A 72,089-nucleotide genomic window follows, 5' to 3' on the forward strand; every position below is an offset into this window, starting at 1 on the left:
CTTTAATCCCCCAAGCTTGTCCGTAGTTAATCGATTACTTCTTTTAATTCGTTCACGAATCTATTCCAATTACCCAAAATATGTGTACACTTTAACCGTTTACTTTTTATCAGAAAACTTCTTATATCCAATGACATCTAGAGCTCATCAATCATTGATATAGGTATATAGGTATGTTACTTGTCAAAACACTTAATGACACAAACTTCAATACTCTCATTAATGTGCAGCTTTAAATCAAAAAAATTCTAATTTACTCCCTAAATTATGTCTATTTTTTAACTTTACTCTTGGTTCTTTTCACGCACAGAGGAGAAAAAACTCTTTGCTTTCACCTGGTCAGAGTTTCTTCACTGCGGCGGGTGCACACGCACACAGCGTCCTCCCTCTTGGTAGGCTTCCAGCTGGGGTTGGTCACGTCAGCCTGGGGCCCAAAATAGACTCTTCTTACAGATGTGAAGTTTCAAAATCTGCCCTCGAAGTCTGTTTGAACCCGAAGTCTGTTTGAACCCGAAGACTCAGTCTGACCTCGCCGAATGGATGTTCTCGTCTTCCCCCTCCTCTTGCGTTCGGGTCACGGAAACCAAATGTTGGATTCACGATCGTTTTGCGTTGTGTTTTAGTTCTGATGTCTGTATTGAAGATGGTCAATAAAGCTTGACGGCTGGATCAGGATCGGTGATCAAAAGAATTTATTGTAGATGGTACAACACTCACTAACCGAGCACAGGCTAAGTCTCAAACAGTAAAACTGCACAGAGTCTAACAGGTGTGGTAGTTAGTAGAAGCGGGCTGCTGCTGAGCGTCTTGGCATAAGATGCTCCCCGAGTCGCTTCCTCGATCCGTCTCGAAGTCCAAACCTGAGACAAAGCCTGTTATACTAAAATCATATCAACGTAAATCATGCCAACGTGGAAGGTACCAACCACTGTACAAAACCCGGCCCTGGCCAGATGGAGATACTAGCCCGAATAGGCAGACATGCTGTCTCCCTCGGCCCATGTTATCACTGATGTTCCTCAGATGTTCCTAAACATCGGCCTGTATGACCTTCCTGCTGGTACACAGGCCTAAGGCACAGTTATGTACAATAATATGAACCTCTCCCTGTTGTATACTACACACAGTAACACAAAAGTAACACAGATGAACACATCAGAATACATACAGAAATACCCCAGATTTCTACACAACTGTAGAACCAATCAAGTGGGCTTGTTCTTGGCGCCACTTTGTTCTTTGTTTAAACCATTTAAAAGTAACTAAACTGCAATGTTTGGGAGATCAGATTTTCAAGATTAGAGCATGGAGAACTGAGAGAGAGAGGGTGATCCTACAGAGGCCATGGCCTTGTGCCATGGCCTGGGCTAGGCCTACATAGACCTTTTTTTGTACTCTCTCTGCTTGTAACAGAATAAACCTGATTCCTGAGTTTTTCCTGAAGTTCGCCAGTCTAAGATTAATATTAAGTAATTATTCACCACAATTACTTTCATGGAGGTTCCAACCGCAGAGATAATATACTTTTGTCGCTGATTCTAAGACGCCGCAGTTTTTTTTCTTTTTCTCATCGCTCTGGTGACAGCTCCCAAGTTAAGGACGCTTTTTATCTGCATTTCTTCTTTGGTGATGAACGAAGGTGGATCTGTAAATCCGGGCGGTTCCTACTAACCACAGTTTGGAATAGGCGGTAAGATATCGGAAAAGGCATTCTGAGTGAGTAGACATTTTGGCAAAACCGTAACTTAATAGTGGACACAAAATTGTGCTTCCCCGATTTTGGCAATATTTTGGCAAAACCGTAATTTAATAGTGGACATAAATTTGTGCTTCCCCGATTTTGGCAAAACGTCGCACAAGACGAATTAATCCATATTTTGTAAAGCGTCTATATATGTGTTGGATTGAAGTCCAATGGTGCCTCTTTATTGGATATAAGGAGTAAATAGATTAGCGAGTGTGCTAGGCAGCTCAGTATTAAACACGGTGGTTCGTGTGCAATCTATTTTTCGCGGGTTTTAGGGACATCATGTCCTAACAAGCTACGTAGCTTATGCCCCTTTGTGTTTACAGAACATTTTATTCCTTCATTACCAAAACAGAATATTAGACAGAACTTGGCGCTGCTGTTTTTGTTTTTATCACCAAGAGCGTATGAGCGGCTAGAATCCAAAGTGTTAAGCTAACACTAGTCTTGTTTTGTTTTTGAGTAGATGTGGTGTTTTGTTTTAGGCTACATCTACACTCAGATGATGAATCCAGGATTTTTGTCGTAATCTTTTTCAAGTGTGCAAACAGCATAAGCTCAAACAGCATAACCTCAAGAGAGCATGGTTAGGCCTCTTTTAAGTACGCCTGAGCTAACTAGCTGCCGCTAGGGGCGTCTAGATGTCTTTGTGAGCTAATATGAGCTAACTGAAAAGGCTTGACTAAACTTCTTTTGTTCTTTTAAGCAGGAAATTCTTCCTGCAGCCCGTTTAAAGTTGTCCTCCAGCTCCATGGAGCTGTGTGTGTCTGTGTGTCCAGTATGAATGAATGCGCGTGTGGGCCGGCCCTGTGTGTGTGAAATTTGTTTATTTCGTTATATGTGTTTGTTTCCATTTTTTGTTTCAAGTCCTTCTTTGTTTTCTTGGGTCAAAAGTTTTCACACCTTTTGCTATCTTATCTCACTGCCTTTGTTCTAGCAGCACTGTATTCTATAACCAACCCCCCAGCTTCTCCCCCATGGACACAAAAGGAACTTCACTGGGGAGATATGAACCTAAGAGGAGTGATAATGGGAAACCATTGTTGATTTCAACCATTTTCTTTCTTTCATTTGAGGGACATCTTTTGGGTTTAACATGTTAAGACATATTTTTTTTTATTTTTGCTTGTATGCCAATGGGAAATGTTTGCTACATGTTTACGCCTTGTTTGATGTGGGCAAATGTTCAATTGAATGGATTCATACCCACAACTTGAGTTTCTTTCTGTTTGAAATTACCTTTTATTTGTTTTTAGTTTGTATTTTTTTGTTATAGTTAAGAAACTATAAAAAGGGGGAGATAGATGGTATTGACTTGAAATACCATCTAAGTTTATTGGTTTTATTGCTCAAATGGTCATTTTTTAAATGCCTACTGTTTTGTTTTACTGACCCTCACTTCTAATGCAAAATCTCTTTAAAAGACATGTAGGGGTACCCTACCCACGTGAGTCTGTGGATTATTTTTCTTTTAAACATCTAAACTTAACCAAAGTTTATTTATTTTCTTTATATTGGCCTTTTGCCAATAGATGCAAATGTGTAGTCTCTGTTTGGAGATAAATAGCCCTGCTATGTTAGAAGACCCATGCTGTAGGTGTGACTGTCTCCAATTGAGAAACTGAATACATTAGCATACTGTTGTTGACTTGTGAATCTGCATTCACGAGACACTGTTTGACTCTGTTTACACTCATGCTAATGTCTCCCAAGTTGTTGTGAATCCACTCTTCAGAATCTCTTTCATGCCAGAAGGGACAAAGGGAGGTGTGACATGCCTTTGTCTTCGACTACCACTAAGCAAACATATCAGAAGATCCTTTCAAGATGGCGAATGGCTCCACCAACCAGGCTCAGCTACCACGCCAGAGCAGCAGCCGTGGAGACCAGGCCATGCAACTGGACGAGCTTGATGGACCAGACAACTCTGCCCTGGGCTCAGGTACAGCCAGCAGCAGCGGTCGGGGCTAGGCCATGTCATGAGACGAAACTGGACGAGGCTCAGGAACCACAGGTCCAACGGAACCAGTGGCAGAAGCAACTGCCATGACTCTGGAAGCAACAAAACTGGACTGACTGAAAGCAACGAAAGGGGGTGCCGAAAGCAGCCTCGCACTCCGCATCATCAAAGACACTCATGGCCCATTGTTCATGGACTGTTTGGACTGACACAAGGGTGCACGCCGAACGCGGCCTGCATGCACACCCTTTGCACTCGCATACACTTACACTGAAACAATGCAGACACATTCAAGTTTCATAAGAGGACCCTTCTTCAACGGAAGAGAAACGCAAGAAAGGATGTATGCTGAACGCTGCTTTCCTTGCTCACGCACACACTTACATTGATTATGGACTGATTATGGACTTTATAAAAAAAACAACAACAAAAAAAAAAAAATTGTAAAATTGTTCAAGAAGGCTCATGTTATGGAATCTTATTTTAAACTTCAAGTCATTCAGACTTGAAAAGGGGGAATTGATAGCAATAAAATGTATGGTTAAAATGGATAATAATTTAACTTCAAGACTACTTTTAGTTAGCCATGTAACCCATCTTGGTTTTAAACAAAGACACTATCCCCTCCCCCAATGGAATGCTAATGTGCTGGTTTAAGGCCTATCACTTACACAAGACAAAGGATGCTTCCTTGATATAATGTATCCATGTATCATGAAATGTAAATGTATTCATGTCTGGTATCATTTTGATAGTCTCATTACATGGATTGTAATGATGTGATTGTGAGAATGTTTGGAACATTCTATAAGTGATATTTCTGATATATAAGATATCTCTCCTCATGCTATTCTGACAAGAATTCATAGGTGTGAAGTGGGTGTGAGTAGGTGTGTCTGATACCAACTGTAGAACCAATCAAGTGGGCTTGTTCTTGGCGCCACTTTGTTCTTTGTTTAAACCATTTAAAAGTAACTAAACTGCAATGTTTGGGAGATCAGATTTTCAAGATTAGAGCATAGAGAACTGAGAGAGAGAGGGTGATCCTACAGAGGCCATGGCCTTGTGCCATGGCCTGGGCTAGGCCTACATAGACCTTTTTTTGTACTCTCTCTGCTTGTAACAGAATAAACCTGATTCCTGAGTTTTTCCTGAAGTTCGCCAGTCTAAGATTAATATTAAGTAATTATTCACCACAATTACTTTCAATAATAAAAGTCAAAAAGTAAATTAAATCCCATACCAAAACCGAAAATCGTCTGCGTTTGATAGCCTGGTATGCCGCTCCAAACAAAACGCATGTCTCACAATAATGTACAATGTAAGAAATAAAGGTCTGCCTCGAATAAGTCTACCTCAAATAAATACCTGTGCTTTGCAGCCTAAGTAAATAGCAGACCCTGGACATAATTTAGGATTTACGGAAAGTATGCAATCATACGATGTTGGACGCCTGGCGATGCTCTGGCCGTCTACTGTGCCTCTGACACCGCTGCCTCATTTGTATGGTCCACTCCACAGGTGAGCGCGAAGATTGGATGTCGTGGATGCGTAAGTAAACTGTTTTTCGCTGAGTCCGCAGACAACATTCTCTTTAACCGTTACTTTACCATCTGCGGTGTACAACTCAAAGTAAAGACACCACATTTTAGATGAGTTGGGGACGTAATTTTCCGCTCAGGCTGACGTTCTGTGCGTTATCTTCAATACTATCTTCAATATTATTTTCAGAACAGGGTGGCTATTGAGGGCTCTGGCTCCAGTCATTATTGTGGCTACTGGCTATTATTGGCTTGATTTGGTCATGGGCCACCGCTAAAATACGTTTAGAGCACCCGCTGAGATGGCAAACAATAAAATAAAAAACAAACTAATCATAGACTGTAAAAATGCGCTACACTTGGCACTAAAAACCGAATAGTTTATTTATAGTTCGACTACGGATATTTCACGTCATGTTCGAATGCATATTTGCAGCAGGACAGCAGGCAGACCCACTGATCTATAATAGATCAGTGAGGCAGACCGCTCTTAGTTAGAGCCGCTGTGTTATCCAATGAAATTAAGTTGCGCTTCAGGCCGACTCCACTCGGACTCCATGCGCGTTCTCGATCAACTTTTTCTTCTTCTTGTTATGAGGCAAGGACTTTATGTGCATTATCGCCACCCTCTTACTGGAGTACGACTCTCTTTTTACAGAATATCCAATAAAAATCGACGTTGGTCCATGCGTCATTTCCAGCTTTGTAACTTGGCGCATGGTCAGAGCCGACTGGCGCTGGATCCGAACCCCAGTGTTCAAGATGGCGTTGACTATGAATTGGCCGGATTTACTAGCCTAGCCTCCGCCATTCATTTGTATGGAGGGCGGGACTTAGTCACTCTCTCCAGTTATATATAATACCTCCATGGTACATACGAAAGTTGTTCATCTTGGGGAGATACACACACCTACTGAATTTGGTGTGTCTAGATGAAAGTATGTGCCAACCACTGGATCAATCACCTAAGGGGGCGCTACTGAGTCCCTGGGCCACGCCCGGGGCCAAGCCTTTATGCCTGTGTAGCCATTGTGATACCAGATGTGTGTGCCAAATTCCAAGACTTTTCATCCATGCTAACCACCTCAAAAATAGCAAAAAGGTGAACAAATAATAATAATAAATATAACCGCAAGCGGTGATTTACGGGGTCCGAGCAAAACGAACATGATGGCATAGCTTTTTAGTTTTACATATGCTTTGATTGTTTGGGCACAATTGTTCAAAAGAAACGTGATCGGATTTCGGTTATCGGATTTCAGTTACCGGATTTCAGCTATCGGATTGGATCAAATCTTGAAAATGGGTTGTTCAAAGGGAAACAAGGATCCTGAAATTGGATTAGATCACATAATCTATTCTTGGTTTTGATCTGGATAAAACCTTCACTTTGTGTCGTTCAAAACTTTTGAGTTGGATTGGAATAAATTTGATGCATAAAATTAGGATTACCCTGAGCTGTAACATTATAGTGTGCTAACCTCCACAACCCAACAGTATTCTAACAATACTTGATTCTACAGGACTATTTATTTGTTGTGGATAAGATGAAGGGTTTGATAATGGAAGGCAGTGTTTCCCACAGAATTGAATTGTATTTGTGGTGGTGGGTTCTGTGTCGGAGTCAATAAGATAAACAGCGTATAATTATACAGTTATACTTGCCTTGCACTACAAGTCCATATTGACAAGTAGCTGTAATGCTGTAATGTTATAGTGTGCTAACCTCCACAACCCAACAGCATTCTATTCTAGTATGCTAACCTCCACAACCCAACAGTATTTTAACACTAATGCTTCAGGTGGGATTTGAACACTCAACATAAGGATGACCAGTACAAGGCATTATCCCACTAAGCCACTGTCAATCCTACATCTTTGCCAGTCACATTCACATGGTGAAAATGTGTATTGGTAAACACACAAGAAAAACTCCAAGTATACATTTGACAATAAAATGAAGGGCTTTCCTGAAAGAGTACACCTGAAAACGTTTGGAAATTCTGGGACAATTAGACATTTGCAGAGAAGAACAGTAATGGATGAAATATAAATATGATAGACTTAATGATGAAGGAAAAATAGTAAACAAAGAAGTTCCCCTATATGTCATAGAGTGTGTCGGCATTCTGATTCTTGGCAACTAATGAGTGTGAATGTTAATTGCCTGATGTCATTCAGGTGCTGTTCAATGGTGTCAATCTTCAATAACCAATAGCATGTGCATCTTGAGCTTCAAGCTCTAGCAGGATTCGAACTCTCAACCTAACAAACACCAGCAGTGTGTAATGAGTGTGAATGTTAATTGCCTTATGTCATTCAGGTGCTGTTCAATGGTGTGACTCAGAAGGCTCAATGGTATGGAGTGATGACACGGAGATGGCAGGTTTCGGTGCAACACAAGTTAACTTTATTTGAGTTTCAATTCATCTGTTCTTTTGTTCTTTACTTGTATGTGTGCTGCATCAAAGAGGAAACAAACAGAAAATGGAGTAATCAGTGAAATGGGGTAAATCAGTACAGATCCCAACTCACAAACAAACCAATTGACATTTGAACAATAAACTGAAATCATATGGCTATATAAGGTACAACTAAACAATACTTGACATCCCAAGTCAACCAACATCACCTAATCATCTCTCACATGGGACTCCAACACACCAAACCAACAAACAAAGACCTTAACTTTACACATGATGGCAGAGCTACTCTATAAACTGATAAACATCACAAAAGTCATAGTGAGGGTGATTAAAGTGATGACTTACGTTAACTCAAAGACGCACACAGAGCAGGACACACTGGAGTGCTGGGTTGAGATGAACAAAAGAGCGAACTGAGGGCGAGCAAACAATTTATCCTGGTCTGAGCCCCTGCTCCGGAGCTACAGGGTTTCCCAGCGGGTAAACTTTGGAAAGATTTGCAAAGATTTGGAAAAGATTTTTGAAAGACTACAGTCTCAGACCCTCTCACATCTAAAGACAAGTAGTAGAGTTTTAAGTCACAGACTATGATTTTGCAATGACTAGGGATCTTGCAGGGTCACTATTTACAAGACTGCAACATGATTCCTTTAAATTATTACCCATTGTGCAATAGATAAACAGGAACTGAAAATTATAGCCTACTAAACTCAAAGTCGTATTTTCATGTTTCTGCAGCATTGTTTCATGCGTGACATCCTTAACCGATATAGAGTTGTTCTGTCAAGTGGAAGAGCCGACTAAATATGTATAAGAAATGACAGATATTATAAGAATAACAAATAATTATAGGCTACAGCTTATAATTATACAGTAATACTTGCCTTGCACTACAAGTCCATATTGACAAGTAGCTGTAATGTTATAGTGTGTTATCCTCCACAACCCAACAGCATTCTATTGTAGTATGCTAACATCCACAACTCACTAATGCTTCAAGTGGGATTTGAACTCTCAACCTAAGGATCACCAGTACAAGGCATTATCCCACTGAGCCACTGTCAATCCTACATGTTGGCCAGTCACATTCACATGGTGAAAATGTGTATTGGTAAACACACAAGAAAAACTCCAAGCATGGAGGGGCGATTAGACATTTGTAGAGATGAACACTAATAGATTAAATATAAATATGATAGACTTAATGATGAAGGAAAAATAGTAAACAAAGAAGTTCCCCTGAATGTCATAGAGTGTCTCGGCATTCTGATTCTTGGCAACTGATGAGTGTGAATGTTGATTGCCTGATGTCATTCAGGTGCTGTTCAATGGTGTGAATCTTCAATAACCAATAGTATTCGAGCTAGAGCCTAAAGTACTACCGGGGATTCGAACCCTCAACCTAACAAACACCAGCACTAGGCATTATCCCACTGACAATCCTACATCTTTGCCAGTCACATTCACATGGTGAAAATGTGTATTGGTAAACACACAAGAAAAACTCCAAGTATACATTTGACAATAAAATGAAGGGCTTTCCTGAAAGAGTACACCTGAAAACGTTTGGAAATTCTGGGACAATTAGACATTTGCAGAGAAGAACAGTAATGGATGAAATATAAATATGATAGACTTAATGATGAAGGAAAAATAGTAAACAAAGAAGTTCCCCTATATGTCATAGAGTGTGTCGGCATTCTGATTCTTGGCAACTAATGAGTGTGAATGTTAATTGCCTGATGTCATTCAGGTGCTGTTCAATGGTGTCAATCTTCAATAACCAATAGCATGTGCATCTTGAGCTTCAAGCTCTAGCAGGATTCGAACTCTCAACCTAACAAACACCAGCAGTGTGTAATGAGTGTGAATGTTAATTGCCTTATGTCATTCAGGTGCTGTTCAATGGTGTGACTCAGAAGGCTCAATGGTATGGAGTGATGACACGGAGATGGCAGGTTTCGGTGCAACACAAGTTAACTTTATTTGAGTTTCAATTCATCTGTTCTTTTGTTCTTTACTTGTATGTGTGCTGCATCAAAGAGGAAACAAACAGAAAATGGAGTAATCAGTGAAATGGGGTAAATCAGTACAGATCCCAACTCACAAACAAACCAATTGACATTTGAACAATAAACTGAAATCATATGGCTATATAAGGTACAACTAAACAATACTTGACATCCCAAGTCAACCAACATCACCTAATCATCTCTCACATGGGACTCCAACACACCAAACCAACAAACAAAGACCTTAACTTTACACATGATGGCAGAGCTACTCTATAAACTGATAAACATCACAAAAGTCATAGTGAGGGTGATTAAAGTGATGACTTACGTTAACTCAAAGACGCACACAGAGCAGGACACACTGGAGTGCTGGGTTGAGATGAACAAAAGAGCGAACTGAGGGCGAGCAAACAATTTATCCTGGTCTGAGCCCCTGCTCCGGAGCTACAGGGTTTCCCAGCGGGTAAACTTTGGAAAGATTTGCAAAGATTTGGAAAAGATTTTTGAAAGACTACAGTCTCAGACCCTCTCACATCTAAAGACAAGTAGTAGAGTTTTAAGTCACAGACTATGATTTTGCAATGACTAGGGATCTTGCAGGGTCACTATTTACAAGACTGCAACATGATTCCTTTAAATTATTACCCATTGTGCAATAGATAAACAGGAACTGAAAATTATAGCCTACTAAACTCAAAGTCGTATTTTCATGTTTCTGCAGCATTGTTTCATGCGTGACATCCTTAACCGATATAGAGTTGTTCTGTCAAGTGGAAGAGCCGACTAAATATGTATAAGAAATGACAGATATTATAAGAATAACAAATAATTATAGGCTACAGCTTATAATTATACAGTAATACTTGCCTTGCACTACAAGTCCATATTGACAAGTAGCTGTAATGTTATAGTGTGTTATCCTCCACAACCCAACAGCATTCTATTGTAGTATGCTAACATCCACAACTCACTAATGCTTCAAGTGGGATTTGAACTCTCAACCTAAGGATCACCAGTACAAGGCATTATCCCACTGAGCCACTGTCAATCCTACATGTTGGCCAGTCACATTCACATGGTGAAAATGTGTATTGGTAAACACACAAGAAAAACTCCAAGCATGGAGGGGCGATTAGACATTTGTAGAGATGAACACTAATAGATTAAATATAAATATGATAGACTTAATGATGAAGGAAAAATAGTAAACAAAGAAGTTCCCCTGAATGTCATAGAGTGTCTCGGCATTCTGATTCTTGGCAACTGATGAGTGTGAATGTTGATTGCCTGATGTCATTCAGGTGCTGTTCAATGGTGTGAATCTTCAATAACCAATAGTATTCGAGCTAGAGCCTAAAGTACTACCGGGGATTCGAACCCTCAACCTAACAAACACCAGCACTAGGCATTATCCCACTGACAATCCTACATCTTTGCCAGTCACATTCACATGGTGAAAATGTGTATTGGTAAACACACAAGAAAAACTCCAAGTATACATTTGACAATAAAATGAAGGGCTTTCCTGAAAGAGTACACCTGAAAACGTTTGGAAATTCTGGGACAATTAGACATTTGCAGAGAAGAACAGTAATGGATGAAATATAAATATGATAGACTTAATGATGAAGGAAAAATAGTAAACAAAGAAGTTCCCCTATATGTCATAGAGTGTGTCGGCATTCTGATTCTTGGCAACTAATGAGTGTGAATGTTAATTGCCTGATGTCATTCAGGTGCTGTTCAATGGTGTCAATCTTCAATAACCAATAGCATGTGCATCTTGAGCTTCAAGCTCTAGCAGGATTCGAACTCTCAACCTAACAAACACCAGCAGTGTGTAATGAGTGTGAATGTTAATTGCCTTATGTCATTCAGGTGCTGTTCAATGGTGTGACTCAGAAGGCTCAATGGTATGGAGTGATGACACGGAGATGGCAGGTTTCGGTGCAACACAAGTTAACTTTATTTGAGTTTCAATTCATCTGTTCTTTTGTTCTTTACTTGTATGTGTGCTGCATCAAAGAGGAAACAAACAGAAAATGGAGTAATCAGTGAAATGGGGTAAATCAGTACAGATCCCAACTCACAAACAAACCAATTGACATTTGAACAATAAACTGAAATCATATGGCTATATAAGGTACAACTAAACAATACTTGACATCCCAAGTCAACCAACATCACCTAATCATCTCTCACATGGGACTCCAACACACCAAACCAACAAACAAAGACCTTAACTTTACACATGATGGCAGAGCTACTCTATAAACTGATAAACATCACAAAAGTCATAGTGAGGGTGATTAAAGTGATGACTTACGTTAACTCAAAGACGCACACAGAGCAGGACACACTGGAGTGCTGGGTTGAGATGAACAAAAGAGCGAACTGAGGGCGAGCAAACAATTTATCCTGGTCTGAGCCCCTGCTCCGGAGCTACAGGGTTTCCCAGCGGGTAAACTTTGGAAAGATTTGCAAAGATTTGGAAAAGATTTTTGAAAGACTACAGTCTCAGACCCTCTCACATCTAAAGACAAGTAGTAGAGTTTTAAGTCACAGACTATGATTTTGCAATGACTAGGGATCTTGCAGGGTCACTATTTACAAGACTGCAACATGATTCCTTTAAATTATTACCCATTGTGCAATAGATAAACAGGAACTGAAAATTATAGCCTACTAAACTCAAAGTCGTATTTTCATGTTTCTGCAGCATTGTTTCATGCGTGACATCCTTAACCGATATAGAGTTGTTCTGTCAAGTGGAAGAGCCGACTAAATATGTATAAGAAATGACAGATATTATAAGAATAACAAATAATTATAGGCTACAGCTTATAATTATACAGTAATACTTGCCTTGCACTACAAGTCCATATTGACAAGTAGCTGTAATGTTATAGTGTGTTATCCTCCACAACCCAACAGCATTCTATTGTAGTATGCTAACATCCACAACTCACTAATGCTTCAAGTGGGATTTGAACTCTCAACCTAAGGATCACCAGTACAAGGCATTATCCCACTGAGCCACTGTCAATCCTACATGTTGGCCAGTCACATTCACATGGTGAAAATGTGTATTGGTAAACACACAAGAAAAACTCCAAGCATGGAGGGGCGATTAGACATTTGTAGAGATGAACACTAATAGATTAAATATAAATATGATAGACTTAATGATGAAGGAAAAATAGTAAACAAAGAAGTTCCCCTGAATGTCATAGAGTGTCTCGGCATTCTGATTCTTGGCAACTGATGAGTGTGAATGTTGATTGCCTGATGTCATTCAGGTGCTGTTCAATGGTGTGAATCTTCAATAACCAATAGTATTCGAGCTAGAGCCTAAAGTACTACCGGGGATTCGAACCCTCAACCTAACAAACACCAGCACTAGGCATTATCCCACTGACAATCCTACATCTTTGCCAGTCACATTCACATGGTGAAAATGTGTATTGGTAAACACACAAGAAAAACTCCAAGTATACATTTGACAATAAAATGAAGGGCTTTCCTGAAAGAGTACACCTGAAAACGTTTGGAAATTCTGGGACAATTAGACATTTGCAGAGAAGAACAGTAATGGATGAAATATAAATATGATAGACTTAATGATGAAGGAAAAATAGTAAACAAAGAAGTTCCCCTATATGTCATAGAGTGTGTCGGCATTCTGATTCTTGGCAACTAATGAGTGTGAATGTTAATTGCCTGATGTCATTCAGGTGCTGTTCAATGGTGTCAATCTTCAATAACCAATAGCATGTGCATCTTGAGCTTCAAGCTCTAGCAGGATTCGAACTCTCAACCTAACAAACACCAGCAGTGTGTAATGAGTGTGAATGTTAATTGCCTTATGTCATTCAGGTGCTGTTCAATGGTGTGACTCAGAAGGCTCAATGGTATGGAGTGATGACACGGAGATGGCAGGTTTCGGTGCAACACAAGTTAACTTTATTTGAGTTTCAATTCATCTGTTCTTTTGTTCTTTACTTGTATGTGTGCTGCATCAAAGAGGAAACAAACAGAAAATGGAGTAATCAGTGAAATGGGGTAAATCAGTACAGATCCCAACTCACAAACAAACCAATTGACATTTGAACAATAAACTGAAATCATATGGCTATATAAGGTACAACTAAACAATACTTGACATCCCAAGTCAACCAACATCACCTAATCATCTCTCACATGGGACTCCAACACACCAAACCAACAAACAAAGACCTTAACTTTACACATGATGGCAGAGCTACTCTATAAACTGATAAACATCACAAAAGTCATAGTGAGGGTGATTAAAGTGATGACTTACGTTAACTCAAAGACGCACACAGAGCAGGACACACTGGAGTGCTGGGTTGAGATGAACAAAAGAGCGAACTGAGGGCGAGCAAACAATTTATCCTGGTCTGAGCCCCTGCTCCGGAGCTACAGGGTTTCCCAGCGGGTAAACTTTGGAAAGATTTGCAAAGATTTGGAAAAGATTTTTGAAAGACTACAGTCTCAGACCCTCTCACATCTAAAGACAAGTAGTAGAGTTTTAAGTCACAGACTATGATTTTGCAATGACTAGGGATCTTGCAGGGTCACTATTTACAAGACTGCAACATGATTCCTTTAAATTATTACCCATTGTGCAATAGATAAACAGGAACTGAAAATTATAGCCTACTAAACTCAAAGTCGTATTTTCATGTTTCTGCAGCATTGTTTCATGCGTGACATCCTTAACCGATATAGAGTTGTTCTGTCAAGTGGAAGAGCCGACTAAATATGTATAAGAAATGACAGATATTATAAGAATAACAAATAATTATAGGCTACAGCTTATAATTATACAGTAATACTTGCCTTGCACTACAAGTCCATATTGACAAGTAGCTGTAATGTTATAGTGTGTTATCCTCCACAACCCAACAGCATTCTATTGTAGTATGCTAACATCCACAACTCACTAATGCTTCAAGTGGGATTTGAACTCTCAACCTAAGGATCACCAGTACAAGGCATTATCCCACTGAGCCACTGTCAATCCTACATGTTGGCCAGTCACATTCACATGGTGAAAATGTGTATTGGTAAACACACAAGAAAAACTCCAAGCATGGAGGGGCGATTAGACATTTGTAGAGATGAACACTAATAGATTAAATATAAATATGATAGACTTAATGATGAAGGAAAAATAGTAAACAAAGAAGTTCCCCTGAATGTCATAGAGTGTCTCGGCATTCTGATTCTTGGCAACTGATGAGTGTGAATGTTGATTGCCTGATGTCATTCAGGTGCTGTTCAATGGTGTGAATCTTCAATAACCAATAGTATTCGAGCTAGAGCCTAAAGTACTACCGGGGATTCGAACCCTCAACCTAACAAACACCAGCACTAGGCATTATCCCACTGACAATCCTACATATTTGGTAGTCACATTCACATGGTGAAAATGTGTGTTGGTAAACACACAAGAAAAACTCCAAGTATATATTTGACAATAAAATGAAGGGCTTTCCTGAAAAAATACACCTGAAAACTTTTGGATATTCTGGGGCAATTAGACATTTATAGAGAAGAACAGTAATGGATGAAATATAAATATGATAGACTTAATGATGAAGGAAAAATAGTAAACAAAGAAGTTCCCCTATATGTCATAGAGTGTGTCGGCATTCTGATTCTTGGCAACTAATGAGTGTGAATGTTAATTGTCTGATGTCATTCAGGTGCTGTTCAATAGTGTGAATCTTCAATAACCAATAGCATGTGCATCTTGAGCCTAAAGCTCTAGCAGGATTCGAACTCTCAACCTAACAAACACCAGCACTAGACATTATCCCACTCTGCCACTGACAATCATACACATTCAGCAGTCACATTCAAATGGTGAAAATGTGTGTTGGCAAACACACATCAAGCAAATTCCTAGCATACATTTTACAATAGAATTAAGGGCTTTATAAAAAAGATTACATATCTGAAAATGTGCACTGTTAATGGTATCCACCTAATGATGGTTGTATGGTTGTTATCCAAGAAAAAAAAAATACTCATATAGGAATATAGGTGATATAGGAGAAATGGGCTGAGTGGTCGAACTTTATTGGCCTATATCTCTGAAATGGAACAACGTATCCAAATTCTTTTGATAACTTTTGTGAGGCTTTGTCTAAACATTGTCTGTGAGAATTTTGGTGAAGATTTGATAATTTTTGAAGCCTGTAAAACTTTTTATGATGTTTGGCTTTTCTCTGAAATTGTGGCAAAAGTAAACATTTTTAGAGCATAAGACCAGGGTGAAAAAGATGCATCTGAATGTAGAGATTAATATGATGAAAGAATTTTGAGTCTAGGTGAATCTGGTAAGGAGAAATAAGCGTTTTTGACAAGAGCGCCACCTTTGGGTGCAGTACCCCAAATTTGGGTTATGGGTAGTGGGGGGTACTGGTAACAATACTTGAAAATGTCAAGTTTCTAGGACTTACGGTTTATAGGAATATAGGTGATCTAGGAAAAAAGGCCTAAGTGGTCTAACTTTATTGGCCTATATCTCTGAAATGGAACAAAATATCAAAATTCTGAGCAATAACTTTTGTGAGGCTTGGTCTAAACATTGTCTGTGAGAATTTTGGTGAAGATTCGATTATTTTTGAAGAGTGTGAAACTTTTTATAATGTTTGGCTTTTCCATGAAATTGTGGAAAAAGTAAACATTTGTAGACCATAAGACCAGGGCCAAAAAGATGCATCTGAGTTTAGAGATTAATATTCTGAAAGAATTTTGAGTCTAGGTGAATCTGGTAAGGAGAAATAAGCATAATTAACTTTTTTTTTCAATAGCGCCACCTTTGGGTGCAGTACCCCAAATTTTGGGTTATGGGTAGAGGGGGGTACTGGTAACCATACCTGACAATTTCAAGAGTTTTGGAGTTACGGTTTAGGCTGCAGTATGACTTTTACAGAATTTTGGCCAAAAAATGAACGGTACAGAAACAATAGGGTTCCTGCAGCTACGCTGCTCGGACCCCTAATAATAATAATCCTTTCAAAAACAATAGGGCTTCGCACCTCTCGGTGCGCAAGGCCGTCCCGGCCTCGCGCACCGTCGGTGCTCGGGCCCTAATTATTTGAGTAAGCTAGAAATGCCAAAGTTAACAGAAGAGAATAACATGGAATTAATAAAAGACATCACATTAGAGGAACTAAATAAACAAATTCGAGACATGAAAATAGGAAAAGCTCCAGGTGATGATGGTTATACAAACGAATTCTATAAAGCATTTAAAAATGAATTAACTCCCATACTGGTTGAAGCATATAATCATGCACTACATACAGGAAGATGGGCACAAACTTGGATATCATCTATTATAACTCTTATACACAAAGAGGGGAAGGATGCCACAAGGTGTCCTTCTTATAGGCCCATATCACTACTCAATACAGATCACAAAATAATATCAGCCATATTAGCAAACCGGTTAAAAAAAATAATTGCAGATGTAGTAAACATTGATCAGTGTGGATTCATACCGGGAAGACTATTGGGGGATAATATTAGAAGAACCTTAAATATAATTGATTATACTCAAAGGCAAAGTAAGGATATTGTTAATTACATTAGATGCAGAAAAGGCATTTGATTTAGTTAGCTGGCCATTTATGTTTGAGGTTCTTAATAAAATAGGTTTAAATAAAACATTCTGTTTATGGATAAAAGCAATATATAGTAATCCAACCTCTAGAATAAAAACGAATGGTACTTTGTCTAGAAATATTAAAATACAAAGAGGTACTAGGCAAGGAGACCCTCTTTCTCCTCTATTATTTGCAATATATATTGAAGTGCTAGCAGCAACAATAAGACAAAACACAGGTATAAAAGGGATACATATAGGACAAGATGTACATAAATTAGCATTATATGCAGACAATATTATAGTTTATTTAGCAGAACCAGAAGAATCAGTGCCGGAGTTAAAGAAAACAATCCAAGAATACAGTACATTTTCAGGATATAAGGTAAATGAACATAAATGTGAAGCCTTAATAATTGGGAAAGAAATTACACAAGATGTCAAAGACTGCTATAACTTTAAATATGTGCAGAAGATAAAATATCTGGGTATCTACATAAGTAAGAAACTGAATGATTTGTATGAGAATAACTATGGTGTGCTGGAGCATAAGGTAAGGCAGGATTTGAATAGGTGGAGAATAATACCAGAAGGAATGTTTGGAAGGGTGGAAACTATTAAAATGATGGTCCTCCCAAGATTTTTATTTTTGTTTCAGGCATTACCCATTGGCACTCTTAGAATCCCAATTTAAGATATGGAACAAATTGATTTCTAATTTATTTGGAATAATAGAATACATAGAATTAAATTAAAATCTTTAACTCAACAAAGGGAAGAAGGGGGGTTAGGTGTGCCAAATTTACAAAACTACTTTTATGCAACACAAATTCAAACAATAAATATAACCGCAAGCGGTGATTTACGGGGTCCGAGCAAAACGAACATGATGGCATAGCTTTTTAGTTTTACATATGCTTTGATTGTTTGGGCACAATTGTTCAAAAGAAACGTGATCGGATTTCGGTTATCGGATTTCAGTTACCGGATTTCAGCTATCGGATTGGATCAAATCTTGAAAATGGGTTGTTCAAAGGGAAACAAGGATCCTGAAATTGGATTAGATCACATAATCTATTCTTGGTTTTGATCTGGATAAAACCTTCACTTTGTGTCGTTCAAAACTTTTGAGTTGGATTGGAATAAATTTGATGCATAAAATTAGGATTACCCTGTGCTGTAACATTATAGTGTGCTAACCTCCACAACCCAACAGTATTCTAACAATACTTGATTCTACAGGACTATTTATTTGTTGTGGATAAGATGAAGGGTTTGATAATGGAAGGCAGTGTTTCCCACAGAATTGAATTGTATTTGTGGTGGTGGGTTCTGTGTCGGAGTCAATAAGATAAACAGCGTATAATTATACAGTTATACTTGCCTTGCACTACAAGTCCATATTGACAAGTAGCTGTAATGCTATAGTGTGCTAACCTCCACAACCCAACAGCATTCTATTCTAGTATGCTAACCTCCACAACCCAACAGAATTTTAACACTAATGCTTCAGGTGGGATTTGAACACTCAACATAAGGATGACCAGTACAAGGCATTATCCCACTAAGCCACTGTCAATCCTACATCTTTGCCAGTCACATTCACATGGTGAAAATGTGTATTGGTAAACACACAAGAAAAACTCCAAGTATACATTTGACAATAAAATGAAGGGCTTTCCTGAAAGAGAACACCTGAAAACGTTTGGAAATTCTGGGACAATTAGACATTTGTAGAGAAGAACAGTAATGGATGAAATATAAATATGATAGACTTAATGATGAAGGAAAAATAGTAAACAAAGAAGTTCCCCTATATGTCTTCGAGTGTGTCGGCATTCTGATTCTTGGCAACTAATGAGTGTGAATGTTGATTGCCTGATGTCATTCAGGTGCTGTTCAATGGTGTGACTTCAATAACCAATAGCATGTGCATCTTGAGCCTAAAGCTCTAGCAGGATTCGAACTCTCAACCTAACAAACACCAGCACTAGGCATTATCCCTCTGAGCCACTAACAATCCGACATATTAGGCAGTCAAATTCACATGGTGAAAATGTGTGTTGGTAAACACACAAGAAAAACTCCAAGTATACATTTGACAATAAAATGAAGGGCTTTCCTGAAAGAGTACACCTGAAAACTTTTAGATATTCTGGGGCAATTAGACATTTATAGAGAAGAACAGTAATGGATGAAATATAAATATGATAGACTTAATGATGAAGGAAAAATAGTAAACAAAGAAGTTCCCCTATATGTCATAGAGTGTGTCGGCATTCTGATTCTTGGCAACTAATGAGTGTGAATGTTAATTGCCTGATGTCATTCTGGTGCTGTTCAATGGTGTCAATCTTCAATAACCAATAGCATGTGCATCTTGAGCTTCAAGCTCTAGCAGGATTCGAACTCTCAACCTAACAAACACCAGCACTAGGCCTTATCCCACTCAGCCACTGACAATCATACACATTAAGCAGTCACATTCAAATGGTGAAAATGTGTGTTGGCAAACACACAACATCAAGAAAATTCCTAGCATACATTTGACAATAGAATTAAGGGCTTTATAAAAAAGAGTACATATCTGAAAATGTGCACTGTTAATGGTATCCACCCAATGATGGTTGTATGGTTGTTATCCAAGAAAAAAAAATTACTCATATAGGAATATAGGTGATATAGGAGAAATGGGCTGAGTGGTCGAACTTTATTGGCCTATATCTCTGAAATGGAACAACGTATCCAAATTCTTTTGATAACTTTTGTGAGGCTTTGTCTAAACATTGTCTGTGAGAATTTTGGTGAAGATTTGATAATTTTTGAAGCCTGTGAAACTTTTTATGATGTTTGGCTTTTCTCTGAAATTGTGGCAAAAGTAAACATTTTTAGAGCATAAGACCAGGGTGAAAAAGATGCATCTGAATGTAGAGATTAATATGATAAAAGAATTTTGAGTCTAGGTGAATCTGGTAAGGAGAAATAAGCGTTTTTGACAAGAGCGCCACCTTTGGGTGCAGTACCCCAAATTTGGGTTATGGGTAGTGGGGGGTACTGGTAACAATACTTGAAAATGTCAAGTTTCTAGGACTTACGGTTTATAGGAATATAGGTGATGTAGGAAAAAAGGCCTAAGTGGTCTAACTTTATTGGCCTATATCTCTGAAATGGAACAAAATATCAAAATTCTGACCGATAACTTTTGTGAGGCTTGGTCTAAACATTGTCTGTGAGAATTTTGGTGAAGATTCGATTCTTTTTGAAGAGTGTGAAACTTTTTATAATGTTTGGCTTTTCCATGAAATTGTGGAAAAAGTAAACATTTGTAGACCATAAGACCAGGGCCAAAAAGATGCATCTGAGTTTAGAGATTAATATTCTGAAATAATTTTGAGTCTAGGTAAATCTGGTAAGGAGAAATAAGCATAATTAACTTTTTTTTCAATAGCGCCACCTTTGGGTGCAGTACCCCAAATTTTGGGTTATGGGTAGAGGGGGGTACTGGTAACCATACCTGAAAATTTCAAGAGTTTTGGAGTTACGGTTTAGGCTGCAGTATGACTTTTACAGAATTTTGGCCAAAAAATGAACGGTACAGAAACAATAGGGTTCCTGCAGCTACGCTGCTCGGACCCCTAATTATATGGATGAACAAGGAAGTAGAAACTAAGTGGATTAGAATAGAAAGAGAATTGGCAACTGTATCATTAGGGACTTTACCTTTCCTAGGGAAAAAGACTCAAAATCTTCACATAGGTCACAATTTTAGCATTTTGAACACAATAAGAACTTGGAAACGAATTTGTAAAAAACTAAAAATAAAGACTGATTATGTATATCTCAGGGAGATGGCGCATGACCCAGACTTCCTACCAAATAGAATGGATCAAATCTTGAAAGGTTGGGCTAATAAAGGATTAATATCTTTCTCACAAGTTTTGAACAAACAAATGGTGGATACATATGAAAATATAGCTTCAACATACGACTTGGATAAAAAACACTTCTTCAAGTATCTACAGGTCAGAAGTTATGTTCAGGAAAACTTAGCGGAGCAAACAGAAAATTATTTAGTACAATATTTAATTAAGAATAGGAATACAGGTAAGGGGAATCTTTCAAGAATATACAAAATACTCCAAAAACTCACCTTGGTAAAGGTTGAAGTTAAAGAAAAATGTAAAAAAGAGTTGAAAATTGATATCACAATGGAAAACTGGACAGAGTCACTAAAAGGAAATACTGCAATAACACAATCAAAATATTGGAATGAATTTGCGTGGAAATTACAACAGAGATTTTTTATTACACCTGACAAATGCGGGAAATCTCAGCCGTTAGGGACTAGTTGTTGGAGAAGCTGTGGAGAGCAAAACGCAAATTATAGCCATATTTTTTTGTTATGCCCAGTACTAAAAACATTCTGGAAGGAATTTGATAAAGCGATAACACATATTTTTGAGTTGCGACAGACCTTAACATTAGAAAACCTTTTAGGTATAAGCCTGTCCAAGAAAATAGAACCTAAATATCAAAAATTGTTTAATATAGTACGTATATCTGCAATAAAACAACTAACAAGGGGATGGAAACAAGAAAAAGCCCCAGATTTGTGTAAGTGGCATAGCACAATAGAAAACATCTTGGATATGGAAAGACTTACTTTTAGAATTAGGAACCAACTTAGTAAATGGAATAAGTTATACCCAGAAAAAATACGACATAAAATAATTATTTATTTCAATAATAGAAATGATATGCACACATCGGTCAACAACACAGATAATTCCACACAGGACCAAAGACACATGTAGGCTTAAACACCCCCCTATAAATGGCCAAAAACACGCCTATAAATATCTAAAAACAAGTACAATTGCACATAGAATAAAATAGTATTATGTAGGCTCAAATACCACTTTTAGAGTTAGGAACCAACTTAGTAAATGGAATAAGCCAGTGTTTCCCAAACTTTTTTTCTGGCGACCCACTTTTTAAAAATGACAGACCATCGCGACCCATTTCACTTCAAATCTACCCTGCAACCACCAATATTGTTTTAGGCCACAGGTTCTCCAACTTTTCTATGCCTCCCCAACCATACATTGCTATAGGATCCCTGCTTTGAACATGGTTGTGTTGCATTTTGAGCACCATCAGCGTGAAAAGTTGGAAATGACTACTGAAAAGATACGTTTTAATGCGCATCCGAGAGTAGGGGAAATTCTCGCATGTTGCGCAGTCGTCATTCGTCAGCATAGTTAGCTGTTCCTGTATTTCTAAAAAATGTTGTAGGCTACGTTGCGTTGCAGACAAATGGGTCCATAACACTGTGGACATCAATTCCAATGTTAACAGCAAATAACTTAAGTCATATTGTATTGTTGTATTATATTTTATTGTATAGTTGTTATATCTGAACAAGAGGCGTTTGCGCAATAGCCGGAAGAATGCGCCTTTACTTTGGAGTTAGCGATGTAGAAAACGAGAGGAATAGTGTTTGAAATGTCCATTTAAATTGTAGACTATAATGCACTGTTGCAGAAATAAGAATGTGAGGAGGTTGCTATTAACTTTAAAGATTGCATCTGCAATCGAAACTGTATGCAAATTACATGGCCTTATGTCCGGTATATGGATGTCTGCTTTAGTTGACAGCACGGTCACTGGATTTTAATCGGTAAAGTTGAGGAGCTGGTATCTATTAATGTTCGTGCAAATAGGCGGATTCATGTCCCTTGCAGTTTGCAACTGCGAGGTACATGGCAGGCGCCCCACAGAACGGTTTCATTTTGAGAGGTAGATATCCATGCTGGCACCCCCTCTGCGCGATGCGTTCATTAATGCGCCAGTTTCATGAGCTTTTATGACAAAACCGTGACTGGTAGTTAACAATCTACATCCTAATAGAAAACTGTTAGCTTTCCTGGTATCAAATGACAAATGGTATCAGTTAGGCCTATAACACAACATAAATTGTGCTGGCGACCCAAATAAAATCTCCTGCGACCCACCCATGGGTCGCGACCCAGACTTTGGGAAACACTGGAATAAGCTATACCCAGAAAAAATACTACATAAAATAATTATTTATTTCAATAATAGAAATTATATGCACACATCGGTCAACAACACAGATAATTCCACACAGGACCAAAGACACATGTAGGCTTAAACACCCCCCTATAAATGGCCAAAAACGTGCCTATAAATATCTAAAAACAAGTACAATTGCACATAGAATAAAATAGTATTATGTAGGCTCAAATACCACTCCCCTTCTTTCCCTCCCCCCCCCTTTTTTTTTTTTTCTGTGTGTCATGTTTTGTTTTGTATGGAGTTTTTTTTTTTTTTTTTTGTATAAGTTTTCTATCATGTTTCTTTTTTCTTTTTTTTGTCATGTCTTTTCTTATTTCTTTTTTATATGTATAAAATAACAAAAAACAAAAATTGCAATGTAACATGTGAAATAAGTGAAGTGGGTACCTTACATGGATGTAGATAAATAATTGCAATAAAGTATAAAAAAAAAAAAAAAAAAACACATATGCTAATGATATTGATGAGGGGGTGTTTACAAGGCAGAGACCTAAAACCATCCGGCTGCGCACAAGTTGACCTTCATTTGTGATTTATAATGGGCACATCTGGAAGGGTGGCGCACGCACATTTTTTTGTGCGTACGTTCGTTTTCTCTGAATCACACGTACGATCATTTCAGAAATGATCTAAGATCAAATGAAGGATGGTTTCTACGCAACCCTTTTATAAATGAAGCCCCAGGTGTGTTTCAGACCAAGAAGAAAGGCCCAGGTAAGGTCCCACCCATATATAATAAAGGCTTGATGTCTCATCCGCGCTGCTGGCCAATGGAGTCGACGTCCGCACCCCGCGGCCATCTTGTCACAGTCAGCTCGCTAACTCATAACATTGTGTTTCAATGGTGCACTGTAATGACAGGTAGTGACCTGAAGGTGTCATTGTTATAGCCTGGGGGCATTGTTCTGCCTTTAGTAGAAGAAGAGATATACCTTACCACAGAGCCCACCTTTTACTGTCTATGAGCCCACCAGATAGCTTGCCTGTGACAAGATGGCCGCGGGTGATGCCGTTAGAGACTCCGCCATAAGGCATCTAGTGTTTATTATATATATATCTATGGTCCCACCTTTCTATATAGACACTGTTCCTCCTCTGGGTCTTAGTGCTATACCCGTTACCTTGCCTGCCACATCGCCATCGGGTGCGCGTAGCTGAAAAGGTGCTTAAGTCAGTGGGAGAATGCGCGCAAGGATTGTATACATAAGAAACCCCCGGATTTTGGGGTTGCTCCTCCCAAAACACGTAACTCCCTACATCGCGTGTGCACCCTTATGCACATGGGAGAATTCGCCCCTATTGTATGTGAAAAGTTTTCCTTTGAGCGATTAGGCTACTGTGCCCCGAAATACAAAAATAAACTTCTTAGAAACAACAGATGCCAACCTGCACATCAGGAGCAGGTAGGAGTTCAGTGTCTTGCTCAAAGACACTTTGACAGGGTCAGGATGAGTTGGGCTCGAACCAGCAGCCTTCCGGTTGCTGGACGATAGGTGGAACTGTTTTAAAATAGTGGTATTATAGAACTGTATTGTGAGTGGTAATTGTGAGAGCTCTGGTGTGACTGTATGGCAATAGAAAATAGTTTACCTGGCCAAGTTAGGTAAGAGGGCCACTCACAGAATATATCTTACATGGAGGCTCTCAAACCTGCCATTATGCACCCCACCCCTTTTTTTCCATTGTGCGGTATTCATACTGTGCTCTGATGTCCAAACTGTCCTATGAAGTGTTGTGACCTCTTTGTACCATTACACCCTATAATATGCATTGTGGTTGAAGTGCATTTTTAGAAAACAGACTGAGATTTGAAAAATGCATGATTTGTTTTATTGTTTGCATTTGCCTAAGAAACACATTTTGCAAATAATTTTATACACAAAACCAACAGTATGAGTTGAATGAGCTGAGCTAGAATTACTGAAAAACATTACAAAATTAGAAATGTCATGGAGATACCTTTCAATGTCTATAGATGTTAGGGGGGCAGTGGTAAGGCTTTAATGCATTATTTTTTATTGTGCGCAGTATAACAATTTAACTGACAAACCACAGATTGTACAACAACCCCAGCCACCAAACAACTGGACAACAGAAAGAGAAGGCCATACACTGTAACCCATCTGTCTGCCTAGAAGGAAATCAATCTGAAATTGATGGGATTACAAGCAGATCATACACTGTCAGGTCATGAAGTCTATAGGTGCCTCTCCACTACAGGAACCTTGACATGGTCAAATCATTTTCCTATTTGCAACGTCAATTTCAAGAACGACAAAATAATATTTATTTTGCAGCACCACCAATATTAGACCACTAAAACAGAGAATTCCAGATAATACTACAATTATCCCCATGGTTGAGTCAACAGTTAAGTGCTATACATTTGCTAACACTCAATTACATGGCTTCATTGCACCATAATTACTTGATGAATGAAAATATCAGTTCTACTGTTGAAGTCTATATCAGCATCAGTTGATGCTTTCCTTATGTTCATTCAGTGATAGGATAACCTCAACATGATAACTCCTTAAGCAATCATTCCATTCAAATCTGTTAAAAAATATACTTGATTGTTTTACAAATAGCGCCTGTTTTCCACACACATTACTACAAGTCTCACTTGTTTCAGAGCCACACAGAAGTACCTACCAGTAGGTACTTATTTCTCACCTGAAGATGGCCCTGAAAGGGTTCTGTCCTACAGGCGCAGTTCCTGCAGGGCAGACACAGCTAATGGGATGGAATCTCTATAATGAAAGTTTAAAGCAACACTATGTACTTCCTTTACCTAGAAATAATGGCGTCAAATTTAAAAATGGCTTTAAAAATGTAGATGACACAGAGTATAGCAAGAATAGCATCTTTGATATTACTGTTATGCGCCCTGAATGCCTGGTATTGTACAATGTAACCTTGTTGTACCGGACCATGACTTTTTTATATCAGTTTTAAGCACACTGGATACTGCCTTAGTTATATTGGTACTCAGCAAATATCCATTCTTACATCATGTACATTAAATTTGCTTATTACACGGCTCTTCAGAGTGCTGCAGAAAGTTCCATTCACATGAATGGGCCTTCCCAACGTTCAGAGGTCTGTTAAATCTATATAATCACCGACAAAGTATATAATCACCGCTGTCAATGGCAACGGGTTTTGTGCTTCTGATTAACGTCTTTCATATCACTCCGCAGCAATGGAATTTAATTGAAAGTGAAAGTCAGCTAGTAATACGTTGCCACGCAACACCTGCAAATGTCAAGTTCTATCTGTGTGGCGAACTATTTATATTGTCAGCGGAAGCCACGAAACGGTAGCAAAATCATTTTTAAAGACCAATTGTGTTAAGTTTATTTTCTCGTTTTGGCAAGTAGCCGTATAATAAGCGGGAAATGTATTGTCCGCCGGTAATTATCAGAAAATAAGTCCCGTCAGGTCAAAGCAAAACCTCTCCGCTGCGCGTTGGGGTTCTGTTCTCCCTGTCAGGACTTATTTTCTGATAATTACTGGCGGACAATACATTATCCCTTACTTATTAAATGACTCTTCAGAATGCTAGTAGAACGCTCCATTGACTTGAATGGGATTTCCCAACGTTCTATGGTAAAATATATTTATGTACTGTAATTACCGCTGAAACTTATAATTACCGCTGTCAATGGCAACGGGTTTTGTGCTTCTGATTTACGTCTTTCATATCACTGATCAGCTGTGTTCTAAAGAATGTTTGATTCAAGTTCAGCGTGTGTTGCGAGCTATTTGTTTCTCAGCAAAAGCCACAACAAAACGGTCGGTAAGAATTAAATGTAAAGGTCATATCATGTGGAGTTTATTTTTGCGTTTTGGTAAGTAGTCGTGTAATGTGATAATGTGTAAAATGCCGGTCTTTATCAGAATATAAGTCCTTTCAGGACGAAGCAAGACCCCTCCGCTGGCTCGTCGGGGTCCTGTTCGCCCTGTCGAGACTTATTTACCGATAATGACCGGCGTTCTATACATTATCCCTTACATAGTATTTACTGTCTTTGTAATGGCTATATATTTTCAGTATTGATGTTGAGGGCTTATACCATTTTTTTAGTATTTGGCTAGTTCTGTCCGTTCTCCCCATTTGACTGGAAATTAATAGTGAGAGTATCAGCTCAACCAGCTGTTCTATTTTCCAGGATTAGTGATATTTATATCATTGACCTGCGATATATGTAAAGCGCTTTGAGTGTCAAGAAAAGCACTACAAAAGTGTCATTCATTCAGACATTCATTCAGTCTTGTATATATTTGCCTTAATATAAAATGCTCCCATCTCAGGCAGGAGGCTATCTGATTGGAGCATTTGAAACATACACAACCCTTACCTATTATCAAAACCTGTTTACAGATTTAAAAAAACCAACAACTACACAATGAGTTTGTTGGTACTGAAAATATGTTAGCATTTAGTTAAAATCCTCTCCATACTTTGCCCCCCCCCCCCAACTGCATGAAGAAACTGTATATTTTGCATGGTTGGAAAGTGTTCCTCTTGCTATCCCAGTAGGCTGAGCAACTCTTCACCTACACCCAAAAAATAGACACCTTGTGCAATGCCAAAGAGAGGGGCAATGACCAGTGCACGACACGTAGCTCCCTTCAGGAAAGCTGTAGGCCCTTCTCGAGTCAGGACACGTCTGTAAAGATATAGATGGCAAACTGATACAAATGTGTTGAATTTGTAATTACTGTCACCTATTTTTTAAATGAAAACTAAATTGAAATATTCAAATTATTAAACATCTACAACATTGTTTTCTCTCTTTTGACCTGGGTTGCAGCAAAAGTACAGTACTTAACAGAGGCCACATATACAGTGCTGCTTGAAAGAGAACCCTCAGACATGGTCAGTTGTTTTTTTTTACCAAAAAATCTAAATAACCTTATTTAATGCACATCCAAACCCCAATTTGTAAAGCTGACCTTCCAAATAACAGATAGAAACAAAAGAAATTATATAGTTTCATTATATATTCAACAAAGTGGTTTAGTTCACAAAAACTCAAAATATGACATTTGCAAAAGTATGTGAACCCCTGTAGTTAATTTCTTGTGGCACCTCCTTTTGCAACCACTACTTCAACCAAACCTCTTTTGTACCCATTAATCAGTGGCTCACATCTAGTTCTGGGGATTTTTGCCTACTCCTCCTTGCTGAACTAAGCCAGTTGAGAGAGGTTGGAGGGTCAATTGGCATGTACTGTCCACTTCAGATCTAGCCAAAACATTTCTATTGAATTGAGGTCTGGACTTTGACTAGGCCAATCCAGAGTACGCATTTTCTTCATCTTAAGCCATTCCTTGGTCATGGTTATATGGTCTTTGTCTTGTTGTAAAATCTATTACCAGAGAATGGACTTCCAGAAGGTCTCTGAAAGTTGAATCGGTCAGTTTTGTTCTTTCTTGAGAGCAGAGGCTTCCTTCTAGCAACCCTCCCATGAACATTGTGTCTTTTCCAGTTTCGTCTGATTGTAGATGCATGTAGATTTATTCCAGATGCTGCCATTGTGGTCTGTAACTCTCTAGAGGTGATGTGTGGGTTGGCTCTTACCCAATTTATCCTCTTTCTGGTGCATCTTGGTCATACTTTTGATGGGCATCCACTTCTAGGAAATGTTGCTGTGATGTTGAATGCCCTCCATTTGCAAATACAGTGGATAAATGGTGCTGGGATCTTTTATAGAGGGTCTTGTAGCTTTCCCCAGACTGATGGGCTGTCACTACTCTCTTCCTTATGTCCTCCTCTCCTCTTGGCATTGTTGATCCCTTTAGGTGCCTTGGCACTACAGTGGTTTGGTGGGTTTCCTCTCTCTTTTAATCATGGCTGCTCAAACCCTTTCCACAGGAAGTCTGTTTGATTAGTATGCTTAATTGATTATTTCAGCACCCAATTATGTTTTACATTAATCGATTACCTACTTGACTTTATCAATGCAGCTGGGGGTTCACTTACATTTTGTACATACATTACTTCCATGTTTCATGATTTTTTGGTTTCTCACGCAAACTGTATCTAAACATCTAAACAAGTCTATGCATTTGATAAATATACACACCTGACAGTTCATATTTAAAAACTGGTGGTGATAAAATAAGAAAATCATCATGAAACAACAGACAACTCCAAACTGTTCAAGGGGTTCACATACATTCAAGCAGCACTGTATGATTTAGAATGTAAAAATGGGAAAAAAGGAGACAAATGGAAGGCTTACCGTATGCAGTCTAGAATGCCACGGTAAGAGTCCTCTCCTTCACCCTTTTGCAAGGTCTGTAGACGAGTTTTAATAACTGTTGATACAAACAAACTATGCATCAGTAAACCCCTTTCAATGTCCCATGCTCTTCCTTAGAGTCCCTTGAGTTGTCTGAAGGACTTATTGTAAAATCTATACAGAGAGATGTGATTACATCTATTGTTTCAATCTTCTTCATTGGAATTCTTGTGAATGAAAAACTTCAGGGACTAATTGTTGTTGTCAAGTAAAATAAAATTAAATATGAAATGACATTTTTTCCAGGGTTGGGAAGAGCATGAATTTAGACAGCACACTCCATATTCCATGAGACGCTAGTTTGCTTTTTCATCTGATTGCATTTAGTAGCCCACGGGTCTGGGGCCTATGGCTGAGAATGAGGCACAGAGCTTGAATTCAAGTTCTTTCTGGATTAAACAGTGGATCCCTTTGTTTTTTGTTTTGTTTTTTGTTGGAATTTATTAAGTCAAGTCAAGTCAAGTTTATTTATATAGCGCATTTCATACACAGAGGTCATTCAATGTGCTTTACATAAACAAAGGGATCTCCTCTTATCTTTTAATATTGAACTGTGGACTAACTAGGAGCTTGGGCTGTCAGACGGAGTGGTGTCAGAGCTTGGGTTGGCTACGTTCAAAGTAAGCTGGTGTCTCCTGGTTCATTAATTCCAACAACATTAACTTCACGGTCTGTATCCATTATTGCGGCGCGTAGACGCTTGTAGACGCCTAGACCTCCCTCCCGTCGCCGCTTGTGGGCGTGTATAGGCTAAAGTGTATGGTGTAATGTTTTATTTTATCTAATTACACAATGCCAGCTAACGTAGGCTACTAAAGTGGAGGTAGCCTACTATTGTTAACGTATTTTATTGAAACACTCACAAATATCACATGTTCCTCCAAAGCACCTTCTATCTTGGTTCAAGTCGCCAAAAAGTTCTTTTTGACAGGGTGCAGTGGCGAACTTGTTCTAAACTTAATGGCTTCGCCACTATATAGCTCAATATATTTTCATGAAACCAACACGATTATCAGGCGGAACAAATATTTCTGGCAGGCTATTGTTCCGGACCGGAAGACTAGAGCAAAGGAGAGAACTTGTTTACTGAAGATGTACTTTCATTGGCTAACTGCCTCGCGTTAACCGCTCTCATTTGTATAAAGTTCAGCAGAGCCCAACTTCTTGACGCGCTGCCTCTGTTCGAATAGCCGCGCTGCCTTCCCAAGGTGCATTGCAGAAGCGTAAACCACACCTTGCCGCTCTCCATAGAAAATCAATGGGCTATGTGCGGCGCGGTGGGCTTTGACGCGATAATGGACACGAGCCGTTACACACACAAACTTTCACTTCTTTCAATACACTACAGGTTTGGGACTCACGGGTTACCCAGAATCCAGATGCAAGTATAGTTTAGCTGTGTTGTATATTGTGAGTGTTTGACAAAAGGTATGTGAATGTTTATACAAGGGGATTATTACTAATCAATATTGCAAATAATAGGGGAGTACAGGGCTGGGTGGTATATTTAAGCAATATGACACGGTGGTAGTGGTGTTGATAAAGGTTATTGCCACGGCTATAATTTGACCGTAGAAAACCTGAAAGGCTGAATCAGTTATATCAGTAAAATAGTTAAACTTATTACAGTGCATGAAAATGCACTGTTCTTTTCAGAAGTCTTCTTCTTCTTTCTATTACAATGCACAGAAATGCACTGTTCTGTTTTCCGAAGTCTTCTTATTATTATTATTCTTCTAACCAAAATTTCTGCATCCAATTCAGCTTCAACCGTTTGACGTAGAAACTTCGTTCAAACTTTGTAACATAGGTCTTGAATTTTTTTTGAAATATTAACAAAAATCAAGCTAATTTGCACCTGTATCAACTGCCAGCTGCTCAACTAGGCCCCCTCAAAGAGTCAATTAAGCTGACTGCACCTGTATCAACTGCTTTCTGCTCAACTAGACCAACTGTCTCTGTGCCTCTCCATTCTATATATATTCGATATAAGGCATATATTCCATCCAACTTTTTATCCATCCATCTTCTTCAAACCATTCACTCATCCACCCATTAAACTATCTATCAACATCCATTAAACAATCTGCCTATCAACATCCAATGCACTATCTACATTCAACTTTTAAACTATCTACTCTGTCTCAAGCATACAATCTGGCTTTCTTAAGACTACAGATCCTCAACTGTTTCCTCTGCCCACAACAGTTTCAAAATAAAAGTCCTCACTACAATAATTCAGTATTAAATAATTTAACTATTTAAACTACACAACTATTTAACTGCTCAGCCATTCCAACTGTCAGTTCGATTATGACTCCCGCCAAATGTTTCCTCTGCCCACGACTGTTTCAAAATAAAAGTCCTCACTACAATAATTCACTATTACATAATTTAGCTATGTTTAAATAATGTTGTAGATGACTACTGACAGTTGGAATGGCTGAACAGTTAAATAGTTGGATAGTTTAAATTATCCAACTATTTAACTGTTCAGTGTGTCATCACCTATGACTCCTGCCAACTGTTTCCTCTTTTCCTACATTTTCATGCACTGGTAATTCCTCGGAATTACATTATCTAGTTTTGTTTGAAATATGTGATCATTTTAATACACATGGACTTGTAATAATCCATTTTAATTCAGTCTTAAGTACTCTTAATTCATTTAGGGGCTTCAATATTTCCAACAATTGGCAGGGTTCAGTATGTTATTGAAAAGCATTCAGAAGCTTATTTTTAATAAGCTATTTGGTTTATGTAGTTTTGAATTACATGCTTTACATTTACATACTTGTCTTTGCATGTTATTTTGATCACAGTTAACCATTTCATAGAAAATACCTCTTTAAATCGCATATCGTCATGTAGCCTACAAATACCAGGATATTAATTTTGGTCCATATTACCCAGCCCTAGGGGAGTATTAGATTAAATATACAATACAGACACTATTGTATCATAGTACAAGTACAATTGACCTGTGTGATACTGGACTGAATTACATATGCCATTACACTTTTATTGTAATGGGATAGTTCTCCCAAAAATGAAAATGCTGTCATTTGCTTAACCTTCAATTTGCTATTAGTCACCATTACAAAGTTGGCTATGCTATCCACAATAAAAAAACAACAACATTAATCTGTTGATGGACATACAATGTTTGCCAGGTAGCAAATAAATTATAATAGCTCTGTGCATAAAGCATGAAATGGTGGAAAGAAAGAGGAAAGCTTTACCCTACTACATGCCAGAGGGAGATACATCTAAGGAGGTGATAATGGCAAAATGATATATATTATCTGTATTCTTAAGATTGATGGATAGGGAAGGACTTGACAGACAGAAGGATAGTGATCATGATTTTCATCATGTTCAATGTGGACAGAAAGAGCACAATAGCAATATGTAATTTGAAGAGCATTAATATCGCAAAATGAAAGAAGCACTGAAATACTGGCCTACCATATACACATTTGATGGAGTTCTGGAGTAAAAGTGACAGTAAATGAAAACCTTTCAGGATGGAACAACGATTATTTTCAACTCAAATTATGGAAACTAAGGAACTGTCAAAGACAATGACAAAAAACATATTCCTATAGTGTTTCCTTCATATTTCTTAGGAAGATTGTTAGCACACATGGCTCTTCTATCCTCCCACCATCTAATGGCGTGACTGCCACAGCTGCGACTGATCCAGCGATGCAGCCTGACATGAAGGAGTGCAGGAAGGGGGCTCGCTTTAGTTCATCTCCCGGGCAACCTGGATCACTTCGGCCCAGCGTATTTAGGTTGGCAAACAGTGGAAAGTAGATCATTGAGAAGGGGACATCCCTAAGAACAGAACGAGAACACAGCAAGATAGGGCCTCAGTGTCCCAACAGAATTACGTTTGTACTATCTGTGCATAATTAGCTGCAAACCAGTTAAAGGAACAGGCCAACTTTTTTGGAAAATAAGCTTATTTGCTGTCTACCCCTAAGTTAGATAAGAGGATACATACCCTTCTCTTCTCTGTGCATGCAATAACCCGCTTAGCTTAGCATAATTCACTGGAAGTAGGTTAGACCAGTTAGCCGACAGCTCAAGTTTACTATGTGTTGAGATACCAGAAGCAATATTATGCTCCTGTAAAAACAATTGTAAAAGTGAGAGACTAAACCTGAGTAGAGTGGCCCCCGCTCCTCTGTAAAGCCCAGCCAAGCCTCGAGTCCTCAGAAGCTCCAGGGTGATGTTAGTGGCAGAGGGCCGTGGCCTAGGGGTAGACTGGGATGCCTGTGGTGCCGCTAGTGATGGAGCTGGCTCTGGAGTAGCAGTAGGTGTTGTGGCTGACTTCTGTGCAGCTGACACAAATATAACCATCACTGCTACACACATCCCATGCTGATCTGATCACTACATAAACATTGCCTGCTGGATATTTCAAAGCTGAGTACAGAATATTTCACTATGGGTAATACTGTCACACAAACTATTACGAAAAGCCCATAGCAAAATGCCTTTAAGACTCACCCAACCTGCCTGCATCTTGCAACTGGATCTTCAGCATCTCCATTGGTGTTGTCACCACCACCTGGCAGGTTCCTGCCCCACATCCAGCCAGAATTTCTCCCCAAAGAGGCAGCTTTCTGTAAATCAAACATGGGGCAAATTCTCTAGACTCAATCAGAAAAGTAAGATTTGGAAACTTCACAATCAAGATTAATCCTGGTGTTGTTCATGATCCAGATTGGAATTTTGTGAAAACTGTTAGATGTTTTGTTGTTTTATTCTCTACCTTTCAACAAATGTATAGACATTCATATTTTCTGCTTGTAAAGAAATTGGGTTTTAGCTTTAAAGGTACACTATGCAAGATTTTTACCTTAATATAACCTGTGCGAAGCCAATTTGATGGTAAACAAACTTAAGGGTAATTGTATATCTGGGAATCGTTCACCTAGCACAGCCATACAGCATAGCCATAGCGAGTCGCTAACGAGAGAATCAGCCATGCAACTTCAAGAATAGCCAACCTGAAAACATATCGCAAGAATCGTGAAACATTATCTTGTCAGATATAGCTCTTTGGATATTTTTGCCTGTTGTTAATCCTTCACCTCTACAACAAAGATATTTTCATTGTGTACAGGGAGAAAAAGCCACAAGAAATAGGCTATTTGAGTAAAATATAAATATATCGCAACTCTAAGGGCAGCTCTACAGTTGCCAAAAATACCTGAAACTGCATAGTATACCTTTAAGTGAGGAGTCTAAAAATAGCAGACCAATTTAACCAAACCAAACCAGCGAAATTACAATTTAAAGATGGTGGTAAAACTACTTGCCTATAAAAAATATACCTCAAAAACATAACCAATTGTTGCATAGTGCTTTTTTAATATGAGTACATCGTAATGATGATCATATATTAAACAGCACTATGCAACAATCAACTGTAGAAACATGACTGGAATACTTAATTACTGTTGATTGATTTGTAAAAATGTGTACTGTCAAAACTGTTAGCAAAATTACCCATCTTTAGAAAGCTTCTGCCTGAAGATGTCATTTGCAGCAAGTTTGATGGCCTTCTCTGGAGTTACAAGGGTCAAATTCACTGCTGCACCTAAGAGTATTTTAATATGGAAGTGTGCATTGAAGATACTTAATAAATCTGCATAGTTTTACTGTATGTGTAAATGAAAAGTGTAAATTAAATGATTATATTATTTCATGTCCACAAGTTACCTCGATACATCCCAAAGTAACCCTCTGTTCTAACAGTCTTCACCAAACAGTCCAGCCTAAAAACAGAAAATTTCAGATTTTTATTTTCAAACACTCATTGCTCCCAACTGTTTTCTGATACGTAATATCACTAAAGTAGGTCACTAAAGTACATGCCTACTACTAAGACAGACAGGTAAGGGGGTGGTGGGATGATTCTTTACAGGATAGGAATAGCCTCCCCTTGAGCAAAAAAAAATAAAAAAAAAAATATATATATATATATATATATATATATATATATATATATATATATATTAATAATCAACCTATTGCTGCCAATGGAATCATGTAATGATCAGTTGCTAGTTTGACATTTTTGATTGTTCTTGTGTCTGAACTTTGGCAGCCTTGTAGCTACCTATCCATCAAAGTGGACTCTGGAAATAATTTCCCTCATAAACTTGGGATTGTTTAACCTGACCCTAGCCAGATGAATTTCGCTCCTCCTAGCTCCACTCATCCATCTGGAACCGATCCATTGGAATGGTGTTTCAGAAGGCTGGGCCTAATCAAAAAATGCTTGCATATGATTGAATAAGCCACTTGTCCGTCATCTATTGACGTGCTTCTTCAACCACTCACATCGAAGCCAACCCGTGACGCTGATAACAGTTTCACGGTCGCTTCTCCACTACGTCACATCTATGAAACTCCCGCCCTGCGTCCTGATTGGCTGAACCATAAAGTCGGTTGCAGAAATCACTCTCAATGGAAGAGGTCCCAGATGGATGTGAGTGAAGCTAGGCGGAGCTAAGCGGAACGAAATTCATCTGGCTAGGGTCAGGTTAGGGATTGTTACCTTACAGTAGAATTAATTACTGTGCATGAAAATGCACTGTACTGTTATCACTAGGCTTCTTAAACTTCTTCTTATTACAGTGCATGCAAAACTTATTGTATTGTTATTCTGTCTTTTTCTTCTTTTTCTTCTTCTTCTTTTTATTATTCTTCCGGGCTATAATTTGACTTGAACTGCTTAGCATAGAAACTGTGGATCTAAACACGTAGACGTGTATTTTTTTACAGTGTAGGAATCCCATACTACAACATATATTCATACCAACACTATCAAATTTGTGACTACAGAGTGAGACCAGGCATGACGACCAGAGAGTGACCAGGCATGGTAAAACCAGGCTCAAGTCGCAGAGACGCAAGTCGCGAAAAACGACTTTGAAGTTTTTTTTTTTTTCAAAATTAGTTATTTTCGTTTTTTTGAAGAATGTGCAAGTTGAAGTCCTAAAGAAGCAATTCCATGTTTTAGATAACAGCATTGGTTGCTTTAAAAGTGTATATTTTGTTTGAAAATGGTTACGTTTCAGGAAGTAAACCAGCGTTTGAATTGGGCGTGACTATTAGTGCTCTTTAGTTTTGTCGGCCAATCAGCTGTATGCTAGAAGTAACCTCATGGCTACTTACTGAACCAGCATGCTGTTTGTTTACAATTGGAATGGAGATGGCCTGAATCTGATGATGAAGGCGACTTCATTACATTGGAGAACATTCCTAATCTAGAGCTGACCTTAGCCGAAGATAATTACAACGAGGAAGAATCTCTCGGTCTGGCGGTCATCGTAAGATATCAGATGCTATTTCCACAGTTACATTTGACAGGGATAAAGTTTGTGTGTTAGAAACTTTATCCATTGAGCTAACGTAGGCCTACTGTCGTTAGCTATTGGCACCATAGACTACTAGCCAAAACCCATTACAGATAGTTTCGGTGGGCAATTAATTTGAATAATGCGAGAATGTCTTGTTTTGACTGATGACAGGGTGCCTTGCATCGTGTGTGCATTCAAATTAAAAGGGTTTGCAAACGTTTGTTTAGTTCGCGTTTTAGACTATTTTATCCATTGCTAAACCTGCTAAATCCATTGCCAACCTGGTGCCTTGCAAGCACTGAGTGTTCATTCAAAATAACATGGTTTGCAAACATGATCTCATGTTTGTTTTAGACTACTTTATCCATTGCTACTGGCTGGTTCTGTAACCCATTACAGATAGTTTCGATGGGTCATTAGCACTGCAGGCTGACAGATCAGTGACAGGGGGGAGGGTTGATCTAAATGTCATGTAAATGAGGACCATGGATTGAAGGAGAAAGTAGTCAAATTGAAAAGCCTGATTTCTCAGCTTGTAGCTTTGAGATGTGTATACTTTAAAATGGCTACAACTTATTCAAATATTATCAGATCTCCATGAGTGAGACACTTTCAGAATCTGTGAATAACTCAACATGTCTCTGGGGAGACATGTGCCTGGTCATTGCCTGGTTTATTTTAGCAAGGGTTTACTCCGTAAAAGAGACCTGCATGTAACATCACAGCATGTAGTTAACATCCTTAAATTCACGGATGTATCTTGGCTTTATTTTTGAGACAAAAAAGTCACTCTTAACAGCCATCAACATTTGATAAGATGTGAAATATCCACATTTTTTTTCTTACTATTTCACCTGACAGGAAATCAGTGTTATGTGGCTAAGCAGATGCCTAGCAGGTAAAACACGTTTAAATGGCTATAACCTACATTTAAAAACAATTTATGAGGTAGAAACGATGCCACATGTCTTCACACGTCACACTTCGATATTCTTATTTATCTTTTCTTTGAGAAGTCAAAACATAAATTTTTTGGCTGGTTGTCAAGCAGAATTCTAGAACTCTCTCTCTCTCTCTTTCTCTTCATATGGCCAAACTTTTAAAGATATTTTCAAAAGTATCTTATCAAAACTAGTGAAATTCACTGAATATCCTAATTTAATATAGTTACAATTGAATATGCAATCGTTTGTCAAAACATGTATACCCAATAGATGCCAATGGAACTCTCAAAATTTGAGTTAGATGGACAGTGGTGCGCTGTGTGTATGCTGCTGTAAACTGTAAGGTAAACAAGTGCTGTGCTGTCCCATTCCTCGCTTAGGCTGACCCCCTACCAACTAAAAGAATGAAGGGAGAATCTCTCTCACTCAGAGAAATACACACGCACAACCCAAACAACCCCCCCCCCCACACACACACACACACACACACACACACATCACCACCACCAAACACACATTCTCTGTCCTTCTCTGTCCATCTAATAAGTTTTTGTTGTTAATACAATTCTTGGAGCATACACAATTTCTATCTGAAACTACATAGTTCTGTGTGTAGTTTGTGATGCTATTAAACAGTTGTGTCACAAATGTACACTCATTAATTTGGTGATTTATCTTGTATTTCATATGTCCTCTAAGAATCTTTAGTCTTTAGGAGGGGAATATTTCATCTAGATAATGTAGATAAATGAATCTAATAATCTAGATTAATTCATTTCAAAATATGAGATTCATTCGTTTGTTTAATAGTTTGACAGCCCTAACCAACATCCATTAAACTATCTGTCTATCAACACCCACCTCTATCCATGTCCACTTGAATTCCTACCTAGCAACCTCCATAGCAACCAACATAATTAGCCTAGCAACCAGCATAGCAAACACTTTATTCAGCCTAGAAATAACCATATCTACCCTAGCATCTCAAATTCCCTAGCAACAACCTAGCAACCACAACTATAATGTCAACCTAGCAAACACAATAGCAACCAAATGGATGACCCTAGCAACAAGCCTAGCAACCACTTTTTTAGCATAACAACCACTATATCTACCCCAGCAACCATCTCAATTGCCCTTGCAACAACCTAGCAACCAACATGATTACCCTAGCAACCAGCATAGTAACCACTTTATTTAGCATGGCAACCACCATGTCTACCCTAGCAACAACCTAGCAAACACTTTGATATTGTCAACCAACAGGATTACCCTAGCAACCAGCATAGCAACAGCTTTATTTAACATAGCAACCATGATGTCTACCCTAGCAACAATCTCAATTACCCTAGCAACAACCTAGCAACCACCACCATAAAGTCCACCTAATGTCAACCACTTTATTTAGCATAGCAACCACCATGTCCTCCATAGCAACAACCTAACAACCATCTCAATTACTTTACTTACACCTATCTTTGCATTGTCTGCTTTAACTACATATGATATTTAACATTGCATAATTAGCATTTTCATGCACTGGTAATTCCTTGAAATTGCATTTCTAGTCATTATTACCACATGTTTGCCCTGCACACATGATAGTTCGATATACCAGGGCCATGCCACTGGAGGAGGGGCCGCTCATTTACTCCCTAAATTATTGCAAATTTTGACTTGGTTGTGACTTCCGAAACGTTTTTTTGTGAATGCTACTTATATTTAGTTCATATTTGAGAGTGAGGGGCTGCAACCACATAGCCCAGGCTGCCGATGTGTTGCGAAGGTGCAGCAAATTAACTTATATTATAAAAACAATATGCTACAAATAAGGAAATTTCAGACATGGCTGAACTGCATCTGTGTCCACCCCTCGCAGGCCAGGCACAAGCAGCTGACCATGAATGAACAATGTTGGAGAGTGCTGCATGTCCTTTTGGCACTCCCTGAACTCAGCGAGCACCCTGGGATGGGTGACCCCTCAGGAAGGTGGTTTCCACAGACGCCTCATGGATGGAGTGCTGTGTACAAGGGTCACACAGGATCAGTGATCTGTTATCACTCCATGGCATTTATTTGCCTAGTGCGCAGAACATTGGTTCAGACTTACTGAGAGGCCACCTATGCCAGTCGGAGTGGGGGTTGAACACCGGAGTGGGGGTTGATTTTGTGTTCAGTAAACCATATTTGGTTTGATCTGGACATTTGTTTTTGTTCATTGACCTGATGAATGATCCAATCATGACCATCAGTGTCTTGGCAGAGATTGACAGATTTCTTTTGAAAATGTTCATGTTTTTCTTGATGTTCATGATACCATGCACCTTAATTAGATGCCCAGCCCCACAAAGCACAGCCCCTCCTCCATAATTCTCATTAGGTATGGGGTTCTTTGCAGTATAGTCATTCTTCTATACACAAAACACACCTAAAGTGTTTCTGGCCAAAGAGCACAATTTTAATTTCATCTGAAGATTTTTTGGGGGACTTTGTCATCCCAAGATGATACTTTTGTCTGTAACTCTCCAATAGTGGTTCTTAAGGATATTTTGCCTATCTTACCATCCTCCATACTGTACGTGGGGGCAAGATAACCATGGGTCTTTGTCCAGTATAAGTATAAGTATATATACTCTTTTGATCCCGTGAGGGAAATTTGGTCTCTGCATTTATCCCAATCCGTGAATTAGTGAAACACACTCAGTACACAGTGAGCACACAGTGAGGTGAAGCACACACTAATCCCGGCGCAGTGAGCTGCCTGCAACAACAGCGGTGCTCGGGGAGCAGTGAGGGGTTAGGTACCTTGCTGTCCGAAGCACTAACCAGTAGGCCACGGCTGCCCCCTCCAAGCATGTTTGTCACATTTCCAGATGATTAGAACCTTTTAATAATTGTTTGAACTGTATATAGGCATTTTAACAAAGTACATAGTTGTCATAGACATTCTCTGACTTACAAATGTCAAAACACTTTCTTTTTATTTAAATGTAGTGTATTCTCTTGTCTTTCCGATGTTGAAAAATGACTAGAGGATGTAGCCTCTGTGACTTTATTTTCATATCATAGTGAAAAAGAAAGTCATGAACTACTTTTGAAAGTTCACAGACACTCTGATTAACTTAAAGGTTGTATCAGCGATTGCAGGCCCCAAAAAGGCCCAAATATAAATGATCACATTCATCTAATCTAAACGATCCCCTAACTGTCTGCCCCATAAGCAGGCCGTCAAAAACGCGTCTCTGTAGGCAGCCTAGGCTCCGAGATCAGTACACAAAAACAATTGCTACCAACAAGGGTTGGCAACCCACTCAAAGGCAAAATAAAATGTTTCAACCAATAACCGACGAGATGCGCGTTTAGGAGAGTTTTAATTGCACAGGAGGAAGGTGGAGGGACTAGCGACCTAGCTCTCTGTTTTGTTTGAACATCAACAGAAGTGACGTACTGTATCCACGCTATCGCTGATACAACCTTTAAATAAATTGAAATTAGATAGGAAAATGCTTCTGTTAGGTTTTGTATATAAGATTTTTCAGGAGTGCCAATAATTGTGAGCACCGTGTTTTAGTTAAAAATATTTATTTCTTTATGAGATTTTCCTTTTTCTCAAAATACATTTGCTTCCCTTGGATTTTCCCTTGGATTTTTCCTAATTTGTTTTATTGTGAATTTACAATAAATCACCAACATATTATTTTTATACAGTTTTTTAGTCAACTTTACCAAAGGTGCCAATAATTCTGGAGAGTACTATATACCACGAGTACTAATGGGTGTTGATGTTGTATGTCCACCGTTAATTTTCTCGTGAACCATTTATCACAGCACCTTCCCGCTAATATCATTGGAAGGCTACGGTTCCGCTCTTTCTTGTGACATCTGTGTGATTTATTTGAGATAAGTATTCCATGAGCAACTCAACAGAGCATAATGAATGTGAATCTAGATGCATATTATTACTATACTGTATATTTTTAGGGGGGCTTTTAATCATCTCAAAATAGGCCTAAAAACGTCCCTGCTAGAGCAGTTTTTTGAAGCTAACGGAATTGATGATGGAAAGAAGCAGAGAGCTATACTCATCAGCATAGTGGGAGCAGCCACATACATGCTCATAAGGAACCTGGTGAGTCCAGATAAGCCCAGCTCGAAAACATACAGTCAATTAAAAACATTAATGAAAGAGCACTTCAACCCGAAATAAATATAAATTTCACTCGCACTCCCGCGAGCCTACGGAGACCGTCAGTGCATACGTAGCAGAATTGAGATGATTAGCACATGATTGTAACTACGGTACTACACTGGAACAGATGTTAAGAGCCCGACTTGTGTGCGGTATTAATGATGACAGGATTCAAAGACGCTTGTTATCCGAAACAGATTTGACTTTTGAGAAAGCGTTCAAAATTGCAGTAGCTGCAGAAGCTGCTAGCAAAAATGTTCAAGACACCGTTAGCATAAGGCACCGTTAGCATGCAACAGCATGAAAACGGAGGGAGAATGGAAAAAGAGAGATAAAGAATACTAGCTGAGTGCAAATGTAAGGAGGCAAAGTGTCACTGTTGCGGGAAAGTATAGCTAAGGCTCGCCAAAATAGAAATAAAGAAGGTGCATGCCCCAGTGAAAAAAAAGCATACAGAGCAGAGCGGCGTTCGATCACATAATGTAGACTGTGAAAGGCAGGATGGTGATAGATCTGAAGAGGAAGCATTCACATTAGCCTGCACGAAAATGGAGACATCAATTCAGAGAATAAAACTGTTTGAAGTGACTATGGAAGTGAATAAGAAGACAGTACATTTTGAAATTGATACAGGATGTAGTGTAAGCATAATGAATGAGATGAAGTTCAAGGAGATGTGAAATGAAAAGCAATGCCCTCAAATAAAACAAACTAAACTTTTACTTAAGTCATACACAGGGGAGAAAATCAAAGTAGTGGGGGTAGCCAAAGTGGAAGTCAACTATGAGCGGCAGGTGAAGACATTGCCCCTAGTGGTGGTTAAAGGTACAGGACCTAGGGGGGCGCTGTGGCACAACAGGCTACATCGTTCTTACCATATACGGGTCCAAGTGCTCACTGGGACCCAGGTTCGAATCCGACCTGCGATCTTGTCCCGGTCCCACCCCATCTCTCTCTCCCACTAACTTCCTGTCTCACTCTTCACTGTCCTATACAAATAAAGGCAAAAAGCCCAAAAATATACTTAAAAAAAAAAAAAAAGGTACAGGACCTAGCTTGTTAAGAAGAGGATGGCTAGAGGCTCTAAAGCTGAAGTGGGAGGAAATAAAAAATGTGAGAACAGAGGTACAGAGTCTACAGGAAGTGCTCATGAGAAATGAGGATGTTTTCAAGCAGGAGTTAGGCATGTTGAAAGGCATGAAAGCAACCATTCGAGTGTCTGCTGAAGCACATCCTAAATTCTATTGGCCCCGCTCAGTTCCTTATGCCATGAGGGCAAAAGTAGAAGAGGAGATAGATAGGCTGCTGAAGGAGGACATTATGGCTCCCGTTAAATACGCTGAGTGGGCCGCACCCATAGTTCCTGTCTTAAAGCCAAATGGTTCGATCAGAATATGCGGAGATTACAAACTAACAGTTAACAGTGCCTCATCACTAGAGCAATACCCTTTTCCCCGTGTCGAAGACCTGTTCAATACTCTGTCAGGAGGGAAACAGTTTTCCAAGCTCAATTTAAGCCACACCTATACACAGATTGTAATGGATGATGCTTCAAAGAAATACCTAACAATAAACACACACCGAGGCCTGTTCACCTACAATAGCCTACCTCGGAGTTTCATCAGCTCCCGCCATTTTCCAGAGAACGATGGAAATCCCGTTACAAGGCCTTCCAAGAGTAGCTGTGTACTTTAGACAACATTATTCTGACTGGGAGAGATGAAGCCGAACATCTGAGCACGCTGGATGAGGTACTTAGGCGACTGAAAGACGCTGGTCTGCGACTTAACAGAAGCAAATGAGCATTTCTGCAAAATGAGGTTGAATACCTAGGTCATGAAGTGCATACCGCATATCTGGGTCTGTTGAATTACTATAATAAGTTCCTCCCTAGTCTCGCTTAGCCCCGTCACACAAGCTCCTGAGGAAAGATGTTTCTTGGGCCTGAAACAATGAGAAGGAAGAAGCTTTTCAGAACTCAAAACAGTTGCTGAAGTCAGCTAAAGCCTTTAGGCACTAGCACCAGCAGAGAAGCGCTACTCACAGCTCAATAAGGATGGGTTAGCTATCATTTTCGGGATCAAAAGGTTTCACAAATACATCTACGGACGAACATTCACAATCAGCACAGACCACAAACCACTGATATCACTCTTTCACAAGAAAAAGCCAGTGCCACAGATGGGGTCACCGAGAGTGCTGAGGTGGGCAACACTCTTGAGAGCTTACGAGTACAAAATCATATACAAACCTAGGAAGGAACATGCAAATGCAGACGCACTGAGCAGGTTGCCACTGCCACAAACAGGGGAAGAGGACGACACAGACCAGGTCCTCATGTTGGAGGTCATGGAAGACCCGCCAATCACGACAACACAGGTTAGACAGTGGACAGCTAAGGACGAAACACTCTCCCAAGTGCAAGTCTAGGTGTCTGAAAGGATAGCCAAGAGAGGTGGATACAATGTATAAACCCTACAGTCAGAGAAGACTGGAGCTGAGTGTGAAAGATGGGTGTGTGCTCTGGGGGGCGAGAGTGGTCGTTCCGCAGAGGGGTAGAAAAGCCATTTTAAAACAGTTACACCACACACACCCAGGTATATCTAGAATGAAGGGCTTAGCACGTTCATACGTTTGGTGGCCAGGGATGGACTCCGAAATTGAGAAGGAAGTACAGTCCTGCCATACATGTCAGGAAAGCAGAAATCCTCCAGCAGGAGCGCCGCTACACCCATGGGAGTGGCCGGAGACACCCTGGAGCAGACTGCAAGTTGATTACGCCATCCCTTTTCTAGGGAAAATGTTCCTTGTCATTGTAGATGCACACTCCAAATTGGATTGACGTGTATCCAGCAAGTACAGCAACAACTCAAGTTACCATTGAAAAGCTCAGACAGTGCTTTAGCATACATGGCCTGCCCCAGACCTTAGTATCAGATAATGGAACTCGACTGATGTGAAGTCAAACATACGTAAGAAACAACTCAAGCAGAAAGAACAACATGACATACACAGTAAGTGGAGGAGTTTTTCTCCTGGTGATGATGTGTACATCCGAAACTACGGTCATGGACCCCATTGGACACCAGCGGTTGTTGAAGAGAACACAGGATCTGTATCCTATACAGTACAGACAGGAGATGGACGAGTAATGAGACGTCATGTCAACCAAATCAGAGAGCGGCATACAACAGTGAGCAGTGAAACGCCCATGCCCGAGGTGACTGCGGAGCCTACCAGTCTTCAGGTTCCAGATCCAGTATTGGAGGCCCTGCCTGCAGACTCTGCCGTCACTACTTTGGTCAGAGAGAGAATGGCTGCTCCTGAGACAGCCCAAGCACACCCTTCAGCCGTTGAACAGCCAAATGCAGGAGTAGATCCACTACCTGTGCTGCGCCGTTTACCTGAAATACTTTGTGAAATAGTAGTGAGATCCCTCAAGTCAGAGCAAGAATGCGCTCTGGGACTCACTGGAAGGATTGCAGTCTACCCACCTTCCTAGTTAGTTTTTTTTTAACTCTGTTCAAGGAGTAAAATTAAAAATAGAAAAAAAAGAGAAACATGTGAGAGTTGCCAGAATGTGTATGTGTTGACTGTTCAACACTGAGATCAGACAGTCTAGGAATGTTTACTGTTGATTTTTTTTTTTCTGTGTTAACAGGATTAAATACAATGTCACCCTACCAGTACAATTGAGAGTAGTTTGGGAAACACATGATGTTTAATCACTGGAGTAGTTTTTCTCTTAACTCATTGAATGCCAAGCTGTTTTCGGAAGCTTTGTCCTAGAGTGCCAGCAATCTAGACCATTGTTGATGATTTTTGTACAGCCACAGCATATTCTGTGTTATAGCTATGAACACATACAATGGGTTGTTTAAAAGGTGAGACTTTAAGCTCTCAGTGGGTGCAAACCGTGTATTTCTACACGCCTCTGTTCCTGAGAAATCCCAAGCTAAACAGTGGCTAGTTTTCATCAAAATCGCTGTTTTTTTCTAGAAATGGAGATGTAACGTCTTTCATGAAATATGAAGTGTTGCCTGTAAACCTTCCGGGAAGTGATCAGCGAGACCTGGCGAGACTGCCACCTAGTGATAGACCCACGAAAATGGCCTGGTTTTGACCTGACGTGCATGCGTCACTGATTCGACCCGAAGCGGCAACCGAGTTATGATAAAATGTCCAGATTGTGCGTTTTCATGAGTTTTCGATCGTCATATATTTCATTTCCATTCATCACAGAGTTCCCAAAATCACATATAAGGTGTGTTAGAGTGTCTAGTTTCGTAATAAAAAAAAAAAAGCTAAAAACGTAATATTACGTTTTTGGCACTCAACGCATGGGAAGGAAAAGGCACTCAATGAGTTAAGGGGGGTGGGATGTGGTATCCTGATATTTATTTTAAACTTACCTGCAATACCACCCCACACCACAAGATGTGCAGTTGACCTTCAGGGTCATTTGGTATAATGAGTTAACGAAAACACTAGATAGAGAAAGTGATAACCTGCTGTATGGATGCTCTGTTACGTCCATAATGAAATAAATAACAAGTAAGATTATTGTGAGTGATTCAGTCATTAAAATACTGAAGTTACACACAAAAATACCAACACGTGTTCACAACTAACACAACTAATCCCCCCCCCCCCACACACACACACACACCTGTCACCTTCAGAGACGTGTTAGTGACAGATGCTGGCACCAATGAGTTTTAGCCTCCTTGCTAGCACGCCTGCCTCCCAGTCCAAGGTGCAATAAGTTGACGGATTCAAGCCCAGGTAAGTTACTATGAGCACTTTTTATAGCCCTTCTGTCAATCTGCAAGTTTCATTTTTGTGTTATCACTGTGCCTGAATCTTTGTGAAGTATACAATTACAACTTTTCATCAGGTCTCCAACCTCAAGGTTCACTAACACACAGACTCTAGCAACTGGCCACTAATAGCCAAATAAACTACATTCAAAACTACATTTCAACATGGCAGAAATCCCTCATTTGTCTCTCCTCCATCAAAGAGGAATATGCAGTGGAAGTGATACTCACATCCCACTATAGATACGGGCCCCCTGCTGGTTTTGGAGGCGAGTCTTGGCAAGATCAATAGGAAAAACACAGGTCACGCCCACTAGACCTGCCACTCCCCCATTAATCAGCTTAGCAGGAAGGCTGAAAGACACAGCAAACACAAGCACATGGACACGCACATCCAGTCATGTAATGGGTCACACCAACATACATGCAAGCATGCACAAGTGGATGTATTCACAGATACAACAATGAAACATTGATGCAAGGAGAGTTACCTGACTTTATGGTCAGTCATTTTCACAAAGAGTATCCAGTGGTCTCTTCTTTTGCTTTTGGATTCACAATTGCAATTTTCTCAACCCAGTATTCCTCACACAGACGTTTAATTCAAAGTGTCACCACCTAGGCCCACTTGCCCCTAGAACTGGCAAAATAACAAAAAAACGTAATAACCAGACCCAAAAGGTACACTTTGTCAAAATCAACCAGCTACCTCTTTGATGACAGTCAAACAGCACAAACCTGGAACATTGTCTGGTCTGTGTGCTGCATTATACTGTAAATTAGAGTAAAGGTCATACTGCTATGGATAAGAAAATTAAAAGTCACACACAAGGAATGGTCTCTCATCTGTGGGTCCCATATTTTAAAATATACTATATTATGTTAATGCATGATACAAATGCAATATGATTATACATGTATAAAATCACATAATTGACTAAGAAATAAAATTCAGAACTGTTTGTTTCCCCTTAAGTGTTGTTGGAAGTGTGATTTGTCTCTAACAGAGAGGACATCTCAACCTTTAAAGACTCTCTAATCTGGTAGCTAAAAGGGTTAAGACCTCTTCAATTACCTTGAAGGAGCAAGCTGAAAGATGAGGGGCTTATCAGCTCCCATTCACTGCCTTTGACATCCACCATCAAAACATGTCTGTAAAAGTATTCCATTATTTGTAAATAATTAATAACACATACAATGGTTTACAATAATTTATCATCTATTCTGAAAGTTTTAATGTTATTTGATGGAAGTATATCTTACAGTCAACACTATCTGCTTTGAGTTGAGTGTTTATTATGTTGCTTTTGAAATTCCTTTTGATTATCTTCTCCACTTTTCTCAATTTCTAAACACTCAGCCTATATTTACCATCTGTCTATTTTTATCTCTGGTAAACCATTGCAATCATTTTGATATTGCTCACCATTTTCTTGTCTTAATGTATGTACCTCAACCTCTTTTCCTCTTCTGCATCCTCTTCTATTTCGCTAATCCTCTCTCCACTCCTCTCACTCTTTCTTTCTGGTGCCCAGTCACATTCTGCACATGCCTTTCACTGAGCCTCTCTTTGAAATCTTCTTTCAGCTCTGCTCCATTCACAGCCATCCACTGCCAAAACACAGACAATGCTGTCTATCCTACTCCATCTACTAATTTGTAACTTCTCAAATTACGTGAGAGGATTCATGTAGCATAGTTCACATGCTAACAATGTCAATGTAAAAAGCACATCATCTACTTACCCTTTTGTATAGCTCACAAAATGGATGTAGCTGTCCACTTTCCCTTCATTTCAACAATGTGTGCAGCAACCGTAGTCAAGCGAAAGCAATCTGCGAGAGCCAGCCGCCACTCAGGGGCCATTGCATAAACACCAGTATTGTCCTTCTGCTAAGTCCCTCCCTCTTGTGGTGACTCCTAGTGACACAGCTACAGCAACAGAGCTTTACACTAACCAAACGTTATATCCACACACTGCCCACATTATTGTCATTTGCTGCTCTTATGAAAAACATACAAAATGTATTGTGTGTTATCAGTAGCATGTGGAAGGAAAGTTTCTTCAAAACTCCAGAACCAGAAGAGATCTCAACTAATTCAAAGTATATGCAAAACAGGATGAAATGTGTGATGCAAAGAATAAGATGTACAAACATTTCATCCTAAACTTTTGCATACACTTTCTTGGCTACTGTTTTATGACACAAACTACTTTGTATTAAAATGTTGAAGATGATTTGTTGGAAGTTTTGTCCAAAGCGACACACAATAATAGCAATAAACATTTACATTGAAAATTAACAGTTAAAAGTAGTCACAGAGCTTACAAAAATACTACTAATAGTAATAGTAAAAGTTTTTTGTACCTTAAAATAATGTTTCCAAAATTGTTTCCGTGTTACTGATTCTAGCTAGTTTAATAGATAGATAGTTTAATGATAGTTTAAAAGTAGACCGTTTAAAAGTTGAATGCAAAAAGTTCAGTAGTTTAATGGGTTACATTGTTTAACAGTGGATTATTGTAGTGAGGACTTTTATTTTGAAACAGTTTTGGGCAGAGGAAACAGTTGAATAGGATGTGTAGTCTTAATTGACCCAGATTGTATGCTTAAAGCCTGAGGCTGCAGGTGGCCTGAACACCTGGCATAGGATTCTAATTGCTTAATGGCCGTATTATGATGTCACAATCGGCAATGTTAAGTCTATGAGGATTTTAAAAACGTTTTTCTTTACTAGTTTAAAAAGTATAAAAGTTTCAAAGTTGAAAAGACATAGCAACCTGATCTGTTTGAAGCCCTACGTTACAAAGTTTGAATGAAATTTCTTTTTTTTTCCTTATTTTTTTTTACAGACAGAATGACAATACAGATACAAATACAGACCATAAAGGACTGCAGTAACAAAAAAACAAAACAAAACAAAAAAACACAACAACAAGAACACAAATGTGTGCACAAGCTCCATGCGCTTTTTAGTGTAGAACAGTTGGGGGAAGGGGAGAAATTATGCCAGGGTTAGGTTTTCTACACAGCTAATGAATACAGACCATGTTTTATCAAATCTTTTATATGAACCACCCAGATCCGATCTTAACTTCTCTATTTGAAGGGCCATCATAACATCATGTACCCACTGCACAAATGAAGGAGGATGAGTAGCCCTCCATCTAAAAATAATTAGCCTGCGGGCTAGAAGTGAGGAGAATGCAATAGCATTTGATTGGTATTTGTTAAGCTTATATTCTTCTGGAGTAACTCCAAATATTGCTATGTATGGATTAGGTTCAATTGTTTTTTGGCAGATTTCTGTATATACCTCAAATATCGATGTCCAAAAGTTGTTTAGTGAGTTACATGACCAGAACATATGCCCCATAGTTGCTGGGGACTGATGACATTTACTGCAGCTAGAATCAGATGTGTGAAGTATTTTTGCTGAACGAAGTTTCTAAGTTAAACTGTTCAAGAGAAATTGCGTACGGAAAAAGTGGTAAGCGGAATAATAATAATAATAATAAGAAGAAGTTTTTCATGCACTGTAATAAGTTGTTGCCTAGGAAGAACAGTACAGTGCATTTTCATGCACTGTAATAATAAACATATAACAATAATAATAATCATAACAAGTGGTGATTATCGGGGTCCAAACACATTGTAAAAAGTGCCCTTAAATGAAAAGTTTCTCGATAAAACTTTTGTTGGGGAAGTAAATGTACTTAGTTACTGTCAACCCCTGTGTTTTTACAATTACTCGCACATATGCAACTTGAAAATTTGCCAACTTTGTTTTTTTTTTTTTAAACAAAGAAGGAGCAAATCTGCTAGTGTAGGCCAATGTGTGTGAGAAGGGGAGGGTCCGGGAGTGATTAGTCCAGCGTTTCTCAACCAGAAAGCCTTAAAGTTTAGTAGCATAACTCTTTACCGCTGGTTTTCATGTGCCACCACTATGCTTATTTCAGTCTTACATTTGCTGACAGGGCTAGTCTAGCAACTCTCCGTTGGCTTGTGAGCTCGAAAAATTAAACTTCTATCAGCCCAATCAAATCGTGTATAGAGTCGTTAGGCGGGCTTAACATAATGATTGATGGCAGAGTTGCAACGGTTTGGCTTGAATTCCCTGCTACCTGAAAACAAAGAAGATGGATCTTGCTGTTGGCCAACAGTGTGACACGAGTTGAGCTTGTTTTAAATTGGCAAAAGTTTGAACTAGCCAACTAGCTCCGCTGGTGGGAAAACGCATGGGACTCAGCGATGTCCTATTGCGTGCAGAGGGAATTTGAAAGACAACCGATTATCACTTCCCTCGGACTGAGCACTGCGAACGGTGAGTGCCCAGATCCTACATTTTAATGTGTGTCTGGCTCGTCAGGATAGGGGAATACCTAATTAGGCGCATTTTACTCCTCCTACCTTTTAACACGAAACTCCCACTTTCCCCTGACCCTCCTCTGAATGCATATGCATGACACAGGAAAACTTAATTTGCCCTTTTCAACTCCTGCAACAGGCAATTTGCGGTTTTACCAAGTGTGGCCTGTTTGTAAATAGCTCGCATCAGTTACGTCAGTCTTTGCGAACAATTAACGCCTGGAAACAGGCACAAACGGCTTGATAAATCTAGCCCTCAGTGTCAGAGTGAAGATGTAAGGAGCAGAATATTATCAAAATGTTGCCAATTTAAAAAAAGCTTAACTCGAGTTGCGATTCAGAGACCGCTGTTCGCCAGCAGCAGTATCCATCTTCCTTGTTTTCAAGTAGCAGGAAATTCAGGTGGAAATTCAGGCGGAAATTCACCGTCGCCGACTCTATGAACGATGTGATTGTCCTGATAGAAGTTTCATTTTTCCAGCTCGCAAGCCAACGGAGAGGTGCTAGACTACCCTGGCTGCAAATTACTCGTTCTCTGTGTAATTATCTAACTCCCTCTCCTCTCCAAGCCTGCTTACTGTCATAGACAGTAAAAGAAATGGACACAGCGACCCCATAGACTTCGACGGAGACAAGTGAAGTCAATTAGAACCACTTTTTCAGTGATGGTTTATTATACTCTGCAGCCTCAAACTGAGTTTAACGACGTAGATGGGACGTGAGCAACTAGCTGTCTGAAAATTGCAACTCTTCTGGTAGCTACGCCGAGAGAAATCTGAATCAAGCGCAGATCTGTAAATAAACTAGAAAATGTAATTCCGAGGAATTACCAGTGCATGAAAATGCAAAACATATTAACATAAAATGGAAAACAAACTTTTATTTGGAAATAGTTGTGGGCAGAGGAAACAGTTGGCGGGAGTCAAAGTTGATGACAACTGACAGTTGGAATGGCTGAACAGTTAAATAGTTGAATAGTTTAAATAGTTAAATTATTTAATAGGGAATTATTGTAGTGAGGACTTTTATTTTGAAAAAGTTGTGGGGAAGAGGAAACAGTTGGCGGGAGTCACAGTTGATGACAACTGACAGTTGGAATGGGTGAACAGTTAAATAGTTTAAATAGTGAGGACTTTTATTTTGTAATTTGTATTTTGTTAATTTGTATTTTGTTATTTTTATTAACTTCTTTAGAAATAAAGAGTTTTTAAACGCTTCAGATGTAGGGTTATTTGCTGTCAAAGTGACGCTAAAATGAATGGGGGTCAACGGATAGCTGCAGGTGAAGGCTTATTAGCCTCAGAGCTTCCAGGGGGTACGCTTTCCTGGTTTTCACTTACCCCTGTCAGTATGCGTGGGGCAGCCGTGGCCCACGGGTTAGCACTCTGGACTTGTAACTGGAGGGTTGCCGGTTCGAGCCCCGACCAGTGGGCCGCAGCTGAAGTGCCCTTGAGCAAGGCACTAAACCCCTCACTGCTCCCTGAGCGCCGCCATTGAAGCAGGCAGCTCACTGCGCCGGGATTAGTGTGTGCTTCACCTCACTGTGTGTTCACTGTGTGCTACTGTTTCACTAATTCACCGATTGGGTTAAATGCAGAGACTAAATTTCCCTCACGGGATCAAAAAAGTATATATACTTATGCGATATGTGCTGCCTGCACGATCCGATATGTGCATGCGCATATTTATGTAGTAGAAAATGTGATGGTTTCTCTACTTTATTTTTATCAAGCATGCGTTGAAACATTTGATGGCCAGGCAGCACAACTTGTTGTAAGCTTCATTGTATGTTATTCATTTCACGGCTGGTCTGTTTTATAAAGATATTTAAATTAAGTTTATTGTCACTGATCCAAAACCACATATTGACGTCTGTGTACTACGCCTTGGAGACATTGTTATTTTTGTGACATGTAGTGTGGGGATGTTGTGATGTTTTTTTTTGTGACATGTAGTGTGGGGATATTGTGATGTTTTTAAATGTAGCTTACGCTATGCATTATGAGGTGTTTATGTGGTTGCCAATCCAAAATAATAAAGGAGTTGTTACATGTTACATGAACATACACCATATTGGTTACATGTGGAATGAAGTCTGAGTCTTTCTGTCACTGCAACTGCAGCTGCACTGCAACACTTCGAAAACTCTTCGAAACAAACACTTTCGGTACCAGAGCGCTGTCAATGAATGAAACTCCAGTGGTGCAAAGGTGTGTAAGCGTGGAACAGATTGTGCTGTATCGTAATCATAGTAAAACAGGATTATCATTTGTGCATGCACGAACATCTTGTGCATGCGCATGTCGGATCGTGCAGGCAGCACAAATCGTGTACCCACAACCCCCTCGCTTACTGCTGGTGTCCCTGCAAGGGGGCAGGCGAATTCCCGGAAGTAGAAGCATCGATGTAGCGGTGGTTATCAACTCTCTGCTAACCCCATAGAACGCCCAGTCATTTAGGATTTTTTTGAACTCCCATAACTTCATATAACATATATCATGTGCCAATATTTTAGCTTCTGTGTTATCTACATAAACAATAAAAGGCAAAACAAGACTCGACTACCTCGTACGTAACGTTAGGTTCCCGTAAGAAGAATGTTTAGCATGTCCGGTTGAAGGGAAGCTAACGCACTGAAGGGAGATAACCGTATTGTTTGGATAAGAAGCGTAGCTGCTAGTCCAGCCAGCACGGAAACTAGTGAACAAGCTATGTAGCCTACAATAGCAAGTAAACCTAATGGAAAAACAGTAGTTTTACCGTTAGGTAGTCTAACGATAATCATTTCAGAGGTTTTCGATGGATTGACGTAGGTCAGAAAAGTGGAAAGAAGATTAGCCTCAAGGCTATAACTTTTTTGTTTTGTTTTACCATGACTGTTTTTAAAGATGATCATGTGTGGTAGTTTCAACATTAACACGACTTGATATCACTTGTGAGGATGATATTAATAATAATACATAAATAAATGTTTAACTTTGATGACTTTGAAGGCGAAGGAAGTGTGAGAAGAATTTCTGTGTATCTATCATATGAGTTACAAGATTCAGTTCGATGGCTAACGTCACGAAGTTAAGTGCGAGTCTGCGCAGTACTGGGGGGACCAACTGAAAAATGACTCAGTACCCTCCCATTGAGAACGACGGAGTCTGTTCGTCCATTTCTTTTACTGTCTATGTGTCCCTGTTATGACACTTCCTGGACTTGTCTCTCATCTCTGAAAGACTTAACTCCCTCTCTCGTGGTGAGCAACTTTACAAACTGACTTCAGGCCTTGCTCCTGCGAGATATTAAGGTCGTTTGACATGGTGACACGGTGGTCAGCAGCATTTTTAACCAGCATGCATTGTGTTCAACCCAGTATGCATCACGTCAAGTGGGGCAGCCGTGGCCTACTGGTTACCGCTTCGGATTTGTAACCGGAGGGTTCAAACCCCGACCAGTAGGAACCAAGGAGCACTCTAGAATCTTTGGTAGGAATGGCTGAAGTGCCCTTGAGCAAGGCACCTAACCTCACTGCTCCCCGAGCGCCGCTGTAGCAGGCAGCTCAATGCGTTGGGATTGGTGTGTGCTTCACCTCACTGTGTGTTCACTGTGTGCTGAGTGTGTTTCACTAATTCACGGATTGGGATAAATGCAGACACCAAATTTCCCTCACGGGATCAAAAGAGTATAGGCCTATATACTATGGCTATATAAGTCAGATCAGCGCAGAAATTCTCTGGCAGCGCTGATGATGAAGTGAAATGAGCCTAAAGACCGGTTTCAGGTCCCTAACAACCGTAGTCAAGAATGAACTCGGAGGACAAGCACTAGTTGTTTACACTGACAGCGCATAGAAAACAAGCTGGCTGAACTTGATATAAAATGAAGAATAAAAACATATTGCCGAAATATTTCGGTGTAGCCGAGTCTGGATTGTTTTCATCTAGAGGTGTAGTGGATTTACCTATGAAAAAGCAACGGATTTTACGGAAGGTAGGCTAAACATGTGGCCAGTCACTGTAAAGTTAGGTTAGGCTTAAGCTAATGTTAACGTTAGGGCTTCGACTGGAGAAACAATTAGGGACTGTTCGTTATTTATAAACTTTATAAAAATTTATAATAAATTGAGTGCTTCAATCAAAAGTTGCATGACCCTCCCCTGCATGCTATATAATTTTCAACGACCCTCCAGCAGCATTTTCAAAAATGACATGACCCTCCCCGGCCAATTATCGATGTCTTCCTTCCAAGCTTTTACTGGCTATGACAACACATCAACATACCGCCCTAAATCCAACCGCATTAGCCTACTTGAAAAGTTACTCCTGTAGTAAGTATTCACATGAAATAAAACAATAAAGCATTGAGACCATTCAACAAAGCACACTGGGTAATAACAAATTCAACACATGAACTTGTTGCTATGGACTCGTCTCTAGGCTTCCTCAGTCATTGTAAAGCTGCCGAAGCTGAACATTATCCAAAACTCAATTTCTCAGACGAACGTCAATTTGGGAGCTTGCTACACTCCTTCCTTCTCAAATGACTTGAAAAGGCCGTTTGCACAATTTCACAAATAATCACAGGGACCGAAAAATACCTAACATGCCAACTTTTTCCGGGTTTATCATGTACGTTTCCCCGCTGCCTTGCCGTAGAATATCCCATATTACTGTAATACTCTCACAACATTAGTCCTGCATTCTGGCCTGTCTCTGTGTTGTCCAGTTCTTACCCCTTGCCCTTCCAGTGAAACAGATGTATTCAAATCATCGTTTTGCTTGCTTGAATGCGAACTCAGAGTGATGTTAACCTAGGCCTATTTAAGTTAACGACGTGGTTGTCGTGAGAACACGATTCATTAGCGCTTGCAGTGTTCTGCCGTAGGCTATGCCTTCAGTACGTGCGCACCTGCCAGGCTACTCAGCTAGACAAAGAATTCCCCCTGTATATTCACTCCAAGTTGGCCTACCATAACTTACCAACTACACTGTAGACCATAAACTGGCTATTTATATGACCAAATGTAGGCCTATTTGTTCAACTTTATGAAGCAGAATTACGCACTGCTACTTGGAACATAACACATTTTTGTTGGCAGGAGAGAGAATGACAGCGATTAACAAATTGCACTTGTTGCTGGTTACCAATAAACAGCCTACTATACATTTTTTTGCAAACAACAAAAACAGAAAGGATGGAGACAGCAAAGCTAGAGATGGGCAGGAACAAGGTCAATTGGTAGAAATGCTTGTCAAAACGTCAGGAGCTGGATGTGTGGATGAATGAAGCACAAGTATGCTTTGTGTTAAGCATGCACACTGTTTAAAGTTAGGCTACACGGTAAACTACAAGTAAACCAAAGTTATATTTAGCTTTTTTAGAGCTGGATAAAGTTGACCAAATGGATATAGGCTAGGGGTGTAACGGTTCATGTATTCGTATTGAACCGAAACGGTACGGGCGTCACGGTTCGGTGCATGAATTTACACGGAGAATACACGGTATAAAAATACATAAAACTCGTGTGCGGATTAATTAATGTCATGCGCAATTACTGTTAAGTAGCGAGAGTTACGGGAGTTCTTTAGCGACACCTAACGCTTATCTGTAGCCTCGCCTTAGCTCTGAAGCTCTGATTGGCGCCTATGTTTTTTTTTTGTCAGGTCGTCAGTCGAGTCCGTCAGTCATTAGCAGCACTAAGGTTAGACCCACAAGAGTTAGAGGATCCGCTAGTCTATTTAAGATCGCAAGTTTGAGAACTTCAGTTACAGTAACGTTAGTACAGGCGAAAGAGTGGTGGATAAGATGAAACTGTGTGTCAGCGTTGTTCAGCAGTTATTGGGTATGTGAGTGGAAAAAATGCCACACATATTCGAAGCCATCACCCAGATGATGTAGGCTACCAATCACTGAAACGAGGGGAAAAAAACTTCCCCTGCGCTTCAGCAGCCTTTGGATACACATACAAATAGGGCCAAAACATATGGCTTAAATTAAATGATTTTCGTAATGACAGAAAGCTATGTAAATCGCGTGGTACTTCTCACATGAGGAGCTGGTAGTGTTAAGTGCATAGACAGTAAAATAAAGTGACAACGCTAACCAGGCTAATAAACAAACCATGCTAGTACGGTGAGTTAACGTCAAAGGGCAAAGTCACGTGACTTCTAGTTGTAGTCTGTAAAGGAGCAATTTCGTTTTTAAAAAAAAAGGCAAAATAGTGTGATATTTTCACAGTTAGTAGGCTAGATTATTACTTTACACACAATGAAAAATATTGAGGCAAATTGTAGACCCTTCCATATACAACTAAACACAGATGTTGAAGGTCTTGCTTAAGTGGATTTTTAAAAATCATTTTTCTATGTAATTTGCACTTTCAGAAATAAGAGATGCTGTAGGCCTATTTTCAGTTTTATAGCTGATTGTCTTATTTTGTTTACAAGTTACAGATGGAGTCTGGGTACTTATTGTACTGTTTAGCCTACATCTTACACACTTCAGGCTGTTGCAGATAGCTCAGGGAAGAGACTGTATGACACTAGGTGGTACAGCCTGAGACATGCACAATAAAAAAAATGCTTTCTGCATTTTTGTTTTGCTTTTCCCTCCATTGTACCGAACTCGTACCGAACCGTGATGTCCGAACCGAGGTATGAACTGAACCGTGACTTCTGTGTACCGTTACACCCCTAATACATACATACACACACTCACGCACGCACGCACACACATGCATACATACAAACACACACGCACACATTCACGCACACGTGGACACACATGCATACATACATACACACACTCATACACACGCTCACGCATGCACGCACGCACTCACACACGCACAACAATGTAAACAAACAATGTAACATAACAACTTAACTCATGCATGCGTAACATAACTCATGAGTGCGTGAGTGTGTGTATATGTGTTTCTCACTCGTGGAATGCACAGAAGCAGTTTTTGTTTTTGTTTAGGCACAGGTGAACATCACATTTTGTACACTTGATGCTAGTGTGGCCCGTGCACTTAGGGAGTTTGCAGCGTTGCCGCACACTGTCAATTTGCGGCCAGTGACCCACAGCATCAGCACGGACATCTTGTGTGGGAATAGCCTTAGTTGGTCCCCTGCGCTGCTTCTTCTGGAACTCTCGCTCCACGTCAGATGAAGGCCGCCCCCTCTTTTTGTTTTAGAACAGATCTTCCTTTGAATGGCACCATTTGTTCGTCAATAGACAGCATCTGATCTTGAGGCAGAGCTTGGAATTTGGGGAGCAGGGAATCAATTAGTGGCCTAATTTTGAACAGCCTGTCACTGTTGTTGGGTGCCGTGTTGTCATTCAAATGAATGAAATGTTTAATTTCTTCCCACCTGTCGCGGGGCATCACATCAGCCACCTGCTCTACACGACATGCATTAGACCAGTAGATCCTAGAGCGAGGTAAGCGGATAACACTCATGTATAAAACAGTTCCAATGAACTGCTCCAATTCTTTTTGATCGATCTAATTTCAAGGCATGGTTTGGATTTTCTTGTGTGCAGTACAGATTGCTCTGATTGACAATAAGAGCCAAAAGTTCAGTGTCAAAAAACTGTCTGAAATAATCAACAGGCTGTTTGATTGAGTCACTGTCTGGGAGAGCACCTTGCCACACTGGCACATTTTTTGCAGAGCTCTGAGTCTGTTTCACCGTCTTCCACGCCACTTTGTCTTTGTTTGGTCTCTTTTGTTTCTTTCTTGCAGCTTGGGCACTGGTGCTATCAACCTCCTCATCACTGCTGCTCCTGTTGCTCTCTTCATCCCTGCCCGCACTGCCCGCATCGCCCGCATCTTGGTCTTGAACCTCCTCCTCACTGCTGCTCCTGTCGCTCTCGCTACTGCGCTCACCATCACCTGCAGGGGTCAAAATTAACTTTTAGAAATGTGAAAATCTATAGATAATCTATGGATAAACTGGTGAAATTCACTAGCCATTCAATAGGAAATCAGCATTTCAGTCTAAAATCTAGTACCAGCCAACATAATTTTTTCCTTATCTCCTGTCTATTGGACAGTGGAGTTTGGTTATATGTTTATACTTATATTTACCATTTGCTGTAAGTGCATGTTGTGTGTGATGTCTGTATGCTACTGAGACCCCCTGAATTTCCCCTTGGGGATCAATAAAGTATTTATCTATCTATCTATCATAAAAATGTGGCTGGTGCTGGTGCTAATTTTGAATCTTGATTCACCTGGCTTGACAACATTTTCCTCATCACTGCTGCTCCTGTCGCTCTCACTGTTGCTCTCTTCATCACCTGGCTTGGGAACATATTCCTCATCGCTGCCTGCACTATCGCTGAGACAACTATCCTCACTGTCCTCCGGGGGAGCTCTGACGTGAGGTTGCGCGATTACGCGCTTGCCGTAAAACACGGAAGGTTTCATTCGGATCTGCATAAAAATAAATAGCTTTTGTATTCCTATCCCAGCATGGTGTATCCCACCATGGTGTCTGTATAAAGACTATTGAAAATAACTAAGCAAAATACAAACGATTACCTAGATAAGCCGTCCTGAAAAGCGTTTTTCTATATAGCGCTAGCTAGCGGTTAGCATTAGTCTTATGGTCTACTGTCGCTAATATGCTACAAAGCTAAATATTATAATAACTTCAAAAATACTTGTCACACATATTTCACCTCATTACATCGAGTGTATAAGCACACAATAAGCAGGTCAGTATTTTTATCTTCTTCTTCTTCTTCTTTCGGTTTTTATGGCGGTTGGCAACTAACTTTAATGGTGCATTACCGCCACCAACTGGACTGGAGTGTGGTACTGGAGTCTAACCTTTCCTAATAGGATACAAACAAATAAAAACAAACAAACAAAACAAAACAAAACAAAACAAAACAAACAAAACAAAACAAAACAAACAAAACAAAAGATCAAACTAAATTCTTTTAATTAGTCCTGTATTCCTCAGGAAGCCAATTACATATCTTACACACATTTCCCCTGTGTTTCTTTGCAGAATTTCTTCTAGGTTTAGCCTCTGTTGTTCTCCTTGTAATTGTAAGACTAGTCTTTGTCTTTCTTCCTGATAATTATTACAGTGTAAAATAACATGCTCTATAGTCTCTGGACTACCACAGAATTCACAGTTGCCATCAGCATGCTTCTTCATTATTAACAAAGTTTTATTTAGGCGTGTGTGTCCATACCTCATTCTAGAGAATACATCCTCCTCCTCCTTGCTTCTGTTTGTACTTCTGCTCTTTCCCACTTTATTCTGAATATTATAGAACTGTCTTCCAGTCTGCCCACCGTCCCATAATGTTTGCCATTTACCCTTAACTATGTTTTTGACCATACTTTTAATTTCTGCTTTGCTGTAGTTCACTTCAACATCTATATTATAATGTCTAGCTGCTTGCTTAGCACTTCTATCTGCTAACTCATTTCCTATTACTCCTATATGAGCTGGTACCCATACCAGAGTTATAGTAGTTCCTGATTTTATTAGTTTATTTGCCACTTGCAATATATCATACACAATGTCCTGCCTTGACTTTGACTGAAACGTTTTAATGCTGATCAAAGCTGAGCTGGAATCTGAAGCAATTACTGCCTTCATTGGCCTATTGACCTCCACCCAAAGCAACGCTAGCCACACAGCTATCAATTCCGCTGTGTAAACTGCTAAATCATCACTGATTCTTTTTCGAACTTTAATGTTTAATTTTGGAATGACATAAGCAACACCCATTCTTTTATCAGTTAGTTTAGATGCATCTGTATATATAGTCATATCCTCACTATACCTCTCCATTAAATAGCTCTGCACCCTGTATTTATCTATGTCATTATTTTGTTTTTCTTCTAATAATCCCAAATCAGTGGACACCTCCCTATAAACCCATGGTGGAGTATCTGGGAATGGTACAGTGGGACTTATTTTTAGTTCATTAAACCCCATTTCATTTACTTTATCATGGATGACCCAACCAAAACTTCTGACTTGAGCGTTTCCACGCTCTTGGCATTGCTTCAATACCGACTGACTCATATGACCTTCATTATGACCTCTCAAGTTTGCCCAATACACAAGGGCCAACTGATCTCTTCTAAGGTGAAGAGGCATTTCTCCCATCTCCACCTGGATAGCTGTTACTGGCGTGGTTTTGACAGCACCACAGCATAACCTTAACGCCTGATTTTGGATCACATCCAACTTATTCAGCCATGTTTTGGCTGCAGAGCCATATATTATGCAACCATAGTCAAATACAGACCTGATCAATCCTGTATAAATTGTTCTTAGAGCAGGTCTACTTGCTCCCCACTCCACTCCACATAGACATCTCATTACATTTAATACCTTCTTACATTTATCAATTATTTTTTGAATATGCACTGCCCATGTTAACCTTTGATCTAACCATATGCCCAAGTATTTAAAGGAATCAACCCTTTCTAACTCATTATTTGAAAACTTCACTTTTATTTCCTTAGCTAATTTCTTTCTAGAGAAAACCATTATTTTGGTCTTATCAATTGAGATTCTAAAACCCCACCTAATAGACCATTTACCTACTACATCAACTGCTTGCTGTATTTTATTCACCACAAATTCAACATTCCTCCCTCTTTTCCATAAAGCCCCATCATCTGCAAACAGTGCTATATCTACAAAATTCTCCACTTCCTTAAAAATGTCATTTATCATGATAGAAAACAACAAAGGACTGATAATACTCCCTTGCGGGATACCATTTTCTACCTGATACTGCTCACTTGTCACCCCATTTATTCTCACCATTATTGTTCTTTCAGACAAAAAATCCTTAATCCATGTGAATACTCTCCCTTTGATTCCCATATGATTTAACTTAATCAAAAGTCCTTCCTTCCACATCATGTCGTATGCTTTCTCAATATCACAGAAGACAGCCACCACTGACTCCTTATTTACTTGAGCTCGTCTTATTACATCCTCCAAGAATACTAAAGGATCCATAGTACCTCTACCTCTTCTAAAACCACTCTGATAATTATGTATCAATCCTTTAGACTCAACTATATATATAAGTCTGTCATTCATAATTCTTTCCATTGCTTTCCCCATTTGGGATGTAAGTGCTATTGGCCTGTAATTGTTAGGAATCTTTGGATCTTTCCCAGGTTTTTTAATAGGGATAACTATAGATTCTTTCCATGCTCTTGGAATAATTCCCTCTGTCCATACCTTATTATATAGAGACAATAACACTTCCTTTCCTTTGTCAGTTAAGTTTTCCAACATAGCATAACAAATCCCATCCCCCCCTGGTGAAGACTTACCTAACTTTCTCAGTGCATTATTGAGTTCAGTTATTGTGATTAATTCATCCAACACCCCTCCTATCACAACTTCATTCTCAAAATCATGTTTATATTTTTCCATTGTTTCTGCTCTTGCTCTCTTTTCCTGTTGGCTAAGATTTTCATTACTATGTACCTTACTCAGAACCTTTGCAATTATCTCTGCTTTGCCAATGTTACTAGTAATTACATTTTGACCATCATTTAACACAGGATATCCATATTCTTTTCCACTCCCTTTCATTTTCTTTATCATTCCCCAAACTCTCTCCACTGGAGTGGTTCTTCCTATAGAGTCACAAAACCTTCTCCAGTAACCATGCTTAGCCTCCCTTATAGTTTTCCTTACAACTGCTTGAGATTTCTTAAACTTAATAAGGTTTTGGAAATTATTTGTTCTTTTCAAAACTCTGAAAGCTTTGTTCCTATCTTTAATTGCTTTTTTGCATTCATTAGACCACCATGGCACTATTTTACCTAAATTCTTGGGTTTAGATTTAGGAATGGCTAAACTAGCAGCACTAATTATGCCAGCACTAATATCTTTGCATAAACTTTCTATATCTTTATTCATCTCTATTACTGACAGCATCTCATCACTAAACTCTCTAAATTTGTCCCAATCTGCTTTTTCTAATATCCATCTCTCATTTTTGACTTCATGCTCAATTGCAACTTCCATTCCTACTTGAATTTTAACAGGGAAGTGGTCACTACCTATAGTGTTATCTTTCAATACCTCCCAATCACACTTGTCTGCTAATGTCATTGTAGCTAATGTGAGGTCTATTGCTGATTCTGTTCCCCTAGCAATATCCATTCTAGTCCCTGAGCCATCATTCAGACAGACTAATCCTTCCTCATCCATAAATTCTAAAATCACATCCCCATTGACATCATTCTTATCCCCCCACAAAGTACTATGTGCATTAAAATCACCACACCAAATCACTTTCCCATTTGTATCCTTCCAAATGTCTGCCAATTGGCTTAATTCTAATTGCCTACATGGATTATAGAAATGTATTATCTCTATATTGCCTTCATTTGACCAGACCTCTATTATTGTATATTCTAGATCATTCCCTTTTTTAATTTCCCTATATTGAATACCTTTTTGAATGAAAGTTATGATTCCCCCACCTTTTCCCACTTCTCTATCTCTCCTTATTGAGGTATATCCTTTAATAATGAAATCCAGTTTGGGAATCAACCAGCTTTCCTGTACACAAATAACATTAGGTTTTACATGCATATCATCAACATATTTTTTAAATTCCTGCCCATTCGCTATTAAGCTCCTCGCATTCCATTGCAGAACAGTTAAGACCATTATGCATCCCCAACCCATGTCTGTGATTGTTGAGCTTCATCATTAAGAAAGTCTCTAACTTTTTCCCAAGGCATTCCCTTTACATCCAGGAATTTTTCGGCTGACTTGACAATTATTTTAATTCTTTCTGTTCTACTTTTGGTCTGTGCTGAACAATTAATTATCTCAGCCATGAAGAGCACAAAATCACCTTTACTCACAATCAATGTATCTTCTTTTAATTTGTCACACTTTACACATTCCCTTACACCTTTAGACCCATCCTTCATTGTTTCTACCGGTACACTTCTTGGGACTTTCTTAATTGCCTCTGCATAAGAAACACCTTGGACGACTTTAACTCGCTGTACCTCCTGCATTCTTTTATTAGCCTCACATCCACCATATGCTCCATAATTACAACACTTCAGTTTTGCCCCCTCTTCACACTTTCCATAGTCATGTTCACCACTACATTTGCTACATCTTTGTTTGCCCTTACATATCGCCGCTACATGTCCATATCTTTGACATTTAAAACAACGCAGTGGTGGAGGGATGTAAACCTTGACATCATAACTCATATACCCAATAAAGACTTTTCCTGGGAGTTTGTCTTCCTCAAAAGTTAACATTATTGATAGACTGTCACATATATTTCCATTCCATCTTGTTTTAAGTCGTTTTGCTTCCCTTATTTTAACATTGCTTATTCCTTCTTTCACGGAGTCCACTGACTCACTTAGAGGAATCCCTGAGATTACACCCCTAACAAACTTTTTGTCAAACGCCAATGAACACTTCACTCGCTGTCCATTTAGTTGATTTATCTTTATTGCTTTCTGTTGTTGCTCCTCATTTTTACATATTACCAGCAAAGAACCATTCCTCAATTTTTTAGCGCTCCTTACCTCCCCAATATCTTTATGTAGAGTTTTGGATAGTTGAGTTGGACTCCACTCGTCAAATGTAGTCCCCTCTTTTAACAGTTTGACAAACACCTTGAACTCATCTTCACTCCTTTTCATCGTTTTTACTCCTTTATCAATATCACTGTTATCTGATTCGTCTCTATCTTTACCTTTCCGTTTATTATTTACTACTTTCCACCCTTCCAATCTCCCGCCTCCACAATCCATCTCCCCATCCTCACTTCCTGATCCGTCATTTCCTAACTCCTGACCATTCACAGTCCAGTCGTTGCCATCCGCCTGCAGCTCGCGATCAACCGACAATCGTCTACGCTCCCTTCCTCCAGATGCCGCCATCCTCCGTACCCGAGAATTTTCCGATCAAATCATTCCGACTAGCCCCCAGTATTTTTATCTTAGCAAAACTTACCTTATATACACCTCAGGATCAAACTTTCCCGCCTCATATCGATAACCTCGCGAGTAATCCTTGTGCGTAAACAGGAAATAAGTCCGTCACTTTGCGGTCCCACTAGAAACAAGTGCTTGTCGAAGGTTCCTAGGTCCGTAGCGAATATGCACTAACCGGCATTGGGGGAATGAAGACGCTATTTCGGCTGGTTAATTAAGTTAAACGGTTTGTCGCATATTTATGACAGTAGGCGTTAAGGGGATATTTGTAACATTTATTTTGTATTTGGCCTGTTATGAAATCATGAAGAACGATTTAAACACATTTTGAAACCTAAAGACCAAAGTTGGAGACATGAATGTAGACCTTGCTGCAGATTACATTTTTAATTTAACCGGAATACTCTGGAACGGTTTACTGTACAGGGGACAGTGTTGGGGAGTAACGGAATACATGTACCGGCGTTACGTATTCAGAATACAAATTATGAGTAACTGTATTCAGATACAGTTACAAGTTAAATAGTTGGTATTTAGAATACAGTTACATTGTTGAAATCAATGGATTACATGACGATACTTCTCTGTTTCATAAGTTTGTTCACTCACTAAATAAATTAAGGCAAGTCCATTTCCCAGAAGCTCCTGAAAGCAATCTATGATGAAATTGTTTACATGTTTAAATCCAAGCCCCGCCGTCTGTTTGCACAGCAAATTACGAGTAAAGTAAGTGGAGGTAACTCCTGTTCCTCACTGATCGTGGTTCCTGATGTCTGTTCAAAGGATATTTTCCCAAGTATTAATAGCTCAGGCTACTTCGGCCAATCGGTTACACAGTTTGCTAAGCAATAAGCAAAGCCTAGTTCACGTGTTGATTTAGACCTAGGCAATAAAACCAATCTCTAAAATAGGCACTGCATTCTAAGTTGTTTATTCTAACTTAAAATAGCTTTATGGATTATTATTTTTTCTAATTAGATCTACATTTACGTTTTAAAATGAATTATATGGTGCAGCCTCTGAAGAATTATTCTTGCGAGTAGGCCTAGCATATTTTAACGTGCGGTTTTTGATTACGCGATCACGTTCGTTTTGAGAGCACTGATATACAGTAGCCCATAGTGTTTACATGTACAGGTCATTTGCGTTCCACCAGTCATATGCGCCCCTCACTTGTACTGGGTTGATGCCACCGAAAAATCTCACAGGCACACCTTAATTATAATTTCTGGCTACGCCCTTAAAGTAGCCTATTTATTTTGTTTGTTTTAATTAGCCTAGTCGCCTGCTGTAGTTTTAGTGGTCACCTTGCTATTTTAAAGTTGTATCAGGTAGCTTAGGCCTAGTTGACTTTACATTCTCCTATGTGGGCCTAACACAGCCATTTGGAACAGATGAACACACCAGAATAGGCCTGTTTAGTAGGCCTAAGCAGGATTTGATGGCCACATTCCAATGCAATTCAATGCGGAAGTAATCTAAGTATTCAGAATACGTTACTCAGATTGAGTAACGTAACGGAATACGTTACAGATTACATTTTTGGGCATGTATTCTGTATTCTGTAACGGAATACGTTTTGAAAGTAACCCTCCCAACACTGACAGGGGACTGCTTTACACCTTTGTGTTCGGTAAGGTCTGCTGTTTATTCTGATATATGGTTTGTCATGTGTTGAACAAAGGGTTCGTGAAGTATTCCACCGAGATGAATGGGTAGGGAGATGGGTGTAGCACGGTATGTAGACGTTATGATTAAATGTAATTATATTATTTACTTTTCTCGCGAACCGTTCACCACATCAATTAGCGGCTAACATTGTGTAAAAGCTGAGAAAAAGTTCTTTCATGTGATGTGATATATGTGCCTGTGTGATGAGTAGGCTTAGCGATTGCAAGTATTTCAACTGAGAAGAATGGGTGAATTTGGACGCACTTTCTGTCTTGCCATGCGCTGTCATTTTCTCCACTGTGTAAAACTGAATTAGTTTGCGCTGTGATGCTAAGATTATTTTGACAGGCTATAGGCTAAATAAAAATCGCTATTAAACGGACGCAAAGCAGAATATTGAAAGAAGGGGGCACCAAGGCCAACAAGGGGCAAAGACGTGGCCGCCGTGAAATTTAATTTAGATTTTTTTTTATATGAACATAAAAAAATGCGTTGGTCTCGAGGACTCGGTCTGAAATTACGAGTCCTTCTCCTCCCACTGTGGTCCGAGACCGAGTCAAGACCGAGTCTTTGAAGGAACAAGTCTGAGTCGAGTCCGAGAAAGCAGAAATCGGTCTCGAGACCGGACTCGAGTCCGAGACCGGACTCGAGTACTACATCACTGGTTAGACTACCTAACGGTAAAACTAAAGTTTTTCATTAGGTTTACTTGCCTCTATGCTTTACCTTAACATACAATGCTATTGTAGGCTACATAGCTTTGTTCACGAGTTTCCGTGCTGGCTGGACTACGCTTCTTATCCAAACAATACGGTTATCTCCCTTCAGTGCGTTAGCTTCCCTTCAACTGGACATGCTAAACATTCTTCTTACGGGAACCTAACGTTACGTACGAGGTAGTCGAGTCTTGTTTTGCCTTTTATTGTTTATGTAGATAACAGAAGCTAAAATATCGGCACATGATATATGTTAAATTAAGTTATGGGAGTAGCAGAGAGTTGATAACCACCGCTACATCGATGCTTCTTCCGGGAATTCGGGCATTATCCCTTACATATATATATATATATATATATATATATATATATATATATATATATATATATATATATATATATATATATTTATGGCACCAAGGTTCATAGAATTCTGAATGTAACCGGTTCAAGAACGGGTTCTCTGTCGGTCGAAAAACGCCTACTGAAAACCATACGGTCATATCGCTGGTCTGATTTAACTTAACACTGTATAAATAATGTTAATGTATGAGGTTTGGTGTGATGTTTCTTTTTTTGTAAAAAAATAAAATAAAATAAAAATCACCATTTTATGTATTCTATGGGGCACTAGATTGTATAAATAGAGCATCACAGTCCCGCCCCTCCTCCGAGAGAGCTTAGTTTCCGGAAGTAAATTTCCCATTCATTTCTCCCATTGACGTTTTGGAAAAATCCTTATCTAAAGAGTTTTAGAGCATGTCTTAGGCTAATCAGCTACGGCGTAACTCATAAGCATACAACATATCATTTCGAGTGAAAAAACGAAGAGAAAGTCCAAAAAAAGTCAAAGGTACAAGACTGTGTACATATTTTTATTTCCGAGCGAAGGAACTACTCATCCCATAAACCACCGCGCCTCACTGAAAAATATATAAGCAGCACGAACCAGCGCGAAATCATTTCCAACCATGTTTCCAACCGGCGACAGCACGCGAACCCTTTCCTCCAAACAATGATTTTTATATAGTTAATAGCAGTTATTTCAGGAGTAATCGTGTAAATAATAGTTTTTGGTATTGAATGTTATATTTACCATCGTGTATTTTATATCGTGTGTGAAACCGGTTAACGTTTACGTTAGCAACATTGTGCAGTGCTTCATATCTGACTGCCATCCTGATGCATGGACCGGTGCATGGTCTTGCTCTTGGACCACCATATTCAGTTTATTAACTTGCTGTGAATTATTACACTAAATGTTCATTAAATGTACGAAGAACTATTTCTAGGTTAATGATTGATGATATGGCTCGTACAGTATGAAGGCTACAGTAGCCTAGCTAATGTTAACTAGCATTACCAACCTCCCTGCAAAACTCACCACACAACTTCGTAGGTTTGATAGGTCTGGTCCCTCATGCTGGCCCTTACAAAACCCACAAGCTGACCCTCGACACACAACAGTCAATAATGTGACCCGATTTAAAGTGGTTTTCACCCCTTTGGACACTCTTGATTTCGTGCTTGAAACAGTGAAATATTCACGGGGGCATGGACGGTTTGCTAACCATTTTACTGCAGTGTTTAGCCGGTGGTAGCATCCAGCCTGTGCTATCAGCTAGCTAGCTAGTTCAAAGGTTTAAGAACTTAATGAGGATATACAGGGTTTTTATGCCTCGACTAAGTTGATGTTTCATATAAACAACAATTCATATTCATAGAAACAACAAGGTCACTAAAACATAATATATTTCATACCTGTGTTGCAGCATGTAGGCTAATGTTAGCAGCATTATAATGACATTCTAATGTCTGAAAGGCTAATGATTAGCCTATTTACCTGAAAAGTTAAGTGTTCAAACTAGCATTTCCAGTGTTCTATTTAATGGTGTATTGGCCCTGACTAAGTTCGTGTGATATATAAGGGTAAGGCTATTTGCACCCCTGGTACAATTAGCAGTGTATGCTATTTGTACCCTGGTGCAATAAGAAGTTAATTCTATTCGTACCCCGGTGCACACAGCAATGTGTCCTATTAGTACCCCGTCTGGTACAAATATCAATGTTTTCTATTCGTACCCCGGTGCACACAGCAATGTGTCCTATTAGTACCCCGTCTGGTACAAATATCAATGTATGCTATTCGTACCCCGTTGCACACAGCAATGTGTCCTATTAGTACCCCGCCTGGTACAAATATCAGTGTATGCTATTTGCACCCCTGTGCATTTAATCTAGCATATTAATCACACAATGTAATAATATATATATTTTTTTTTAAAAACAAGCAACATGTTTTTACATGTTTTTTTTTGTTGTTGTTACATAACAGAGTGTGAATAGCTCAGCTGTGTAATAGACACTCTGAATAAGGTATGCTGTTTGCATCAATGTACAGTTAGAAGTGGATGCTATTCGTAGCCTGGTGTTTATAGTACTGCATGCTATTTACACCCTGGTGCATGAACTAGCTAATTGTTGCAATCAAAACTTCCGTTTGAGAAACGATTTCTTGTTCAAATTGCGCGCCTTCTCTAGAGACGTTGGGACACATGCACACTCACTCTGCCAAAACGCATTACATGGGATTCGAACCCGGGTCTCTGGCATGCCAGCCCTTGCCTGTGACCACTGCTCTATCTGTCTCCACATGGTGGTATAGTTTATAGGCCTGAACGTCATATTCACGAAATTTCTGTTAGCTAACAAACTGATGGTTGTATGTGTTCACTGAACAAAGATTATGAAAATAAAACACAAATGTTCCATCTCATATTTAATTTGAACAGATATTAGTGCTGAAACCGTTCAGAATTCTTCACTTTCTAATGACGAAAAAACGAATGTCGGCCATGTTTTTTGGGCACACAAGCAACATGTTTTTGTTGTTATGTAACAGGGTGTGAATAGCCCAGTTGTGTGGCCAAGGCTATTCGTACCAGGGGTACGAATAGAAACTCCGGATATATAAACCACAATCCTTGTTGATACAAGTACCAATGTTCGTCTAGAAAGTTTTTATTCACATTAAGAATTTCGCCATAGGCAGTAAAAGACTCCGCCATCTTTGTCAATAATTTTCGCTGATAACGCTTCAAACTATGACCTTAACGGCCTTTCCACCAATCAGAGGCATCACTGTGGGATTGTGGGATTGTTCAGGATTGTGGGTAATGAAATACTTATCCAAGACATCGCGAATAAAAGACATTTATCTCAAAGCAAGGTTAGTGCCCCGTGAACTTTTGGCGTCTATATGAGCATACACAATCGCTTAGTACAGCCGTAGCTGGTTTTGAGTCTACCATGTGCAGTTAAGTTTTTATGGCTTATACCCGAATTGTCAATGGAGAAATTGCATTGAATTCTTACTTCCGGGAACTCCTGTGGGCGGGACTGTGATGCTCTATAGAGTGTGCAAGTGACGCCACTTCCACTTGCCTCCATGGGACCTATCTTTCAAAAAAATTTGAACGCCAGTCTATGGCGAAAAAGAAATTATTTGTTGACTTGTGCCTTGAATTACCCATATGATGTTTGTCAATTTTAAAGACAATTTTTCATGTAAAGACATTTGCAGTTTGTTTCGTAACTATTGAATTACAACATTGTGAAAGATCGTAATTCCAACGACTACAAACCCATCAGTCGCGCTAGTGACGTTAGCTCATTCACAGCCACACTAGATGTACAAGCATACCAGCAACAGGTCTTAATTGGGCTTTCCTTGCCGATGAAAATACCATGAGTCAGAGGATTAAACACATCAGGTAAGTTGTATTCGTCCATAGACTGTACATTACATACTGTTAAGTGACAGCAGGCAGCAAGATGCAACCGTTAACTAGCATAACAGCTATCAGCTAGCTTCTAATCTTATCGTTTCATAGACCTCTGAAGTTCGCCTACAAAAAAGAACCAAAACGGCCATCTTTGCCCATATAAGGAGATCCGGTTGTTAATTGAAGCTAACTACCCATGGTAAGTTGCATTGGAAGTTAGCTCTGGGGTAGCAAAAATCTAAGTGTGCCTCCTTCACGTACCGGAGATCACAGTATCCACTCGAAGGCAGAGGACAAAAGTGTGTTCAGGAAAACGTCTGCATTTCAGACTTTTTCATCCCCGCGAGAGTTTAACAGGTGCGATAATTCAAAATCCCCATGTTATTTTCCCATAGGAAAAATCGCCAGATACCGGATGTCAAAGATGGCTGCTTTTTTGTAGGCGAACTTCAGAGGTCTATTACGTTGGTGACGTACATCGTTCGAGACG

General features: G+C 39.4%; 1 protein-coding gene across 3 annotated transcripts; it reads right to left on the bottom strand.

The window, feature by feature from the left end:
• Positions 1 to 25,280: 25,280 nt before the first annotated feature.
• On the bottom strand, positions 25,281 to 55,826 carry slc25a18 (solute carrier family 25 member 18). Of its 3 annotated transcripts, none has more exons than XM_076302875.1 (12): positions 48,825 to 55,826; positions 48,531 to 48,690; positions 48,155 to 48,231; positions 47,571 to 47,719; positions 47,311 to 47,433; positions 35,481 to 35,536; positions 35,268 to 35,358; positions 34,263 to 34,378; positions 33,913 to 34,093; positions 33,412 to 33,584; positions 29,685 to 29,760; positions 25,281 to 28,106 (listed from the first exon to the last, which is right to left on the bottom strand). In XM_076302875.1, exons 4-12 carry the CDS (start codon positions 47,588 to 47,590, stop codon positions 27,965 to 27,967), a joined length of 978 nt encoding a protein of 325 aa, XP_076158990.1. In that variant the 5' UTR covers positions 47,591 to 47,719; positions 48,155 to 48,231; positions 48,531 to 48,690; positions 48,825 to 55,826; the 3' UTR covers positions 25,281 to 27,964. The 3 variants fall into 3 exon arrangements, with proteins under 3 accessions (XP_076158990.1, XP_076158982.1, XP_076158998.1); XM_076302867.1 differs by having other exon boundaries at positions 48,506 to 48,690; XM_076302883.1 differs by lacking the exon at positions 25,281 to 28,106 and adding an exon at positions 28,487 to 29,319 and having other exon boundaries at positions 48,506 to 48,690.
• Positions 55,827 to 72,089: the final 16,263 nt, after the last annotated feature.

Source organism: Alosa pseudoharengus, unplaced genomic scaffold (assembly GCF_046254945.1).
Source record: "Alosa pseudoharengus isolate Yale_2024_CS ecotype anadromous, Long Island Sound unplaced genomic scaffold, YU_APseudo_1.1 YU_APseudo_1.1_scf_10, whole genome shotgun sequence".
NCBI classification, from domain to species: Eukaryota; Metazoa; Chordata; class Actinopteri; order Clupeiformes; family Clupeidae; genus Alosa; species Alosa pseudoharengus.

What these genes read in the sequence shown, in the direction of transcription:
- slc25a18 (XM_076302875.1), bottom strand. Translation starts at nt 47,590, where the DNA reads ATGACTGACCATAAAGTCAG. An exon ending in GCGGGGGCCACTCTACTCAG is followed by an intron (nt 33,585 to 33,912) that starts GTTTAGTCTCTC and finishes TTCTGTTCTTAG; the next exon opens with GGATGTCCCCTTCTCAATGA. An exon ending in GGCAGTCACGCCATTAGATG is followed by an intron (nt 29,761 to 33,411) that starts GTGGGAGGATAG and finishes TTGTATCAACAG; the next exon opens with TTATTAAAACTCGTCTACAG.